At 40.0% G+C, this 72,089-nt stretch overlaps 1 long non-coding RNA gene across 1 annotated transcript; it reads left to right on the top strand.

Annotated features, from left to right (window-relative positions):
* The first annotated feature begins 25,240 nt into the window (after positions 1-25,240).
* LOC131482127 (uncharacterized) lies at positions 25,241-65,078 on the top strand. The gene is made up of 3 exons (XR_009246768.1): positions 25,241-25,466; positions 27,226-27,360; positions 64,979-65,078. It is a non-coding gene; the product is annotated as an uncharacterized LOC131482127 (long non-coding RNA).
* The last annotated feature ends 7,011 nt before the right edge of the window (positions 65,079-72,089 follow it).

The raw sequence follows: 72,089 nt of genomic DNA, 5'->3' as shown, positions 1-72,089 counted from the left end.
GAATGGTGTTGTGAATTGTTGAGCGAGAGACATTAGAAAAGAAAAAATGCATAGCATAGAAGGGAGGGAGATGGGGAAACAATGTGTTCATTGTTTTCCTTGTCATCATCATACTAATGTAATACTTCTTACAGCACAATAACGGCTAAAATGTGTTTTAATGCTGTTTCTGCTTATGTGGTCCTTGTTGACAAACTTCCTGCAGCTTCACCAGAGCTTGTAGAAAGCTATACCCATGGTCACTGACATAACATTACAAGTTCTTTTTATGTCCAAGTAGAACTACGACCCTTCTAGGACTAACCTTGTTTCCAGCTGTGGCAGGGTCTCCTACCTCTCAGGAGGAGAGAGGAGACCAGATAATGCTCAGCAGGAAGTAGAAGGTCTTCCTGTGGTCATACATGAGTCAACTTCACAGAGGCTATTCAAAATATTCAAAAAGTACACTGATGCAATGCATTTTAAAAGAATATAATGTAGGTCCAGTAAGACACGTAGGAAATGTTCTTTTGATTTTAACTTCATTTCTTAACCGCTAAATAACTTGACTATGTTCTTATAGGCAGAGACAGAATTTACTCATCCATTTCTGATGCTTAGAACACCAACTGAATCATGGTACATATTCAAACAGTACCTGTTAGTATTTTTCCTTGCCAAATGTGGAACCCCTCCTTAGCCACCTGACACTGAGTAAGAGTTACCATTAAATGCTGTGATTGTGTTAAATTTATGTTTCTGTAACAACACAGATATTTCTTTTAAAAAGGAAAAAGATTGATTTGTTTTAGAGAGTAACAGAGCGAGAAAAGAGAGATCTTCCATTTTCTGATTTACATGCCAAATGGCCACAATGGCCAAAGCTGCAACAGGCCCAAGGCAGGAGCCAGAAGCTTCATCTAGGTCTCCCATGTGGGTGGTTTCAGGGTCGTCTTCCACTGCTTTTTCCAGACCAGTAGTAGGGAGCTGGACTGGAAATTGAGCAGCCAGGGCAGGAATTGGCATCCACACGGAATGCTAGCATGGCAGAACTTTTACTTGTTGTGGCACTAACTCTGACTTTGAAATAAACAAATTTTTTGCAAAAACAATAAAACATCACATTAGAAAATTGAGAGAATAAAGTTCAGTAATTTTTATATATTCTAAACTCTTTCCTAGCCAAAAATAAGATACAAAAGAATCTTCACTTTGCCAATCTTTTTTGTTTAATCATAGTAGAAGAAGAAAAAGAAGGGGGAAAAAGACAGATTATTCTTGTCTAAATGTCATTCTTGGAAGCAGGAGTGTGTTTACTTTCCTTTTGTTCTTTCAAATCCCAGGGGAGCAATGCAAACTGGAGCCTCTCTGCCTTTTCATCTGCCAGGAAACAGCACACAAAGGCGAGGCTTTCCTTAGTGGGCTAGAGATGTTCATGTTTTCTTTATTCTATTCCCTGCTGAGCTGAGCTTTTAGAAAATCTGCCCACTGTGCTTCTCTTCTGTTGTAAGCGTCAGGACTTGTGTTTACTCTCTGTACATCACCTTCTCCCTGTCTCCCTGTGTTAGCAAGTTAAAAGGAACACAAAGGATTCAAGAGTGGAACATCTATAATTCTTCAATTATGAATAAAGGTAGAGCTAATAAAACATTGTAAGGGTATTATTTGTCAAGAAGTGAAACGTAAAATCCTACAAGTGTTAAATATCCAGCTGTAGTGTGAACTGATCAAACCTCTACGCTAAGGTTTTAAAATGGTTATAACAAGACCTTGAAAATATGCAGAATTGTATTTCCCTACTGAGACGTTGCCAGATAATAAGACAAAATGACCACTGTAATATAAAGGACCAAAATCACTTACTAGTGCTGGTTAGACAGGCTTGTGTCTCAGTTCAAATTTTAAGTATAAAAGCCTACATTCAGACACGCAGGAAGAATTTTCTCTCACCCGTGGGAGGTCAGCCTTTTTGTTCTTTTATGAACTGCAGATGACTGCATGAGGCCCTATCACATTAGCAGGCCCAATCTGCTTCACTCATCTACCAATTTAAATGTCAATCTCATCCAAAATACCCTCCCAGAAACACCAAAATATTATTTGAATAAACACTTGAACACCTTGTGTCTCTCTCAAGTTGACACATCAAATGAACCATCACGCCTTCCAAAGAATTGACTGGAGTCAGTTTCTGTTGCTTGTTAAAAAAAAATTCATTTATTATATAGATGAACTTGTCTGTTTATGTAAAAAAATGTTTGGACTGAATTTTCTGTGTCAATATTTTATATGCAGCAGTGAGTATGAATAACAGTATACTTTAAAAAATTTTTATTTTATTTTTGATGTTAACATAGTTAAAAAGGATGCATGCCCATGTGATCACCAGTGAGGCTGGGAAGGGTTGATGAGTGGGGAGAGCAGATGAGACAACTGCTTCCAGTCTCTTTTCTTCCTGTATCCTGGGACAGAAGGCGAGAAGACCACAACCAGCAGCCCAAACATTAGTACTCGTGGATGGGGAACGGCCACCTGATGTCATCCCGGGGTTCCCTATGTGGAGCATGCTCCAAGGGTACTCCAGTTGGGGGCTGTCACTAACATAATCTGGGGACTCATGCCTGATATACGGCGGCCCCGGGCAGGCAGGCAGGGTCCCAGGGTGGTACGACACATTGCAGGAAGACTAGGTTGGGGATCTACACACTCATGGATATGGGCGCTGTGGATTGCTCAAGAAAGGGGCATGGGGATGTGTGGGAGGGAGGAATGCTGTGGGAGAATGTGACAGATGAGTTCTGGGGGACTTTCACCTACTAGCTTACTGCACTTGCAGGTAAATGAGGGGCTGAGGTCGGGTGGTTTGGAGGTCAAAAACTGGAGGACTTTTTAGGGTCAAGCCAGCACACCCACCCATGTGGGAGACCTGTGCTAGGCTTGTTGTATCAACCACCATCTACTAACATACACAAAAGCCTTGGCTAGAGGGCTTGCCTGGCAGGGCTCAAAAACAGTACCTGCCAATGAGTGTTGGGACATGGGGTGCACCATGTCCCAACACTAATCAACATGTGAGACAACCAGGTCTGGGGGCAGATTCTGCTGGGCATTTGTGGGCAACATCCAGCAGCACACACAAAGGCTGACACTGGGGAGCAGACCATGCCAGTTAAGGGCCTAACACCTGCTGGCATATGTGAGAACTGAGTCTGGGAGTGAGCCTGGTAGGGAAACTTGGGAAACTCCTCTGGTGGGTCATTTGTATTTTTAGAAGAGGTTGAGGCATGCTGTGGTATGTGTGTGTCATAAAAACAGGCCTACAGATGTGTTGGGTGCCTGTTATAGGAATCCTGGTGAGATAGGACCTCTATGTTGTACTAAATGAAGAAGTATAGCAGAAATAAAGTGAAGAAAATATATGCCTTGAGCTGTTTATCTTCTTTGTCTCTGGAAAAATAATTTATATTAACCAATGGTGTCACAAGGCAGGGTCAGCAGGTAAATGTTTGAATAGACGAACATTTCCAAGTAATTGGAAAGTTCAGTTTCTTTGTTCACTTTTATGTAATTTTCTGTTGCATTCAGTTGAAAGAACGAACTGGCCAACATAACTGCTCAACTTTTCATCTCTGTGATAGAAATACAATATAATGCCTAAAAAGGCAAAATTTGTTTCCCTCACACTGAGATATTTTCTTGTTTAATTCAAGGTTCCATAACAAAGAATGTTTGCTTGAGATGATAAAAATGTAGACCAGTACAAATTTGTTGTACAAAGAATTGTCCTATTTAAATAAGCCAGATATTTTGGAAGCTTAGTGCCTGGTGTTCCCTTAAGGTCCTTGTAATTGACAAAGTAAAATTAATATAAAGTTATCAACAACAAATATAGATTACATACTACTATTTGATATCTGTACTGATTCTCTTAATAGCTCTGTGAAACTATTCCTAACATTTAATAAAAGAAGACTATTTCAGAGTAGTTTATGAAACAGGTCAATAAAATGTTTCTCTTTTGCCTTTTGACAATAACATACAATTTTATACAGTAATATACAATTTTGAAATTCATGATAGAGAAGAAAATGGATTCAAAATTATCTAATGCATTGATTTACTTTATTTCCATGTACAACTAATTCGACTTTTAAATGATATTTAAGATCAAATAATTGTCAATTCAGTTAAATTATTTTCAGCCTTCATGGAATGGTTATTTCCTCCTTAATTATGCTTGAAGGAGGTATTTTTTTGTATTCAGTTATGCTTAGTGTCATTCTAAGTTCACTCAAAATCAATAGGCTCTGATGGATTGAGTTTTAATTAATCATAGTAGAGGAACAGATTAATCTTGGTTAAAGATTAACTGAGAGAACCCAAGATACAATCTGGCAAGGGGACAAGACCGAAGTTTTACAGAAAACCTACAGTGCATTAGACACTGTGCTAGGCACATTTGGGATGTAAGCTCATTAATTTCCAAGAAGATTCCTGTAAAATTCTTTATAAATAAAGAAGTCCCTAAAATATCTAATAAGTAGATAGCCAAAATAAAAATCTTTGTCTAGCTCCATATATTTTGTGCTTTCTGCATATCTGTGTTAATTGTCCTACAGTGTTTCTCAAGTGAGAAGTCAAAGTTTTTCTATTAGTTCTATCTCTACTCCTACTCTAATTATAATCCTTCAAACTGTAAATGAAGCTGATAACTTAAAATAATATTTATTGTTTTCCTTTGGGTTATAAAGTGATTTTTACTTACAGAAAGGTTTAGAAAAGCAAAAGTATTCTTTTATTTTGATTATTAAGTATCATGTATGTTTGTAGCAATGTAAGGTCAATCTCTATAAATGTTTTTGTTTAATGTCTTTGCTTTGGGGGTACAAAGTTGAGGTTTCATTCCTTCTCCAGTTTTGCATTCTGTGTATATATACTGTTGTATCATTGCACTTAATGGCCTTTGAATTGTTTTAATCTTTTTATTACTTAAATGATACAAGCCATTCTTCAATGACTATACTAATAAATAATTATCCTTCTATATATGAATATTTTAATTTTAATTCATTATGTTTTAGTGTATTTTAATAAATATCCCTGTTTTCCAACAGCTATGATTACTTACTAAAAATATAACCATTTAGGTAAGAATCACAATATGTAAAAAGGTATAGTTTTAAAGGTTTTTGAACCACCTGACTAAATTCCTCTGGTTACTGTCCATAAAAGTCGTGAGAATTTGTTCCCTTATCAAAGTTCAATATAATATACTGATAAAAATAATTGCAAGTCTGAGAGGCAAATATCCCATTAAATTACGACTCTAATTTGTAGTTTCAGGTACTAGGGTGATTGGATCTTTCTTATTGTACTCATTTCTAACGTGTATTTCTTCCATAGTTTGGTCTTCGGATTTTTTTTTTTGCAAATTAAGTTAGAGAATGCATATTCTTTATTAATCTGTGGAAAGATTTTAACATGAGTGAAATGATCTGGTTTTGGAATGTTTGATAACACTCTTATAAATTCATTTTAATTCATTTATTTGTCATAAATTTCAAAATACTAATCCAGTTATTATGAATCATATTGTGTGCATGTAGAGCAGTTTAGTAAGTTATATTTTTCTAGGAATTTATCAGTTCCATCTAAGATTCTATTTTTTTGACCAAAAAAAATTTCCTGTATGCTTTGATTCATGATCTGCCTTTATCTTTTTTTTTCACTGCCCTTGTCAGCTTTTAAACTTTTTTCTGCATTTTTTCAAAGGAATTTTAATGGATAGCCTGTAGACACTGGATATGCCTCGCCTACATAATTCTCTTTATCTGATACCTGCTGAATGAATGGATACCATATGGACACACAATCATGACTTTTTCTCTCCCGTCACTCATCATCTTACCACCCCCAAGGGCTAGATTTTTTAACCTTTCTCCCCTTTTATTTCTCATTCAGAGAGCCATTAGGACTAAACACTCCATCTGCATTATTTTTGTTGCTTCCTTCCTGCTCTTAGGGCACAAGACTCTAAAGTAGGGTTTATGCTTGCTAGGAAGTGCCTGAAACATTCTTTGAGGAGTAGGGAAAACACTCTAACTACTAATTATATTTATTTCTATTGCATCTTAAATTGTTTTTTGTTTGCCTTCTATCTGTGCCTCATATAATGACAATGGGAAGCTGTAATTTGCCAATAAACAAACACATGTATTAAGTGAACTGAACTCCTTGGGGTGTGCCGTAGATTGGGTGATTGTGCACAGGAAGTTGATTAGGGAATCGCTCAGGAGCAACACCTGTGGGAGTTTCCACGGGGTAGCACTACATCACAGTTCTCAACAGGGGAAGATACCGTGCCCCAAGATATACTTAGTAACACCTGCAGACATACTGGATTTGATGAGTACAGGTCACGGAGACTATGAAATACCCTCTATTACATAGGGTGGTCATCATAACAAAGAGTTATCTGGCTCAGCATGTCAGGAGTGCCCAGATAAAGGGTTAGAGGAGTCACTGAATACTTGTTCCAGCCCTGGCCTCGGTTCATTCCCGGAGGAGCTCTGGAGTTGGAAGTCGCGGCTACTGTGTCTTACCTGGGCCAGTCATCGCGTACAGGCTCACTTCAAGACAAGGGCATGACCTCCGAAGGGTAATTCCAAGAGGAGCTGCTGGCAGCACTCATGGCACTGCAAAAGTGGGGGCTTCAGTCTTGAGCAGGGTCAGGAAGGAGACTCTGGGTATAGACACAGCCGCCCCCATGGGATATCATTAACCAACTTATTCCTCTCCCAGTGTTATCCTTAGTGTTTTTAAAATTGCTTTTCAATTGATAAATGCTAAGATGGTGCATTTTTTGTTTATATTATGAAGTACCATGTGATGTTTCGATATATGTTTACATTGAATAACTAAACTGAGTGTTTACAAACCACCTTACATGTGTATAAGTATAGCATGTAAGTAGATATAAGTATATACATATGTATATGTAATTTGATTCAAATAAACAAAATTCATGCATAGCCTTTTCAAACATTTGTTTCCTTAAGCTTTTTGAGAGCTCTTGTCTGTTTTTGCTAGAAGACACAGTATTTTTAATCAATTTTATTTAATTTTATTGCTTTCTGTTGCTATCTTTCGTAGTTTCTTATAATAACTGTCTGATATTAGATTTATATCTAGATTTAGGATGTACCTCAGATTAATGTATGTGTGTAACATGAAGTCAGCAATGAGATTCAGTAATTTCTATGTGGGTATTCAGTTGTTCCAGAACAATTTGGTAACAAATTAAATTGCCAAATGGTTTTCTTTTGTTATTTTGTTGAAAACCAAATGGTATTAATACTTGAGTTCCATTTTGGGGTTCTCTGTTCCATTTCATTAATCTACCAATTTTTGGAGGGGGGCTGTGCTGGTACAGTGTGGTACAGCATGCGAATCCTCTACTCTGTGGTGCCAGCAACCATATAGACACCAGTTTGAGTCCTGGCTGCTCCACTTCACATTCGGCGCCCTGCTTATGGACTAGGAAAGCAGCAGAGAATGGCTCATATCCTTGGGCCCCTGCACTCATGCAGGAGACCCAGAGAAAGGTCCTGGCTCCATGGGTTTGATCAGTTCAGCTCTGCTTGTTGTGGCCGTTTGGGAAGTTAACTAGCAGATGGAAGACCTTTTCTCTCTCTCCTTCCCTTTCTGTAAAAATCTGCATTAGAAATGAAAATAAATATTTAATTGTAAAAAAATTTTGGAGACAGAGAAGTAGACAGTGCCCACCAACCAGTTCACTTTCCAGAATGCCCCAACAAAGACTGTGCAGACACCAGGAGTTATTAATGCAATCCAGGTTTCCCAAGTGGATGATGGAAACCTAGTTCCTAAAGCCATCACTGTTAGTTCCCACGGTCTGCACTGATGCTGTAACATGCCTGAGGCTGTAAACTGCAGGAAACCTTATTTGGTTCTTGATTCTGGAGGCTGCAAGGTCCCAACAGGATGGCACTATCCTCCTGCAGCGAATCCCTTGGGTGCATTACAAATGGCTGATAACCAAGTACTTGTAGAAAGAACATGTGTTGAGAAAATGTCAAGAAGGAGCTGGGGAGGGGTGAGCCTGTCTTTTCTAACAAGGTACTCTCCCAAGAGCTAACCCAGTTCCACAGGATCTGATCCAGTAGTGAGATACAGCATTAATTCATTCAGGAAGCTGAAGTCCATGACCTGATTACCTCCCACTGTTTCCCACTAATCACAGATTCCCTTATCTCAACACTGCCATGCTGGGGACCAGGCTCCCAGCACACAAGCCTTTCGAGGACACACCATAAGCAAACCATAGCACCATTCCTTCTTTCTTCATCCATTTAGCCGAGCTCCAGCTTCATATTTAAGATGCACCCCAGGGTGGGAGTTTGCCCTAGTGGGTAAACACCAGTTAAAAGCCTTGTGTTCCTCATTAGACTGCCTCAGTTCAGTTCCCGGCTTCAGTTCCTAACGCCAGTTTCTTGTTATCTGGACTCTGGGAGGTTCTAGTGATGGCTCAAGTAGTTGGAATTGAGTTTCCAGCTCCTGGATTTAGCCCACCTGGCCGTGGTGGGCATTTGAGAGATGATTGAGCAGTTTTCACATTTTCTTTACTTCACTGCAGAGGCCAGAAAGGAAAAGCCCTTCTTTGTTTCTCATCCTGACAAACAGGATGCATATCTATGTCTTTCCTACATATCTATGTCTTTCTCTATGCCTCCCAAATAGATAAATTTTTAAAAATGGATCTCATGTAAACAGGAATTAGTTGGATCTTGCTTTGGTTTTACTATTTTAAATATTCTCTTTTAATAGGAGTGTCTGATTTTTTAGCATCTGATGCAATTATTGCTGAGAGTAGATTAGTCCTACCATTTTAGTATTTGCTTTCTATAAATCTTGTCTGCCTTTCCTTCCTTTATTCCTATTTATTTTTAGCTGACTTTAATATTATTTAGAGTTGCATTTTAATTTACCCATTGACTTTCTAGCTATTGATATTTTACCTTACTATTCAGCAGTTGTGGTAGAAACTTAGCCTAATTTTTCAGAATATGTAAAGCATATATGCATGTGTTATATGACATCACATTAGTGTATTGATCTCATAACAAGTGCATGAATTTTGATTTATTGCCACCTAGTAGTCCTTTATGCCACTGTTTCATATGTATGAAAGTACTTCAAAAAGTTGATAGAACTGTGAGAAGATTATTTTGGTGAAAAAAAGATTTTTTAATCCATGACTAGTTTTTTATAATATTTTTACTCACTTTCTAAATACCCCTTATGTTACATATATATGTATCTCTATGTTAAAATCCATAGGACAATATTTTAATTTTTTATTTTAAATGGCCTTGTAGGTCTATTAAAGAAAAAACTCCATTATCTCATGACCAAACCATACTACATTTTTTAAGAAATGTATTTTACTTGAAGACACACACACACACACACATACCACACACCACACACCACTCTCCATTTACAGATGTGCTTGTTGGCAGGAAGCTTTGTTTGCAGGCAGAACCAGGATGTGAATCCAGGCAATCTGAAATGGTATGCAGTTACCCCAAGCCATGTCTATACCACCATACCACTTTTAAACCATGCTTCTTGATATTTTCTATTATCAGAATTCCTCTCCCAGGTACTGTGATGGGGAGAAGGCAAGGAGAAAGCTGTAAGATCATCTTTGTGTTGGAGGTCAAGAACTGACTTGCATAATTTATCACAGTGAATAGACAGGAATTAGACAATTTTATATTCAATGCATTGTCTTATATTAAACCTAACACAAAGAAGTTGCTTGATTTATTAGTTGGTTAGATGAACAAAGAGACTTTGTTTTTTAAATCTCAGCGAAGGAGAATCTATGCTGTTAAGACAAAGTTATCATTCTAAAAACTTGTGACAACTAACAAGAGATGCAATTAATGGTGCATTATGACTTGTCAGTGAAAATGAACAAAGAACAAATGAATGAACTAATAACTTTGTTTCACTTTATGCATAAAATTAAGAGACTCCTGTAAGAAAGGAGATGAACGATTATGGATCCCCTGGAAGAGGATCCATCATATACTGATCACACAGCAGTTTAATTTAAAAATGAGGAAAACAAACATTAATCTCTTTTAAGGATAAAAAATTCATACCATAGTAAGAGGGATCTTCCACACATTTACATAAAATGTGTGTTGTGAAGAAACCATTGATATATCTCAAAGTATTTTGGCATCAAAAGCAGCTTGCCTTTAAGTTTCATTTTTCTTTAAATATTTTTTGCTTATTGGTATTTACATGAAAGAGAGACAGAAAGAGAAAGAGACAGAGACAGAGATAATTTTTCATCCATTTGGTTCACTGCTCATAGGTTCACAACAACCATGCCAGCACCAAGCTGAATCCAGGAGCTAGGAACTCAATGTGGGTAGCCCCAGTGGGTGGCAGTGAGGCAACAACTTGAGTCAACTACCTGCTGCTTCCCTGGGTAAGCATTAGTGAGAAGCTGGAATCAGAAGTGGAGCTGGGACTCAAAATACAGGCATTTGATATGGGATGTGAGCATTCCAAGCCATTTCTTAGTTGCTGTGTCAAATGGACTTTATAAGGTCGATTTTTCATTCAGTGACTTTTTGTGGTATCTTCATACTATTGCCATATACATGGTGTCAGCTTATAAATGCTCCCACGTACCAAGTTTAATGTGTGTCTATTTACTGTATATATATGAGAGGGGAAGGATATGCTGGTTCACTCCTCAAGTGCCTGCAACAGATCACACTGGGTCAGGTTGAAGCCAGGAGCTGAAAACTCACTCCATGTATCACACGAGTGACAGGGACCAAATTCATTAACCCATTTTTGGGTCTGTACTAATAAGCTTAAATCAGAGGTGGAGCTGAGACTGAAACCAGGCATTCTAATATGGGATGTGGTGGGTATCTTTGCCCCAAGGGCAAATGTCCATTCCCAAGTACTAGTTCTTAAGTTCCCAAAAACATAAACTGAGAAATCTGATTTTTCTTTTTCTTTTTTCTTCTTCCTTTTGCTTTTTGAGAAGTAGACCTTTTTTATGCTCATTCAGCTGAATCAAATGCTGACCTTGTAAACTGATGGGCAATTTCTTAAAATGACAGATAGGAGGGACTCTCAGGTTAATTCCACAGCTGGAGTTCTACAGTAATATGACCTGGTAAGAAAAATGAGCTTTGAGAGGCTAAAGAGAAAAAAAAAAGGGCACAGTTTAATTCAAAGTGGCTCAGGATGAAATCTTTAATGAATTGCAGGCCCAGAGCAGAGCGGAACTCAAGACCCAAAGTTCCTCAGGGAACTGTCAATAATAAAGATGCAATTATCTGAACCAATTGCTCACGAGACCCAACTTGTTTTCGATAACGCCACATGTTCTTTCCCAGGGCATAATGATCTGGCAGAGAAATAACCTGGCAGAGCAGACTGAAAATAGCTGCTTTATAATTACATTGCTACCTTCTGTAAATCTGATAATGAGATAATATCTGTTCTACGGAAATTAATCATGCATTCAGAGAGTTCTATATTAACTGTCACGTGAATGAAATTTCCACTCAGTAGATGCAACCTAGTCACAAAAATCTCTGGGTAACTGAGTTAAAACATGAATGTTGGATAACAGAAACCAGATTTTCCATTCTTATTATAAAGGAAAATATTAAATAAATGGAAAGGACACAGCCTCTTGCCACCCCTGCCTTTAATGTCCTGAGTGTGTTTGAGGGGCAACTGGAGGTGGTATGATTCGTTGGGAATTTCTGCTTGCATGAGTCCAATTGTGTTAACAAATTACTACAAATTTAGTAGGATTGCAGTGTATGTCTTTATTTTATACTTATGACCATCAGAAGTCTAAAGTGGGCCTATGAGAGTGCATTCTTTATGAACCTACTATGACAAAATCCATCTTCTTGGCTTGTCCTTGACTCATGATTGCTTCTTTCATGTTCGAAGCTTCTTTTGCTCTCTGGATTCTACTTTCCTCCTCACATCTTCTTTCCTCGTTCCTAACCCTTCAACTTCCCTCTTATAGAGATCCATGGGATTGTGCTAGGCTGTCGTTATAATTCTCCCCTCCACGTTTCTTAACTGAATTGTGTCAGTAAAGCCCTTGTAATCATGTAAAGCAGCACAGTCCCAGGCTCTGGGAACTGAAACATGTACCTGTCTAGAACTCTCTATACATCAGCCAATACATCCCCCCAGTAGGGCTGCTCCTTCCTGCACAGATGGAACATCATACATGTGATATATGTGACATACAAATATTTGTGTGTATGCGCATGTGCGTTGTGTGTGGGGGGGGAGAGAATGTAAAAAAGAAAAGGAGGATAATGAGAGAACACTGAGAGTGATTTATTACAGAATTTGCTCATGTAATATGGAAATTGAGAGATCCTTAGATCTGTAGTGAATAAGCCATGAACACTGGAAGTATAGTTCTAGTTTGAGTCGAAATGACTGCAAACCAGGGGAGTTGATAGGGTAGGCTTAGTCTGAGATCTGGCATTAAGAAAAGAATCTACTTCAATCCAGCTATGTATTCAAATATTATATTCATCCAAAAACACTCTTGAAGATACCTAGAGTAATGTTTCACCAAATGGGTAGACTTCCTGTGGCCCAGCTAAGTTCACAAATAACCCAAAGGCAAACGATTTGAAGTACAGTGGCTATTTTGGGGAGCAGGTTTCAAAGTATGATGTTCGCCACTTTTCTGATATTAGGGTACCTATCTCCAGTGGGTTGTGTTCAGCTATATGTTCCAGAAAATAAGAATATAAATAAGGCTTCTATGAGTTAAGGATATATGTGCCTCCCATTTCTCTTCTGTTCCTTTCCTGCCATCCTTAGGGGTAGCTGGCGCTCATCAGGTATCCTCCTTGATTTCCAGACAGGAAGAAAGAAGATACAAGGAGTAGCATTCCAAATTCATGTGCATCCTGTTTGTCAGGATGAGAAACAAAGAAGCGCTTTTCCTTTCTGGCCTCTGCAGTGAAGGAAGGAAAATGTGAAAAGGGCAAGTCAGTAAACCAAGTATCTTCAACAACAACCAAACAGAATTCTAACCATTAAACCTTCTGTTCCCACATTCACTAGATTAGCTTAACATTAGCTATCACATTTAAAAAATTTTATTCTAAATTATTTAATGTATATATGATGAACAAATTTCATACATTTCACAATACAGATTTAGAAGCCTAGTGAGTGATACCTCCCACCCCACACTCCCACCTGCCTGCATTTCCTACCAACTCTCCTCCTTCCTTATTTCTTTCCTTTTTTTTACTATTTTAAATTAAAAAAAAAAATATTATGGTGGCTTACTTTCAGTTCATTTCACAATCACTGGCTTACCACTTCACCCGGTAAAGAATTCAACAAACAGCAAGTAGAAAAACCTAACTGTTCCTCCAGAGTTATAGAACAAGCAGTCAATAATAGTCAAATCTCAAAATGTTGATTTTCTCATATAGATTACATTTTTTGTTCCCTGTGTGCTAATTACTACAGATCAGGGATTATAAATGTCTTTTGGGAACTGAATATTTCACTAATTGTAATGATTGTAATGATTGTAATGATTTTCAATTATGTATATTTTGCTGCAAAAGACATGATTGCATTCTTTTTATGACTAAGTTATGGTCCATGGGGTATCTATGTGGAAGGAAGGAAAGAAAAGAGAATAGAAAAGAAAAGAAAAGGAAAGGAAAGAAAAAGAAAAGGAAAGAAAAAGAAAAGGAAAGAAAAAGAAGGAAGAAAGAAGTGTGTATCACATTTTCTTTTTTTTAAAGATTTATTTATTTTTATTACAAAGTCAGATATACAGAGAGGAGGAGAGACAGAGAGGAAGGTCTTCCATCCGATGATTCACTCCCCAAGTGAGCGCAATGGCTGATGCTGTGCCAATCCGAAGCCAGAAGCCAGGAACCTCCTCCAGGTCTCCCTCACGGGTGCAGGGTCCCAAAGCATTGGGCCATCCTCGACTGCTTTCCCAGGCCACAAGCAGGGAGCTGGATGGGAAGTGGAGCTGCCGGGATTAGAACCAGTGCCCATATGGGATCCTGGCGCGTTCAAGGCGAGGACTTTAGCCACTAGGCCACGCCACCAGGCCCCACATTTTCTTTATTCAGTCATCAGTTGATGGACATCGGAGTTGATTCTGTTTCTTAGCTATTGTGAATTTCATTGCAGTAAATATGGAGATACAAATAACTCTTATATTCTTATTTCATTTTGTTTGGGTAAATTCCCATGACTGGGGTGGCTAGATAATAAGGTAGACCTATTTTCAGGTCCCTGAGGAATCTCTATGTTATTTTCCATAATGTTTGTACTGATTTACATTCTAGCCAATAGTGCATTAGGGTACCTTTTGACCCACATCCTCAGCAGCATTTGTTGCTTTTTATTTGGGGTTGCTGAAATGAAAACTCATTGTGGTTTTTATTAGCATTTCCCTGATAACTAGTGATCCTGGGCACCTTTTAAATGTGTCTGTGGGATATTTGTTTAATCCCTTGAAAGCTGTTTGTTTACGTTCTTTGCCCATGTCTTAACTGGATTGTTTCTTTTGTTGTTGTTGAGTTCCTTGAGTTCTTTATAGATCCTATATATTACTCCTGTTAGTTGCATAGTTTGTAGATATATTCTCCCATTCTGCTACTTGCCTCTTCACTTCATTGATAGTTTCCTTTGCAATGCAGAAGCTTCCTAGCTTGGTGTAGTTCGTTTGTTTTTTGCTCTAACTGCCTGAGCTTCTGGGGTGTCACATGGATATTTTCAATGTGCCCTTCTACAACCCAGTTTTTCACTAGAGGACCCCAGTTAACAAGTACTGTTGGCTGCAGTGCTTACATGGCATCAAAGCAACAAAACTGCCAATAAAGTCGTAGAAACAGACCCAACTAATAGTTGTGTGCTGGGGTCCGTGCGTCAGCTGGAGCTGGACTCCAGCAGTTGTGGTTACAGTTTTTTTCTTTTTTCTAAGTCAGTTGGCTAACTTAAAAACAAAGTTTTAAGGAACTAACTGAATGAATTACCTCACAGCTCTCTAGAGAGCATGTCTGTTGTACACATTACTTGCTCATCATAGTGGCTATCAATTGAGCATTTCCATTTAATTCAATCAACAGATCCTAGTTACAATAGAAAGAATGGGCCAGAACTCCCACTCACCCCTCTTGACCCCACTCCCTGGATAGAGTGGACTCACCCAGGAATAGACAACTTATAAAAATGGAGCTATTCTTTTGCCTAGGAATTTTAAACTGTGATAAAATTGAGCATGTAGTCTCTTTCGAAATGGCAGGAAGCTCCAGGCCTGCATGGTTCATATGTTCTCTGGAGAACAGAGGAAGTAAACTCACCAAGAATAAGAATCATAAAACAGAAGGCAGGAAGGAACACATAGAAAGCCTGGGTTCAGTGTTGTTATTAATCTGTAAAATGTCAGGATATTCCCTGTGCATGAAAAGGCTATGTTTGTGAAAGCATTACTTCTGTTGTAGCAGAAACATAGTTTGATTCATCTAAAGGCATAATTATAATTTCTGGGATATATAATTCATTAAATTGTACTCTCACATTTTCATTGTACTTTCACATTTAATGTAACAAAATATAATAAAGTGTTTGAAATAGTAATGATAAAATTCAGGATGCAAACATAAAATCTGGGAGAAATTTCAAGAGAAAATTTGAAATTGTTTAGAGAAACGAAATACGTGTTAATTTTAGGCCTGTGGGAGAGGAGAGGGAGGGCTTTGGTATAACATAGACAAACAGTACTGCAAAAAGATTAAACTGGGAGTTTCTAAGTTTGAAAATTGAGAAAATTCCACTTATCAGTTTCTTCCCGGAAAAGCACTCCTAATATTTGGTAGGAAAGTTTCATCCATCTTACTGTTAGTAGCTAATTTAAAAATGTGAAAAAAAAAAAAACAACCTGGCAGTTCAGACACCAATTATATCTCACTTAAAATACAGCTATACCAATAAAGCACTAACTCTCCTTAGGTGTGGTGCTGAGAGATTGCATTCCTTAACATATTTTATTGTTAATTAATACAGTTCTTTTAAAATTGTAGGCTGCATAGCCTCAGACAACTTGTTAATGAGCCTGATTCAACTCCTCTGGGAATGTAGACGGAGTTTACATTCTAGCCCTTCTGGGGGAAACTAAGGAGATGAGGAGGTTATAAATCCAGATGAAATGCTTGCGCGAGAAGAGTCTCCTTTGGGTCATCTGTCCTGCCTGAGCTGCAGATGACATACACGGTATCACCAGCACAGTCCCTGGAGTGCTGTCACCAAATGATCCTCCTTCAGATATGCCTTCAACTCATCACAGGCTGCTCTATTTCCTTCGCTGTGTGTTCATCACGGCGTCATGTGCCTTCGGTTTCCCCTTGTTCTTTAACCACCTGGCTGGCTTAGCTGACCGGTCCTTTATTCGTACTGCATTGTCCTGCCAGGGGACTTTCTTGACACACTTAGACATGTAGTGTGGCTCCTCGGGTGCCAGTTTTCCTTCCTGCCATGTGTAAATCTTTTTGGAACTTGGCTACCTAAGGAAGCTTAACCTGGCCTTAACACTGACTTCCATCTGCACTACAATCCCTCGGCCTGTTCCCAGCTACCCTTGGGAGCTGTCGTCCTGCGTCTCCACAACCACACGGTCCGCACAAACCTGTATCCTCCTGATTAGCTAAGTATCATAGATTGGCTATAAGCCTAGGCTCCCAGGATTCAAATAGAAATCACTTTTTATTTTTATTTTACAAATTGACAAGTTCTGGCTGGTCTTCCTTTACAATTTTGCTTCTTTTGTTCCTACCTTTCCATTCTAGTTTACAGTCCTTGTTGAGGCCTCATGTCTTTACCGTTGGACTGCATCAACTGTTGGTGGAATGTCCAGTGCTGCCATGGAGGCTGAGCCTGCAGCTTGAGTCTGGTTGCCATGGTGCTCTGTGGGACAAATCAGCCTCAGAAGATGCTCTCTGAAGCTGTTTGAATCCAGGCAATAAATCCCAGGAGCTTTTGACCGGGACAAAGCCCCATGCTTATAGTACTGGACCATTCCAGAGACTAAATTTAGTGGAGGAACACCAGAGAGGACTTAGTGTAATTGCTAGCATAAGTCAAGGCAAAGAATCTGTAGCTTTCTTATAACTTGGTCATAAGTAAGAACATTTGTTTAATATATGGAACGTCCTAACAAAATAAAGATACAAATTATTCGGTGCTCTCCTAGGCTATCCCTTTATTTTTAGTAGCTTTTCTGCCTCCTTATGCTCTCCAACGCTACAGAGCTTTGATTATCTAGAAAAAGTAACCAAGAGGGGAAAAAATGTCCTCTTTTCCATGTTTTTTATGCCTTTATAGTGTAATAAAAATAACTTCACATGACTCTTGATCTACCAAATAAAATAGGTACAGACATGTATGTTGGATAGAAATCATTGATTTTGAAATATATTAGAAATGTATTACTTGGGAACACAGTCCTTCGAATTCAAACAGAGCTAACCAAGTTCTGGCATTAACTTTGTTTACTTACTTAATCCTGTAGCTTTTTTCTCTGATAGAAATGCTTCTGCTGCTTCTAGTTCTATGATTTTTCTGGGAACAAGTGGTTTTGCCTAGTCCTTGAATTTGCTTATACTGCTCTTTATTAGGGAAAAGCATTATTTATTAAGAACATACTAATAATTCAGCAGTCTTGAAACAAAAATTATTTAGATCCAGAAGATCACCTGCTACTCCAGATGACATAGCAAAACAGAGCAGAAAGTATCAAATTAGGGAATATGGGCAGAGAAATTACAAGATAGCAGAGTTACTATGCCCAGTAGCAGTAACATGAATGCCTAGCACCACTGCATCAAGCAACTAACAGTTTAAAGGTCCCAGCTGGCTTCTAAAACAAGCTATTCAGCTCTCAGCGGTACATCATTTAATTGTCAGAAGCAAAGCTACAAATTTAGCTAAATATAAACTTCAAATGAATTCCTGGTGCTCTTTGCAATGACTCAAGATTGTGATCAAGGCTGTGAATATCAGTTGTCAATTTTGATGGCTATACGTGATGGTCAAGAGCGAACACTGATTTAGAAAAATGTTTGTATCCACAAGTAGAAGAAAGCTCAGGCCAGTCTTTCTGTGTTGGAGACATACATACAGGTGAATGAATGCTTGTCTGGAATTGACAGCATTGCTGGAGTTTGCTTTTCATTCCCAGAATCCCAGTGTAGAAGGGTGGCATTAGTAACATGCATTTAGTCAAGTTCTCACAATTCTCTGGATGTATCTTAGCATACAGAGACCATCCTTTCACTCATAGTTGGGTGTGATCCTAAAAAATACAGAACAAGTGTATCTGTCATTTGTTGTTGTCTAAGGTAAAAAAGAATGTTCTTGAACAATAAAACCTTTGTGATGAGTCGCATAAAAATATTTTATAATGACACAACTTTGAGAAGGGAAGGGACAGCAAGAGAAGGAGGGAAGGGAACAGAGAGAGAGAAGAGAGAAAAAGAAAAGGAAGAGAACAAGAACAACAAAGAGAAAGAGCCAAGAAAAATGGGATTGGTCTTCCATTCTCTGGCTCACTCCCCAAATGACTGCAACAGCTGAATCTTGCCCAGGCTGAAGCCAGAAATTCCATCTAGGTCTCCCATCTGGATGATGGATGCCTAAGCACTTGGGCCAGCTTTTGCTATCCTCCCAGGCACCTTAGCAGGGAGCTGGATCTGAAGCAGGACATCCAGAATTCAAGCAGCACTTGTATGGGATGCTCATGTCAAAAGTATAGTCTCAATACACTGCATCACAATGCCAGACCCAGCTATGATATTTAAACAATAATGGTTTTACAAGTCTCAAATAAGAAGGAAGCATGAAAGTTGCTATCTGAATGCTTTTGAACAGAACTTTATGGGCTTAGCCCATATATACGTTCTGAGCTGTTACCCCAGGCAACAACAGTGTGAGGTCAAAGATACATCCTGTGTCTAGTGGCTGGGGAAATTTAGTTCCGTTGTTCAAGGAAGCAGTCAGCCACCCAAACTGGGGCAGAATGTTTAAATGCTGTTTAGGAAAAAATGCTCCATAGTGAAAACAGATGTAATTCACCTGGCCATGTGCCTAGCCAAGAAGGAATAAAATGGGCTGGATCAGCAGTTTACTCCCCAGGAGACATTGTTGGCTGCTACACTTGAGTGCGAGAGAGACAAGATCCTATCAATGAGGAGTGCCATTAAACATCTTCCGGTGCACAAGTAGCTCCTACAGCCAAAAATTACCTGGCCCTAAATGTCGGCAGCTCTGAGGTTTACAAATTCTGCTCTGCAGAAAAACACACTATAATTTCTAGTGTTTTAGGTTAATTTTGAACTGAGAGAACCTAAAATAAAGCCACTAATTTCTTTCAACAATAAAATGAAGCCTATCAATTAAAAAAACTGTGAGAAGAACCAAAGTCCTGACAGTTAGGCCAAAAACAATTCTGTTTCTTCATGAATCCAAAGAAATTCTCAGATTGACCCGTGATGTTTAAAAATGACCAGCACTGGGCCCAGTGCAATAGCCTAGTGGCTAAATCATTGCTTTGCATCCCATATGGGTGTAGGTTTGTGTACCGGCTGCTCCACTTCCTTTCCAGCTCCCTGATTGTGGCCTGGAAAAGCAGAAGAGGATGGCTCAAGGCCTTAGGACCCTGCGCCCACATGGGAGACCGGGAAGAAGCTCCTGACTCCTTGCTTTGGATCAGCTCAGCTCCGGCCATTGTAGCCACTTGAGAAGTGAACCAACGGATGGGAGATGTTTCTCACTGTCTCTTCTTCTCTATAAAGACCTAACCTTCCAATTAAAAAAATCTTTGTACACACTGCAATAAAACAAGTGGGAAGTCTGAGCTATAAGATGCATTATTTTAGTTTTGCTATCTTGAAATATTTTAAATGCAGATAAAATTATCAGGAAATTAACCTTATATGGCACAAACCAAATAAAAGTATGTGGTTGAGTTTCTACATTTAAGGAGCTAGGAAAATCGGTTCAAGATGGTATGAGTACACGCACGTTTAAGACAGAATGACACGTGCTGTTAACACTTAGGGTTGTGCGTGTATTGATTATCACAGAACAGGCCAAAATACAAAGTTACATTTTTGGACCATATTAAAAGTGCAAAAAAGACAAGGTCTTATTAAAGATCTTTTAGAAAAAAATTGTCACAGGATATTTAGACATGCATAGAATGTAGCTCAATTTTTTAAAACTGACTGACCTAAAGGATTAAGTTGAAACTGACACATTTTCAAATTAAAGTTCTTATTATGTACAGAAAACTGTTCAAACACAAGCAATTCTGTTGTATGTAATAAGGAACAGAATTTAAAGCCAATTATTTAGCTTTATTGGAGTTTTTGGTTTTTTTCTTTCCAGACTCTGCGTATCATGTTATAAAAGCAGCAGTCGCACACCGGAATAGCAGTGCCCTTTCTTTTTGTACATACTGATTGGACCTTTTCTTTCTTGTTATGTGGACCCTTTCTATGTTAGTTTTGATGCATAATTCTTTGAATCCTTTTATACAAACTAGAATGTATGTGTAAGAATTCCTGTCCCTGCAATGTAGTTAACTATAAACTTATTTTTAAATAAATAGAAAACTTGTTTTTCTAAAAAAAAAAAAAAAAAAAAAAAAATCTTTAAAAAATGACCAGCATTTATCAGAAAATTCTAAATATTAAAAAAAAATATTTAGAAGATGGAAGAGACAGTAGAAACAGGAAGGTGAAATACATTGAGAAGATGGAAACTTAGAATAGAAATTATAATTCTGACTAGAGCAGCCACTGTGATGGTGTAATTGCTAAACCACTGCCCTGTTATCTCACATGAGCACCAGCTCATGTCCTCGCTGCTCCATGTCCCAATCCAGCTCCCCGCCTATGGCCTGGAGAAGCAGCAGAGGTCAGCCCGAGTCATTGGATCCCTGCACACATGTGGGAGACCTGGAAGAAAGCTCCTGGCTTCAGACCAGACCCGCCTGGCCGTTGCAGCCATCTTGAGAGTGAACTAGCAGATTGAAGATCTCTCGCTCTTTGTCTCCCTCTCTCTGTAACTCTGACTTTCCAAGTAAGATAAATACACCTTTAAAAAAATAATTAGGATTGGAATAAAGGTGCAAATATGATATGGCTTATGTAGAAGAACTTATTCCCCAAGAGGTGCAAAGTAAGAGCAGCAGCAACATAAGTGACAACTACGGCCATATTCTATACTGTTATTGCTACTAATAGCACCATGGGAGGCATACCAACGTGCTCAGTTTTAAAATGATAAAACCAAGGAAAGGGCGTATAACTTGGGCTTGGCCAACAGGATTCCTTTACTTCTGCCAAGAGATCTGAATCGGAGAGGAGGGATATAAAGACAGAGGGGTGCTACTTGCAAGCAGTGATGCAGTGAATAAGGAACCCGCTGCCTCCTGCAGCAGCATCGGTGATGGTAGGGCAGAGGAGCACTGGTACCCCATAGAGAGATGTGTCTTTCAGGGCCATGGCTTGTTCTTGGCTGTCTTGGCCGCTAATTTTTTGTTTGATTTTAGAGCTTGATTCTCCAGCCTTTTCATCATATCAATACAATCCTCCTATCCTTCTGCTAATTTACTTCCATTTTAAACTGGGATTGCTTTCAGTGGTTTGCAAACTAGATTGATTGAAGGTGGGAATGGGAAGATTAGGGAGCTCTTTAGAGTTATTTAAATTGGCAGCGAGCAATGGGATGATATTAAATGTATAAAATGTCTCACTTGTTTATGCTGCTATCATAGAATCATATCAGCTGGGTGATAGATAATGGACAGACATTTACTTGGCTTAGAGTTCTGAAGGCTAAGAGGTCCAAAATCAAAAGGCTACCCTTAGTGAGGACCTTGTTGTCACATTATAACATGGCATGCAAGACATCATAGGCCAGGAAGAGGGAGGCGGACATCCTTTAAAAGACCCTGTTCCTGCAACAGCATCACTCCATTCACAGTGTAACCACCTGTGATCCTGGGGATGAAGTTACCAACACATGAACTTTGCAGGGACATATTTAAGCCATAACACCATGTTACCTCCCAATTTTACAGATGTGATGCTTTGACAAGTTGAGCGTAAAGTAGAAGCTCAGGGATTCTGTAGGCAGGAAAGCAGAGCATTAACGGAGGGGGAGCTGAACCCTGTAGATGACACTTCTCACTGGCATTTAATACATTCACATTTCCTTAAGGTAAGATATTTTAATTTTGCTGTTTTTAGGGGTTTTTTTTGTTTGTTTTTCTAAAGATTTTTTAAAATATTTATTTATTTTCATTACAAAGTCAGACATACAGAGAGGAGGAGAGATAGAAAGGAAGATCTTCCATCCGATGAATCACTCCCCAAGTGAGCGCAACGGCTGGAGCTGAGCCTATCTGAAACCAGGAGCCAGGAACCTCCTCCAGGTCTCCCACACGGGCGCAGGGTCCCAAAGCATTGGGCCATCCTCGACTGCTTTCCCAGGCCACAAGCAGGGAGCTGGATGGGAAGTGGAGCTGCCAGGATCAGAACTGGCACCCATACGGGATCCTGGCGCATTCAAGGCGAGAACTTTAGTAATTAGGCCACATTGCCAGGCCCGGATTTGTTTATTTTTACCAGACAATAAAATTTACAGAGAGAAAGATCTTCCATCCACTGATTCACTACCCAATTGGCTGACATGGCTGGAGCTGAGCCCACTCACAGCCAGGAGCCAGGAACTTCTGGCCGGAGCTGAGCCAATCCTAGAACAGCAACCAGGCCCTTCTTCTAGGTCTCCCGCATAGGAGCAGGGTCCCAAGGCTTTGGGCTGCCATTTACTGCTTTCCCAGGCCACAAGTAGGGAGCTGGAAGGGAAGTGCCCCCCCTTACCGCCCGTGATGTGAATGGGTGCCTGTATGGGATCCCGAGGAATGCAAGGTAAGAATTTAGCCACTGAGTCACTGCAACTCAGGGAACATATCCTTTGTCTTTTAAAACTATACATTACAGATCCCTAGTGTACATTCCTTACATCACATACATTCTTAGGCCTCTTCTTGTCATCCTTGTCTCCACTTAAAGACACATGATTCAGAAATGCCTCCTCTGACCACCCCTCCCCCTTTTGTCTATGAAATTTACCATCCTTATTTCAAACTATATCCCCAGTGCCTAGAACAGGCCTGATGTGAAGCGAACTTTTTGGCATATATACACATCAGTAGATAGTGTTCAATCCTCTTAGCATTTGATATGTTCTCTATACTTTCAACATAACTGAAAATCATGTATTTTTACATTTCTGACATGGACATTAAAGTAGGGGAGTAAGGGTTTATTAATTGGACAAAAATTTCAAATATTCTAAATAACAGCATTAAAATTAAAGGGATATGAGCAATCTTGCTACTTAAAACTCTATTATCTGTTATTAATATCAACACACTTGAAAGAAGTTGAATTATACAGAAATCCTAGCATATAGCACAGCTGTTTCAACTTTGTATACAACATAGCTTTACGTAAGTAGTACAGAAGTTGTTTACTGAATACATACTGGGTATCATGCACTACGTTACTTGAGGAAGAATTTGTTTTCAAAGGGGGAAGCAGCATCTTTGTGCTTAAGGAGCATACCATTTTGTGGGGGACTTAGAAAAGGGAAGTTTTAAGAATACACCCGAGACTGATATGAAAGATCAGTTCATAGTATCATGTGGCCATTAGGGAATGACGCTTGCTACAGACTGAGATGGAAAGTGGATGATGGTTGGTAAACCTTAAGCTGAGACCTTAAATTGGGTTACCTGTGAAAAGGGGAAGGGAACATATCCTGGGCAAGGGAACCAGCAGGAATACAAAAGGGATTTCATGAAATGGTCAAGCCAGAGGTGCATGCATTGACCACCTCATTGAGCAGGACAGAGATCAATTCATGGTTCCTGGGGTATGATGGTAGGATACCACCTATTCCCTCTAGCTGATTCCTTCTATCACTTTTCCAATACTCATATGTCTAAATCCTTTTAATCAACACCCAGGCTAAACATCGCTTCTTCTGGGAAATCATTCCTGGTTTTCCACATGGAAGAAATTTCTCTCTTCTTTGAACTGTTAGGATTCGTTGCTTTACTTAGAGGTTATCCCAGTTGATCTGGCCATGCACATTGCTCAACGATTAGTTTATGCAACCACAAATGGCCTTTCTACCTGTACATTCATGCATACTGCAAAAAGTTCATGTAAATCAGAATTAAAAGATACATTTACGGGCTGTGCTGTTGGGATATGCCTGTGATGCCAACATTGCTTGGAGTGCTGGGTCATATCCTGGCTGCTCTACTTCCAGTGAAGCTCCCTGCTACTGTGGCTGAGAAAGCAGCAGCAAAAGATGGTCCAAGTGTGTGAGTCCTTGCCATGTAGGTAGGAGACCCAGAAGGAGCTCCAGGCTCCTACCTTCATGTTGGTCCAAGCCAGGCTGTTGGGACTGTTCTATTTGGTAATAGAAGATCTCTGCCTCTTTCTTTCTATCTCTTTGTCACTCTCTCTTTCAAACATGATTTCAAAATAAATCTTTAAAGTGTTACATTTATTTTGGCAAAAAAACTTGTAGTCCATGAGTAGTTATTTATAATACTCCTTTCTCTTGTACTATCTGAGTTTTTATGCCACAGAAATGTGCCCATTAGTTTTTATTATTTCTTATTTTTTTTCTTTTATGCCCTTAACAGCAAAGTCATTTCCACTGTGTATCTGTTGACCATAAGGCCAACCTGATTTCAATTCTTAACTGCTTTCCTGATGACCGTATTGAAAAACCTCCCGTATTTCACTACCATCTGGTGCCATTAACCTTGGAAATCTTTTTAGAAAATCTGTATTAAAGGTTGTGTGTGTGTGTGTGTGTTGAAAGGCATATGAAATATTCAAGAGCATTCATTTCCTTGAAGTGGCTTTTAATAATTACAGCCTCTTGATGCATAGCCCACTTCGTTATCCTATTACGTTATGTTTAGAATGTCAGATGTGTAGCTACTTTGGATGGTATCCATACTTCACAGAAATCTACATTGTATCTGTGACTTTTCTCTCCATGTCTAATTTGTGCTTTCAGGAACAACATCTGTTCTGCCTCCTGGTGCATCTGTGGGACCCCAGGACATACCTCCTGAAGCAATGTCACATTAAGGCTGTTATTTCCCACGTCTCAGCACTGAAGGCAACTGTAAAAGCACAAATGTCATCTAGGGACAGCATCACATTAAACCCTGAGAGCTTCAATGAGTTCATTAAGGGGGCACGTGGTTGAGAAAATAAGAAGCTCTACAATTTAGTCCTCGTGCAAAGGTAAGAAAGAAATTGGCTCTGTACCTTCAACTAGAATCTGTACAAAAATATACATGCAATATTAGAATCTTGACAATAACCTGTTACATTTTAGTTTGTAAAATACTCTGAAATGTTGACCAATTTAATTTAAATGTCTTTTTTCCCAAGTAGTTGGATTTTTTTCTCTTAGTAGATACATTCTTACAAATCATCAAATTTTCTGATTGATGCAAAACCATTTCTGCCACAGTGATAGACAGATTGAACCAGAATATATCATCAATGTTGACAAATCAGGCGGGATAGCATCAGTATCGGCTGAGAGAAGAACGTCAGATTTGTGATAAACAATAAACCATCAAGCTATGTTCTGGCCTCACAGAGAGTAAGCATCTCATTCCAGGAAACAAACAATGAACATAGGACACGATCATCCAGTCAGATGTGAATTTCTTGAGTGTGGATTCATTTATGCAAGTACAGAGATACTGCTTGACTCAGTTTGGGGCACGACGTCATAGGGAGTAGAGCTGCTGCCCTCTGTGTCCTACCAATAATAATGAATCATGAGACTTTTCAAAATTGTCCCAAAGCAGAGCCTTGTAAGTGAATTTGCAATAGAGAAGTAGCGAGGTAGTTGAAGGCTCCCTGTAAACACTGAGCATTTCAGAGCTAAATGCTTTGGATTCTTGAGTTGCTAAGTCATTCTTCCATGATGCAGAAATAAATCAAAGTGATAATCTTACTATTGATTGACTTTTTTCATGATGCTTTGAAAGGAAATACTTATTCAGTAAGTCTTCTATACTAAATCTACATTTTGAAAATTTTAATTGACTTATAGGATTTGTACTTATTTATGGGGTAATGATGCTATCTGATAGTTATGCACAGGGGGAAATGATCACATGAGGGTAGTTAGTATTTCTGTATCTTCATATATCATCATTCCTATGTAAACATTTTTTCAAGTGTTTATGATATGACAAACATAGATGATATGCATGAAATATATATATAGAAAGATATGCAAAGGAAAATGAACTATATGAGAACTATTTAAATCTTTTTGATAAAGTTACTGAAGTGTCTCGTGTTTTATGAAGATCAAGGAGGATGAGCTAACATAGTCGTGACCTATGTGTATGGAAAAGAGAAATCCTTAGCCCTACATTTCAGTTCTTTCTTTCCTGGCTGGAGAATCCCAATCCCAATCACACTTCGTGGAACTGAGACACTGCTCCACACACCTGTAGTGAGACAGCAGCAACACCAACTTCCAAACAGCAGATTGATTTGAGAACATGAAGTGATGGCCCTAAGGCATGTTAGAGAGTAATACTGATGATTAGCAAGTCTTGTAAAGTTCCTGGAAATTGTATATTATGAAAAAATTACTCATAGATTTCAAACTTCTTTATACCAGTAAACTGTCTTTTCACATTTATCTAATGTTTGGGATTTATTTTAGAGGAAGGAGCCAGAAACAACAGATTGCAGGTGGGTCTCCCCTGTGGGCAGAGAGCCCATCATGAGAAACTATCAATTGCTGCATCCCAGGGCACACATTAACCAGAAGATGGAGGGGGGACTGGAGGATTTTGGACTCAGATTGGCACTCTGATATGAATGAGGGCATCCCCTAAGTGACAGCTGCTGCACCTTATATACACCCCTAAACTTAACTTTTAACTCAATTGTTTAATGAGACTTTTGAAATGTCCTTATAATTTGACCAAAAAATTAAATTTCATTAAAGTTTGTGTTTGTTTCCTAGGCAGAAAATTCTGACACCAACTCTCGAAGTCATGATGAGGCACCTGGTGACCCAGCAGGTGAACTCATGTACCCACTTCCTGGTTGTCTGTGGCTCTGAGCATCCATGGAATAAATTCACAAGGTCTCAAAAAAGGTAATGACGCGCTTCATTCTGGGGAGAAATGAAGAAGGGACATTTAAACAGAGAACACAAAGACAAATATGGTCTGTTTTATACCTGTAGCTATGGTTGTAAATTCTTTCCGAATGCCCTTTGATCATTGAACAATCTCAGAAATACTGAATATACAGAAGAAAGAAATCCTCCAGTTTGGCTGGAATCATGAAGTTGTGGAAGAGTGTCAGAAAAAAAAGTTATTGTAATAAGGATTCTGAATGGTTGGTCAAGTTATTTGGACCACATTTATTTATTTATTCATTGAATATTTATTGAACATCCTGCTGTAGGCCAGGAGCTGCTCTAGACATTGGGAATTCAATGAAGGATCCCTACTCTGCTATTGTACTAAAGATGGGTGGGAAGAGAAAAAATCAGCAAGAAACGAACCATAAATATACCAGATGGCAGTAGCTACTATGCAGAAAATACAAGGGTCAGAGATAGAGGTGACAACAAAGATGGAGCTGCATGAAGACCTCTCAAGAGGTGATCTCTAGGCTGAGATTAGGAATGTGTGAAAAGGAGATCTGTAAACTAGCCCAGGGACAGGGACCAGCTCTAAGCTGGAGAATAATGGTGGTGTGAAAGATCAGTTAGGATGAGGAGGCTGAATGAGGCAGGCAGGGGAAAAACTGCCAGAAGACACTCCAGGATGTACATGCTAAAGGGTTTCTTTGTTTCACTAAATGCAATGGGGAGTTTTTACTGACGATGTGATGAGTTACAACTGATGGTCTTTTAAAAAGTTCATTTTGTTGCTGTATGTGAAAAATGAATAACCAGAAACAGCAGGTTGGTTTCATTACTGAACAGGAACGCGATTTCAGTACCTGACCAAATGATATTGGGCTAGGAATGTAACAGGTAGGAAAGTAAACAGATTTTGGCCACAGGGTGTAGTCAAATCTGATAGCACTTGATCATGAAAGCTACAAAAAAAAAAAAAGTAAGTGACTCTTTGGCTTCCAGTTTACAGAATGGGGTGGAGATGAACAAGAATGGGGGCAGGCAGAATTTATGGGGAGTCCATCATTCTCCAGGTGGTGGGGGGCTATGTTTGGTTTCTGAGCAGGAAAATGGCATAAGTAGAGTTGTACTTTCAGGAGATAATAGGTACCTGTGAGATGTATTGGAGGAACTAGGGATTTGGGCTCTAACATTATAAACCACGTGACCGTAAAATTTACTTAAACTGCCTTTGCTTGTTATCCTTAATAATTGTTCATGAAAGTGTCCTGAGTACCAGGGATTGGACTGGGAGCTGTGAACACCACGTGAAGACGTTCCACAGAGAACGATCTTGCACTGCACCTGGAGGTATTAGTGAGGGTTCCTCTGACTCTAGTGTTGGATTTTGTTATACTCACAACTGTGTTTCTAGTGCAAGATCAAAGTAAAAACTTGGGATGATTAAGCATGCCTGGGGTGGTTTGGTAAAGTCCTGATGTGTTACAGTATGGGTTGAGGAAGAGGATGTGGTTTTTCTGTGAAGTGGACCCGGAATTCCTCTCAAGACTAATTAGATGCGGTCTGTGTGGACCCCCCCTTTCTGTGTATACATTTTAATTTTCTATAGTGACTGGTTGTTTGTATCTTAGAAATCCAGCTGTTATTAGGGGGAGATGTTATTAAACAAATTGTCAACAGATGAGACACTCTTCATGCATAAGGATGTTAAGTGAATTTGTGGGCAGAGGAAATATTTTGAATAAGGCCACAGGGCATTGCGAGAAATCGAGAGCATCAGATGTGGAAACTGCTTTGGGAAAAGCTAATTTTCTTTCTCTGACTCACCATTTTGCATTTCTAAAGGCTCAAAGCTTTGCCATCAATGATCCTAAATTATTCATGCTTACTTCAGAGCCTAGGATAGCATAAGAGGGACACTCAAGAAAGAGCTACTCTCTGTTTTGGGGGGATCCACAGACTTTGCTTGTCTCACTGTTCTATTGAATCCTGCCACTGAAGCTAAGACAGCTTAATGGAAAGCAAAAACATTATAGAGGGACTGAGGAAAGCCATGCATCTTTGGTTTTGCTTGTAGTGAGAAAAGCTCTTGAGTAGTTTGCTTTTTTCCTTTTTTAAACTTTTGTTCATTTTCATTTTAGCTGAAGGGTTTGGGGAGAGAGAGAGCAAGCCCCTGTCTCTCCCCAGTGTCTGCTGCAGGTGGGTTGGACCAGCCTGAAGCTGGACCAGTCAGAACTCTCACTTGGTCTCCCAGGTGGGTGGCAAGGATCCAAGTAGTTGAGCCATCACCTGTTCCCCTGTAGCATGCACATTACTAGGAAGTTGGGTGAGAAGCAGGAATGGGACTGGAACATACAGACTCTGATGTTGTATGTGGGCTTCCCAAGTAGCTATGATTTAATCACTGTGCCAAATGCTCGTCCCTGAGTAGTCTTTTTGTTTTTCTTAACTTCTCAAACTTCCAAATACTTTACTCCTTGTTGATAGCCATTGATTTCTAAGGGCATAATCAAAAGTGGACACATGACTTTTTCTCTTTATGTAACTGAGAAGGGACAACCAATCACACTGCAAGGAGCATGTTCCACACAGAGGAGATCGATCCAGAGAAGCGAGAGGCCCCTACCAGTGATCTTCCACACTGCCCAGGCAAGGATAGTGCTTCAAATGGCATTATTGCTACCTTGGAAAGCAAGTCACTCATTCCTATTTAATAGCCAACTCTGTTTTCCATTTGTCATATTCACAATCCCTCACCCATAAAATCTTGATTTTCTACCTAGGTAAGAATCATTGGAAGTGAAGGCTATAGTCAAGGCAGATAAATTTGACAAAGTCATTCTAGGATGTGTGTAAAGGAGCAATTATAGCAAACTTCCTTTTTTCTCCATCATTTGAAAATGTCTTTATTTAAAAACAAAAGCTTTTTGCCTGGTACAATGGCTCAGTTGACTAATCCTCCCCTTGCACAGTGTGAAGATCCCGTATGGTGGCTAGTTAATGTCCCAGGTGCTTCACTTCCCATCCAGCTCCCTGCCTGTGACCTGGGAAAGCAAGAGAGGTATCCCCGTGCTTGGTCGCTGTGTGCTTGGTTTCCTTAGTGATTCCATACTCTTTCATCTTCCTCCATCCCTTACTAAAATAAGCATGACCTGTTTTCTTTTGTCATAAGGTTTCAAAAGAAGGCACATCTTACAAACTGCTACATTGTTTATAATTCATAAAGATTTCTTGCTCGGTGGACAAAAAGCAGAAAATGCAGATAAACAGAATCATTTTTAGTCTCACTTCACAAATAACTATTATGAGTACATTGTAAATAAATTTCTGTCCTTGCCAGTGTATCCACATACAAAGTCTTAAATTATGCATGTTAATCTATGAACTGCTTTTCTTTTTTAGTATTATATCAGTTCATGTTTATAAGGATTATTGCAGCATCTCGAAATAAGTTTGTAAATGTAGAATTAGAGCTTTACAAACACTTCCCAAACAGTTCAGACAGTTTCCTGGGGCTTCTTGTATAAGAAATAAGCTGCTTGGCCATTCTCTTCTCCCCAAAGCATCACTGTCATTTTTCCTAAGCTTCTTTCTCTTGCTTCTTTTTTTTTTTAAATGTATTTATTTATTTTTATTTGAAAGTCAAATATAAAGAGAAGAGGAGAGACAGAGAGGAAGATCTTTCCTCTGCTGATTCACTCCCCAAGTCACTGCAACAGCCGAAACTGAGCCAATCTGAAGCAAGAAGCCAGGAGCTTCTTCCAGGTCTCCCGTGTGGGTGCCGAGTCCCAAGGCTTTGTACCATCTTCTACTGCTTTCCCAGGCACCCTGTGGCTGTGTTCCTTCCTATCCTCTTTCTGCTGCTGGCATGTGATACCTGAAAGAGTGTCCCAAATGCTCGGTGCCCAAGATGTTTTCACTAAGTGTGTCATGTCCTACCTATTGATACAAATGAAACTTCAACAGTTGTTGATTTTTTGCTCTTGTTATCTTTTCATTTTTGTTATTTACCATATTCTTTTTTTTCAATTCCCCTTTCCCCCTGGTACCTGTGCATTCATCTGTTCACTTTCAGCAGATACATGAATCTGGTGGTAGACAGACTGTGGAAAAAGAAAGGTTTTTCTTGCCCTCATATGATTTACGGTCAAGTAGAAGAAGCAGCCATTAGCATACCAACAAATGCATAATTCTACTACAAAGGAAGACTGGACTGAATGATAAAATAATAAGAAAAGTATAGCATATATTGGGTGTGAAGCAAGATGCTCTGTGGAAGCTGGAAAAACGATAGCCTGAATACCACGCCCATCTTCCTGTGGGATGTTTTTCATCCTGATGCTTTAGCCCACCTTCTGGACCTAACGCCATCCCTTCCTTTGAGGCCATTTTGTCCTTTAACAAAATATCTGCCAGGCTATTCTCCCAAATATCTGAATTTTTAGGATCACAACAGAAATTCAAATTATAAACACAGTTTCAAATCCTCCCATTTTTGTATTCCTTCATGTGTGAAAAAGAATTAAGTAGCTTTTTCAATGAAGACAATCTAATTATCCAGTCTAGATGATATTTGTAATCAAACATCGATTTGATGAAATATCTCTTAGAGTGCTTCACAGTGCTCTGCAGGATGGTGTACCGCAAGGGTCGTTAACGGCTCTCAGCACTGCAGAATAGGCAGCTGGAAGGAAAAACAGCTTTCATTATTTTTTCCTCAAACAACTTTGTTTTGACCTTTGAATAATATGAGGGTACTTCAAAAAGTCCAGGGAGAGTAAAACTGAAAGATGTTTATTTTGGTGCAAAATTTTTAAAAATCCATGCATAGTTATTAAAAGATAGTCATTGTACATAAACTTTATGTGAACTTCCCATGGAGTTTTCACATGAGAAATAAGGGAAGACATAGACATAGAAGAAAGATAATAGGAAAAAGAAAAAAAGGAAGAAAAAGACTAAATTGTTGCATGAATTCAAGTATCAAGATTCTTTTTTTCATTGATTAATGTATTTTATGATTCAGCTTTAAAGGCTCTGAGATTTACCCTCATATTCCCCAAATCCCCCCACCCCATTGATTTTCCCTGCATTATTGCAATAGTATAGTCCTTCATAAACAGTCCTAAGTCCATCATTCTGCTATTAAATATGTCCAGACATTGTAGGTATGGACAATGGCAGAGAGTCCAGCGTCCTATGGTTAAGATTTATTTAACAGTTCCATTGGGAGTCCATCTTTGATCTGGAAGTAGAGATGCATACTGTATTGTAAAGTGTCAGGATTCTTAGCGCTCTCCAGCTTTCCTGGCTTTATGACTCACTCTGAATAAGACACAGTTATACTCCAGTACCTTTAACTTAGAGAACCAGGCAAATGTGTGGAGCTCCATCCTTTTCAGCAATTTCATTGTTCTTTGATGACAGTTCTCTCTCCTCTCCTTCTCTGTGCATAGACCAGGTGATGTGGGCTGATAATGGGTAATAGATTGTTTCATCATAGAAGTTTATGATAATCTTAGGCCCATAAAGCCTTCCACCACACACAAAGGATTCATTTATGAAAATGTGTGAAGAAATTATAAATCTGTTGTGTCCTAGGAGAATGGCAGCTGGAGGACTAGCAATTTAAAACAGTTTGTGGGCTTTGGAGCATGATTTCCGTGCAGAAAAGAAAGGATATGGAAAGAGCTCAGGAAGCTGTCCTGGGCATATTGTGAACTAGAGCAAAGCTCAGCAGACTGCTAAAGTCAGAGGCCATTTCTTGATTCCTTACTAAGTCAGGGACTGTTGTTTTCACCATGGCAATCTTAAATCACCAACCTACGTCCAAAAACATCTAATAAAACTATATAGTCCTCAAATTACTGACAATATGATTTCCCATTTCTCAGGAGGCATTTCTTATATTTTAAACTGCCTGAAAAGTCACCTTGTTCCTTGTTATATGATCAGATTGTGCTGCATTGCTGAATTTTTCATGTGCCTTCCTGAACTTGATCCTTCAGTGGTCAGTGGAGTGAGAAGCTAAGAAAAGGGAGGCAGAAAAGAATGATGCAGGCGCACTTGCTGACCTTGAAGCAGCCCCATCAGTGCTGTCAGATGGAGCTGCCGCCTTCATACCGTTTCAGCTGGGCGACATTGCGGATCTGCTTGTCAGAATATCCCATTCTTTTCTCTCTTCCTCTGAAAGAATAACTGTCTGTATTTAAGTCAACAGTTCTGTGGACCATCAGTCTGTTAGCAAGAAGGGAGATGATATTGAGTCTCACTGGAGAGATATTATTATCGGAGAACATATATATAAAACCTTGCTTAAAAGGCTATTCATCTCTCAAGGAGAATTTGGCCTTTCACCAAAAATAAAATCATCTGATTGTTCAATCAGTTGGCATTGTAGAAACCTGGAAGCTCTTTATGAAATACAGCATGCTTCAATGGACTTAAAATTGACCATTTTGCTGATATAATTGCAAGTGTATTTCATCAGAAAAATAATTGTGGCTACACCACATCCTTATGATTTATTGTCTGCAATGTGCTCAGTGGTTTTTATGTTACCCTGCTTAAGTCATAAAGAAACTAGTAGGTTAAGATAACTGTTAGTAATCCTGTATCCCAGATAGGGAATAGAAGTTTTAAAAAAGTGAAGTAACATGTTCTGTTTGGTTTTGTATGACCTGAAAGTGGCTGAGCAAGGACATGACCCTTCATCTGTCTAATCCGAAGTTTGTGACCTAACCATTACCTTGAAACTCCTGAAATTTAAGTGAAATGACAGCTCATTGAAGTAATATTTTGGTTGTCTACAAAATGAAGATATTTAAGAACTGAAAGTTTGTGGAAGTTTCTTTTGAACTTTTAAAGGAAAAGATTCGTGCTTGATGCCTCCAAATTGCTATGTAGAAAGGTAATCCCTAAATTGATGGCATTTTGGAGAGGTGATTAAGGCATGAGGAGGAAATTCCACTCAATGGAAATTGTGCCCTGATAAAAAGAGATACCCCAAAACTGCCCCCTTTACCATGTTAGGACACAGGGAGAAGACAGCTGTCCATGAACAAGGAAGTTGGCCTCACTAGACTCAAAACTGTCCGGTTCCTTGGTCACAGACTTCTCAAACCCTGAACGATGAGACAAGTAGATATTTGTTGCTTAAATCACCCAGCATCTGGAATTTTTGCTACAACAAACCAAACAGGCTGACAAGGCTCAGGATTCTTCTACTTGATGTCCATGCAATTACGAAGATGATAAGTATAGTATTCAATTTACATTTTGCTAATTTTTTTTAGTGTTTACTTATTTTTATTGGAAAGGCAGATTTACAGAGAAAGGGAGAGACAGAGAGAAAGATCTTTCATCCACTGGTTCACTCCCCAAGTGGCTGAGCCAATCCAAAGCCAGTAGCCTGGAGCTTCTTCTGGGTCTCCCACATGGGTGTAGAGTCCCAAGGCTTTCCCAAGCTACAAGCAGGGACCTGGCTGGGAAGTAGAGCAGCTGGGACACAAACAAGCTCCCATATGGGATCCCGGCACTTGCAAGGATTTAGCCATTAGGTTATTACACGAGGCCCATTTTGCTAGTATTCTAACAAATACATCTTACCTAATTCTCAACTTGGAAAAAGAAATTGGCTTGGGATAAGTAAGAATCCAGGTCACCTTTAAAATGCCTCAGTGCCTCTTTGCTATTTTTAAGTCATTTTTTTTATTGATAGAATGATATGAAGAGAATGGGTTTGATAGTCATAAGAGCTAAAAAATCTCACAAAATTTCCAAGAAAAATCTTTCATTATTATTGTCATTTTGTGTACTAGAGAACAGATATATTGAAATAGGGAACTTCAAATTATAAAATAGTGGCAAATATGTGTTGAGTGCTTGATATTGGCCAGATATTCATAATTCCTGCAACTCCTTGAAGTATATACCTTCATGTCACAGATGATAAAATTAAGACAGAAAATTGCATAACTAGCTCAAGGTCATGTGAGATATCAGAGTCAGAATGAAAACCAGGCATACTTCTTTAAATTCTGTGCTCCTTGTCATTTGGTAGTTCAACATTTATTTATATGCCTGCTTCTATAGCTATGAATTAAACACCCTGTATATTGGTTTTATGTTTAGGTTACATATTACATTTCTTTTCTGGAATTGCTTTCCATAAATCCGGCACAAGTTTCTTTAATTACTCAATTCACTGCATAGTGTTTTGAGCATTTATTTCATTCAGCACAGAATTACCATATTATTCTTTTCCAGTTCATCCACGAATTTGTTCTCAGGTAGTAAATATTAATTAAGTGCTTATTCACATACTATCTATAATACACTCTACTGGGAATTTAGGGGTGTTAAAAAGTCTATTCCAACTTTCAAGAATCTCAGTGCTAGGAAAGGAACAGTGTCAAACAGTAGGACTCAATTAGATAGAGAACAGGACAAAGTATTGTGGTGAAATGGATGAACATAACGCAATGTAACAGTTGAAAACAAACATTTTTGTCAAATAGTAGTCAGAAAAGACTTGGAAGCAGATGGCACCGAGGATGTGCTAAAAGGATATTTGCTAACAAAGATGTTACATTTGGGAGGGACCTTGGAGACATTTTACTTAATTCTGTCACTAAAAGAGAGAATACTGAGGAACAGAAAAGTTAAGGGTTTCCCAAGGTCACTCTCTCCCATCTGTAATCCTCGCTTCAATTCCAACTTTGATGCTTGCTTAGCATGTTTTCCAAATAGCTGTGATAGATTGTCATGATGCATTATTAGTGACCTTACTCGCATTGTAAGGATATTCTCTATAGGCAAATACAATAAAACAGTATGTTAGAAATTAGGATTAAAAAATCTTTAAGGAAATATATTGCTGACTAGGCAACTCTGATGTAGAATCTGACAGATTTAGTGCCAAGTCAGGCTTGGAAGAGAAGAGGAACGAGCAGATGGAGTTTTATGCAAGTAATGACAGCAGGTGGGAAACAGGTGATAGCAAACAGATGGGCCCCATAATATAGAAAGACCACCAGCATCACCATTTTCCAGGATGGTTTTCTCAAATAGTTCATTGCAATGATCTTACAGAGCACAAAGTGTAGCTGAAGTATAAAGCTAGGGTAGAGAGGAGTGTAAAAATAAGAAACTAAAAGCATTTACAGAGAAGGTAGCATTTGAGCTAGGTCTAGGAGGCCAATTGAGCCAGAAACCAGAGGAAGCTGATTGAGGCTAGCAGACATTCCAAAGCTGGTCAGTGCCTTCAGAAAGTATGTACTTAATTGTGAAGGTACAGCCCCTTAAATACTGGCAAACCAGTGTCCTAGAGGACTGTAGAATAAGGTGGCAGAGGTATCTACCCATCACTGTGTGCGTAGGAACAAGTCACTTCAACCATGTTCAATTTCCATTTTTTTATTTCTAAAATGTGCTAATTTCTACAACCCCTTTCAGGTTTAGGATTTATTAATCTCTAACCCAGAAATTGCTTATATTTCTTGGACCAGTACTTCCCTTGTTGAACATGTACTACCACTAGAAAGCAGGTTTTAAGAAGTACATATATATATATGTGTGTGTGTATCTGTGTATATGTACATATATAATGCTTATGTTAACAGTATCACAGTTTGAAGCAAGTGATACTTATTTCCACTTTTGCAATATCTGAAGTTATCTTTAATTTTTTATTCAAATGAAAAATCAATCCCAAATTGTAGAAAATATTGAAGTCTTCTCATTGACATGCAGCATTTTCAATTCTAACAAGTTTTGAGGTTGATGCTTTGGTTGTTTTACTGCGAAATTCATGACTTAATGATTCACTGATCAAATGTTAACAGAGTGTCCACCATGCATCCTGCTATAGGCAGTAGTGGTACTAGTAAATAAAACAATCTCAAATCTTTGCCTTATGGAACTGACGTTCTTGTGAAGTGGAACTGGCAATAGCAATAAGATGATAAATAAGTAAATCATATGGGATGTTGCTGGGTGACATACAGAAAACCACGGAGGATTGGGAAGCTGGGAGGGGTTAGGGTGTGTGTCAGATGACATAGTCAGGTATTCCCGTTAGAAATGTGATGTTTTGGGGCCCGGCGCCATGGCCTAGCAGCTAAAGTCCTCGCCTTGAACGCCCTGGGATCCCATATGGGCACTGGTTCTAATCCCAGCAGTCCTGGTTCCCATCCAGCTCCCTGCCTGTGGCCTGGGAAAGCAGTCAAGGATGGTCCAAAGCTTTGGGACCCTGCACCCGTGTGGGAGACCTGGAAGAGGTTCCAGGTTCCCGGCTTCGGATCAGCACAGCACCAGCCATTGCGCTCACTTGGGGAGTGAATCATTGGATGGAAGATCTTCCTCTCTGTCTCTCCTCCTCCTCTCTGCATATCTGACTTTGTAATAAAAATAAATAAATCTTAAAAAAAAAGAAATGTGATGTTTTATCAAAAAGTTTAAAGGGGTGAGAGAATGAACTCTGTGAGTATCTCTGGGGAAGAATGCTAAGCTTTACTTTTGATTGAGCAAAACTCTGTTTGAAGAAAACCTGATAAACAAGAACTAGCCATCAGAGGCTGAAGAGGCCCTGAAATTGAAGAAAAAGGCGTTTAAACCAAAGATTACAGTGTCTTGTTTGAGGGACTTACAGATAGATTGATCTCAGGTAACAGTAAGACCGTCTCAACACCAGAGCCAGAAGAAAGGGGATTTAATGAGGAGGAAAAAATTACTTATTAATGTGTTAAAAATTATCCGAAAGCTGAAAATAAATCAAAACATAAGTGCCATTTCAAACCTTCATTAGAACGGGATCTGACAAGTCTGTCCAGGACCCTTTGACTTTTGAGGATACTTACTATTTGTAAATATTTGTGTTTGTATTTTCTATTGATAAGGATCAGACTACAGAGTTGTATCTTACTTTATTAGTAATTAGACAAAGGTTAATGATGTTTGCCTAGTTGAGGTAAAAATTATTTTTCTCCAAAAGAAAGATAATCCCAAAGGTAATGTTGTTCTTTTCATTTAATACACTAAGCAGTGTGGACCGTAATTTAGCAATCATATCCCAGCATTCTTTATTTTTACATTGATCTTTGTGTCATTCTTCCAACATCCTTTGCCATCTGTCATTAATAATTTGTTGTCTTCCTACTATGGTCATGATGCATTTGCATAAGCATTGTGCTTGGGAAGAGCATCTGACCTACCTAGCAGTTAAGATGCTGATCAGAGTTTTTGATCTAAAGTCCCAGCTCAGGCTCCTGACTCCAACTTCCCACCGAAGGAGATCCTCCTTGTGATAGTTCAAGTAGTGGGTCCCCTGCCACTCATGGGGGACACCTGGATTAAGTTCCCAGCTCCCAGCTTTGACCCTAGCCCCATCTTGGCAACTGAGGACCTTTGGAGAGTAAAACAATAAAATGGGCTATTTGTTCCTATCCCTTTCTCTGCCTCTCCCTCGCTGCTTTACAAATTTAAAAACAAAGTAAGAAGGGAGCTCTAGGACACACATCCACAGCTTGGAGAAGCAACCTCCTTGATTTGAAAACAAACAAAAGAACTAAACAACTATAAAATAAAGGCATTAATATAAAATGCAACTTGTAGGACTTAACAACCAATACTAAGTATTATATATGTTTATACATAGAAAATGCATATTTATGTGTAATAAACACATATCAAGATCTAAATATTTTTAATTGTATGGATTTGACCTTATGATATTGTGGGTGCTGGCTAGAAGGCTTTACTAAGGCTGTAAAGTTGGTATTTCTGTGTCTGGCACGAGCACCTGAGTCCATAGACTGAACAAGGGTAACGGCTGTGTAGCAAAGGAATCAAAGCCAGGGGGTGGGGGAAGGAGCTGGAACCCTCCCTCCTGGAGCTAAAGGAGTATCCGGTCCAGGGTTCAGGGAAGCTGACTCAGCAGGAGGGTCTGGCAGGAGGCCAGCTGCCAACTGCTTCATGCCAGCAAGGTAAGCCAGCAGGTAAGTGGCAACTTGCATGAGCTCCAACAGAGCCAGTGCCCCACACCCACCTGCTATGCATAAAAAGACAAGATGGTTATTGCTCCACTTCCACTTTCTAAATGTCACACAAAATGTCTTGAAGCCAAAGCTGCCTTGGAAATTTATGCAAAAGGGAATTCTGGAAAAAACGTAGTTCGTGTTTAGCCAAATTGATACAGTACAGCTGTATCACACACATTTTCTCATAAAATCTGCTGATGGATAGGGGTGCATAGAACACTGAAAGCCCACTGATGAATATTCTGGAGGTTTCTGAGCCCTGAGTCTTTAAAAATCTCTCTTCTAGTTACCCATCATAAAAGGAATGGTATCAATGACTTAGTGGAGTCCTTGATAAAATGGAGGTTTGTCAATGACAATGTTTAGAATGCGTTTGATTTTTGTTCCCTTCCCAGTCTTTCTTTATTTCCCAGAGCACATGTTCTAAGAAGCCTGTCAGTCTTCAGGTACTCAGAAGTACATACATACATAGCACACATATGCCACTGACTATAGTCACATTAATTAGATAAAATAAGTGAGTATTTTTTTGAAATAGTATAATGCAGGTGACTTTTAGCCATTGATTTATGTTGAAGATATTATTATTCAGTTGATCATTTTAAACTTGCTGAGAACTGGGTGTCCTTTCATTCCTATCCTAGCGTTTTGGCTTTGCCCTTCTGAATTTATTGAGTCAATAGAAAAGCTTTGAATTAAATGGTCCCTTGATCTTCAGCTCTAGAGAAAGGAGGTAGCCCTGTCCATCTGCTCACTGACACAGTGGGAAGCCTTTCCATTACAGATCCAAGTGAGAATAGCCAAGTTACTGGGGATTTTTGTTCAGAGCTATTTTATTGCTATGGGAACTTAGATAACTCTCTTTTCTGAAAAGTGTCTTCATAAGAAAATTATATTATGGGATTTCACCAAGCAATTTTTCTTTCTCTATTTTCAGATGGTCCTCAAAAATCTTATTTTTTAAAAAAATAATTTTTATTGGAAAGGCAAAATCTTACATTTTGTAGTGGAATATGATGATACAAGTTTGCATGTATATAAAGGAAAACAAAAAGGAGTTTTTACCTTTTTAATCCATTTTAAAATTTTTTCCTGAGGTAGTTTTTGGTAGCTGAAGAATACACCCTGGTGAGAAAAATATTGAATGAGAGAAATCATGACACCAAGGGCAAAACATTATGTTTTTAGTGTGTTACAATGTGTTAACTTGAAAGCTATATCAACTGTGAAAATAATTCCTAAAACAGATATTTGTTGGATAGAAAGTAAAAACAAAGTTCTTAGATTCTAGCCCCATGATCAAAATAGGATAGTTCTCTTTTAAGATATATTTTGGGGGTGAATTTTTAGAACAGCAATGGGGTTGCAACTGAAGACATTCATATTCTGTATCAGCACATCTAGGCTCCAGGCCCAACTCTGCTTCTGATTCCTGCTTCCTGCTAGTACGCATTCTTGGAGGCAGTAGTGATGGCTTAAGTGCTTGGGTCCCTGCGTCTGCCCGGGAGATCGGGCCTGCATTCTGGGCTCCTAGCTGCAGGCTGGCCCATCTCTCGAGAGTGTATTTGGAGAGTGAAATAGCAGGTGATAGCTCACTTTTTGTCCCTCTCTTGATCTGTCTCTGCCTTTTGAATAAGAACAAATAAATGCATATGAATTTTTAAATTTTAGGTAATTTATTAATTTTCTTCAGATGATCTAATTTGAATTCCTTTCAAAAGTAACCTAATAATTGCACATATTTATGAAATCTTAGTTATTATTTGAGTGAACATAAATAGCCTGTCAACACTCAATAAATACTTACAACAGGAAAAGAATATAACGAATGGATACACTTCTAGGGCTGTATCTGTCTGTTAAGTAGCTATCTTACTCCTACCATAAATTAGTCTTTATGCTCCTGAAGCACTTTCTCTCAACTAGAACATGGCCTTGTTTCTATTCCAATGTGGCACACGTTGTTGGTATTGACAGGTGCAGTGCAGTTTAGTCCCTGTGGCCCGTCAGTGGGATTTTACAAATGATCTGGAGTCTGGAAGTTCAGGTTTGTTTTAGGAGACTTGTCTAACAATGGAGGGAAAACACATCATCCCCATCACTGACGAGTCCAGCCACACCTGAGTGCTGCTCCGCCTTACCTTACCTTGGTGCAGAAACCTGTGTGTCAAGCACCAACCAGCATCTCCTCTTAGTAACCCAATAAATACTTCTAACCAATTCTCCACTTTCTAAAATAAAGAGAACATAATGCTTTACTTTGCTTTGAAATATCCTTCCACATTAGGCTAATCTCAGGACTTCATACTGGTCCACATGGAAAAATCTAGACAGAATGGTCGCTATGAAGAACTGGCAAGGAGGCAGCATTTACCTGTGCATTATCCATGCCTTTGAAGTCAGAAGACTCACTCATACTTGAGTATATAGTCTTTTAAAATACATATGTAAATATATCAGATAATGCTCCCTACCCCCACCCTCACACACACACACACACACACACACACACACTCAACTTTCAGTGGTATCTCAGACATCCTGAGGTAAAAGCCAAATCCTAAAATGGCTCTTGTCATTGCTCGTGCTTCTCTTGTCCCCTTTCTATGCCTACTGCTTTCAGCTTCTGGAAGGAGCCATCTCATTCATACCAAGAGAAGGACCTTTGAACACATCACTCTATTTTTAAAATCGTGATTGTACATAATCTACAATCCATCACCTAACCATTCACTCTGTTGCATAACCGTCACCACTTATTGAGTCCTAGGATATGTTTACCATCCCCAAAGGAAAGTCATACCAATTACCAAACAGTCAATCTTCATTTTCTTCTCCCACCAGACTCCAGCTATCATTAATCTGATTTGGGTCTCCTAGATTTGCTTCTGTGAAAATTTTGTGAAATAGAATCGTGAAATTTCAGGTACTGTTTGTGTCTGACTCCTTTCACTTAATGTAGTATCTTCAAGGTTTGCCTATGTTGTTGTGTTTTTCAGCAGTTTGGGGAGGGCATTAGAAGATACTTCATTTTACAGATATTGAACATATTACTGGTTTGCTCAAAATAATTTCCCCCCTTTCCTGAAGCTACTTATCTCTTGTTCATCTTCAACAGTAAGAGCAGTCTTCAGTTTTTTCTAGAATTCCTCAGAGACTCAGTCTAATGCGTCTATATGCATGTATAAACCCAGCTTTCTCTCTGCCTGCTCTCATTTCCATTTTTACTGAACACTAAAGGTTATTTGATTCATGGCTGTTTCCCCCAATTAGGAAGTAAGATCCACAGACAAAGGAATCATATTTGTATGTATACCATATAACACCCCCAAGAGCTATTATAGGACTTAGCACATAAGTAAACTTATGCCAAGTAAATATTGTTGAAAATATTTCTACTAAGGAGTTAATAATTGGCAGCATCTTAATGTTCATTCCCATTGGGCATGAGTAGAAGTAGCAGTACATAGCGAAATTCCATGGGAGAATTTCCTTAGCAGATAAAGGCAAGGTCACTGTGGGTGAAAGAGACTTCTTGTTGTGAAATTGCATCACCCAGGGCCAGTCACACCTGTAAGTCCAGTTCTCAGCACCATTCCGTGTGCTGTAAGTATGCCCTGCTTCCGCTTCATCTAAACTGAAGAGAAGCTCAACATGAATCCTTCCATCTTCACGAGGAGAGTGGTGATCTGCTATGCATACTGTCTCTCCTCTCTCCCCTGCCTATTACTTAGAACACAAACCTGATTAAAATGCAGTGAGCCTCTGGGGGGCTTCCAGTCCAAGGATCCTTTTTCTGTAACTGGGGTTAGAGTATTGTATGTTGCATGTTGGAGTATAATCTTGCTTAATTTAATGGCACTGTCCTTTCCCGGTCTCTGCCTGGTATTTGTAACAAGTTTAAAAGTAGCATTTCCTCTCTCATGTCCTTGTTACACCTCCTACATAAGCCACATCCTTTGAGTAAGTATGCACAGTCAACACAATACTGTTGAGTAACTGCATCTTGAAAACTGCCAGTCGTTATCTTTTTAAAGTGAGGATAAATTCTCTTCTTGTATTTACAGACATATGGCAATTAAATTGATGCCTTCATAATATAAGAGCATAATTTAACAGATTTATTTGGTTTCAGCATTTTTATTTAAATTTTGTATAATTGCTCAGGAGAAAAAATTTTCTCCAGAATGACAATTTTATGCTACAAATGAGTTGCTTCAAGTGTTCTCAATGAAGCATCAGATTAAGGGACAGTTGTAGCAAATAAACTATATAATTTACATGAAAAATCACTATTATTTTAATTTTGTTTTTTATCTATTTTATTATGTCAGCTCAATGAAAATTGGATTTTTTTCCTTTTCCTGCATATAGCTACAGTTCAAAAATAGTTCTTTTTTCCCTAGGTTGTTCAATGTGACTAGATTTGGGTAAAATTACTGAGTGATCATCAAATACAGAGCTGTGAACATATGGTGATTAAATACAAGTGTATTTCAAGAACCTATTTTTTTAAAAAAGGATCTCTGTTGTCCCAATTGTCAATAATCTAATTGTGCTAATGCAATAAATTAAAGAGGGATTATTTAGTCAAAGAAATAATGGAAAATGAAACACCAGAGGCAAACATCTGTAATTTAGATTTGTTTCCAGACTGATTCAGGTCTTGATCTAGTCAGCTCAGTAATTGTTTCCCAACTGTGTGAATAGCTATTGTAGTCTGATGTGTTTTTTTAAATAGCATATAAAGTGTTACTTAGTCTGATTATGATTTAGCATATTCTGATGAGTGGGAAGAGAATTGCTGGCTAGGATAACATAATTATTCAACTGAAATGTTATATTCTCTCTTTTTTTTAAGACTTATTTACTTTTTATTGGAAAAGCATATTTACATAGAGAAGAGAGACAAAAAGATCTTCCATCCATGATTCATTTCCCAAATGGCCACAGTGGCCACAGCTGTAAAAATCTGAAGCCAGGAGCTTCTTTTGGGTCTCCCACACAGGTGCAGGGTCCCAAATACTTGGGCCATCCTCCAAAGTTTTTCCAGACCATAAGCAGGGAACTGAATGGGAAGTGGAGAATCTGAGATACAAACTGGCACCCATTTGGGATGCTGGCTCTTGGAGGTGATGGATTAGCCAGTTGAGTCATTCCAGCAGCCCCTGAAATGTTATATTTCTAAGCTTATAAACTTAAGATTGTTTTGGTTGTGTGCCCATCTGTGCGAGCCTTGAGAGAGAAAGAATAGTATACCCAAGGTGGATCAATATTGGAAGACAAACCAGATGAAATGTTTAACCTTGAAAGTCTGACAGCCAGAACCTGAGCAGTGGTGAATTCTTGGAGAAGGAGAGGGCAGGATAGGATGGTGGAGGGAGAAAGGGAGGCGGAGGGGGAGAGAGAGGAGTAGCTGGCCCAAGGACACCCTCCTGCTCCTGAAGGGTTACCACCTCACCCTGGGAACTTAGCACCTGTCCCATTTACCCTGGATCTTCCTTGACTTATTTTCTTTCTAATAGAAAAATACAAAGAAAACAAGCATCGTTAGAATGACAGGAGCTCAGTTTGAAATTTTTTCCTGCCAGTATTAAATGACATTAGGCAAATGACATTTTCTTTTTAAGAAATTCATTTTTTTTCATATATTTAAACCAAGCTATCTATCTTATGTTTTATTTTGAATAGCAAATGTAAAGTGCTTTTATAGCATCACTCTAGCTTGGGACTGACGTTTAGTGACCCTTAATGAGTAGTCCACCTAGGTTTCATCTTATTCTCAGGAACAATGTCAAGAGTTATATCCAGGTTTGTTTGGTAAAGTGTGACTTTGGAATTGTATTCATACAATTCATATTTGTTCACTGGACAACCTGTCATGTCAAGACTCAGAAAGTTAAGGAATCTTTAGCACTGAGCTCCAAGCTTGGGCATGCTTCGGGAGTTGCCTGACACTCTAGGCAGAAGACAAACTTACACACACACAGAAACACAAACTGAGGAAAAACAACGTTCAGAACTGGAATATAGTTCGTAATGCCATCTCTTATGTATAGTGTTTCTTTTTCTTGCACATAAAATCCTTCTAGTTCTGTTCCCTGAATAATCAATTAGCAGATCAACATTCTCAGAAGATGACAGTCTGCCAGGCTTTGTCCTGGACGCTGTGGCTGCTAAGTCTACTCCTCACATACAGCCCCATGTCTTCGAAGGAATCACGCATTTCCATCTCCTGTTTAAAGCGGCACATCAGAAAAGAAACGTTCCTTCGCTCAAAGAAGGCCTGTATGTTTTAACTTCCTGAAGGTGGCGCAATCATCAGTGTTGATATTGGAAGACTCCACCAGTGAGGTCTGTGGCTTTTGTAATTATGAAAGATTTTAGTACAGACCCATGGGCAGATTCTATCTGTCTCCAGCCAAACGACCAATTTAAAGGTCAATGTAAATGCTGACATTATTAAGCAAGAACAGTTGGAGAAAGACACTAAGCTGTGGTGCAGCAACGGTCCAAAGATGGAAACAATATTGTTCATATACTGTTGCTGCTCTTCCCCGAAAGGGCTTCTTGGGCTTCCTTCTTGTTTCACCTTAGTGGATTCATTATTGTGCGTTGTTTGAAGAGGAAAAATAAATGGGGTTTTTCCATGTCAGTGCATCCTTGGGTTTGGGGGTTTTGAAAACCCATAATTAAGGCTCTAGGGAACTTGGAAGGAAAACAGCAGAATCCCTCATTATCATAATGGCTTCCCCCAGATGTTGGGTATGGATCTCATTATTGCTTGGGGTCTGTCTGGGGACTTCGCAGGTGCCTCTTTGAAGTTCACATGGACAGCGAGGAGGTGGTATCCAGACCCCATCCCGAAGCAGAGTACTAGCTGTTCCACCAAGCTGCTTATGTGCACACTTGGAGTTTTTTCTATTAGCAAAGTAGTGGGACACTAGGCATTTGGCACAGTGGTTACATCAATGCTTAGGATGCCTGCTTTCTATATTGAAATAAATGCTTTCATTTGAGATTTGGCTCCTTTTTTAAGATTTATGCATTTTTATTTCAAAAGCAAATTTACAAAGAGAGATAGAGAGATCTCCCCTTTGCTGGTTCACTCCTGAAACAGCCACAGTGGCAAGAGCTGAATCATCTCTGAATTAGGAGCCAGGAACTTCCTCCAGGTCTCCTACATGGGTATAGGCACCCACGGACTTGGGCCAGCCTCCACTGCTTTCCCACATCATAAGCAGGAGCTGGATCAGAAGTGGCGAAGCAAGACACAAACCAGCACCTATGTGGGATGCTAATTCTACAGACAGAGGATTAGTTTGCTGAACCATGGCACTGGCCCCCAATTTGACTCCATTCTTAATTTCAGTTTCTTATTAATGCAAGCCCTCAGGAGTAACAGGTGATAACTCAAGTAGCTGGGTCCTTGCCACATACAGTGGTAATCTCAATTGAATTCCTGACTGCTGGCTTTGGCTCTAGTCAGGTGCCAGTTATTGTGGGCATTTGGGAAGTGAACCAATGAATGGGCTATCTCTGTCAATCTCTGTCTCTTATATAAATAAATAATTTTTTAAAACAAAATGAAATCAGAGTATCACATGTGCCAAATCAAGTCATCAAATTATATCTACTGAATGTAATGCCTTTAATTTGATAAATGATGATGATCTTAGGCCACTGGCAAATTAATGATTTTTCACTCACACTTCTCTGTGTAAAAGTCTTTAAGACCTCACCTTTATCTTATTTGTTGACCAATCCCATTCTAGCGCATCCACAGACCCAGAAACATGCTGCAAAAACTTGGTCAGGAGAGTGAGCCAACCTGTTCTGCTTTCCATCCTCTGACAAGGCACTTGACACCATATGCTGGTGCAGAAGAGCTGGCTGTCATGTCCCTTGTGTGTTTCTGGGCATGCTGTGTACTAACTAGACAGGCAGACAGGCATAAGGAACTGAGGCCCAGTCCCCAGCACTCCAAAGCTGGAGCACATATCTTGTGATCTTGTGATTCCTGTAGCCAAAGTTTGAGTCCAGCAGTCTAGTTGGACAGTCACTAAACAAGCCCCTCTTAGAGTGAACTCAGACTTGGCTCTTTGTGCCAGCAGCACACAATCAGGTTTGGTCCAACACCTGTACCAGCCAGTGCACATGCTGGTGGATGCAGCAGCCTGGGAAGTTTCTTCCCTAGCCTCAGCTATCATGTGAACTGATGGGTACTGCAGCTCAGCCCTCCACAGACCCAGTGTTCATGTATACCAGTGGGTGCCATGGCCTAGTCAGGGAAATCCCCAATAACATCCTCCAGGTCCACTGCAGCCCTGGTTTTGCATATGATGGCATATACTGCAGCTTAGCCTGGTCCATCCTGCGTCCATTGTGGCTCTGGTGCACAACCATAGGTACTGCACCTCTGCTCAGCCCAACCCATCTTCAGGCCCAGCCCACATGTATCCCAACCAATGATGCTCCATGACCACACTGGCCTGCCCCAGCCCTGGCTGTCATTCTCAACAGTAGGAGCTGCAGCCAAACAGGGGAGTGCCCATAGATCCAGTTCTCATGTGACCCAGTGGGTGCTATGGCCAAGCCTGGCTTATTCCATACCCATGCTGGCTCTGGTGGGTTTCAGTAGGTGCTGCAGCCTAGCACCTACTGTTCTCCAAGTTCCCCTACTAGGCTTACTCCCAGCATCAGATCTCAGGCATGCAGGCAGGTAACACAGCCCTGCTTGACATGGTCTGCCCTCAGTCCTGGCCTTTGCATGTGCTGGCAGATGCTGCAGCCTGGCCCAGCCTGACCTCCTCCCAGCTCCAGCTCCCACAAGTGTCAGGTGAGTTCTGTGGTCCAGCCTGGCTCAGCCCATCGCCATTCCCAGCTCTCAGTGAAAACCAGCAGGTGCTGCAGTCCCTCAGAGGAGGGCCCACAAGTCTCCTGCAGAATCTGCCCTCAGATCCAGTTCTCTCACATTCTGGTGGATGTTACAGCCCAGCCCGATGTGACCCACCCCATGCTCTGACACTCACAGTCGGGTACTGTGGACTAGTGAAGCCAAGCATAGATAGCCTCTAGAACCAGCTTTGTATGCACCAGCGGGCAGCAGACAATGTTAGTTAGCCCAGCCCAGGTCTCCCACATGTGTCGGTACCTTTTCCTACCCCAGTCTGGCCACTCTTATCCCTACCTCCAAGACTGTGTTAGGACCTTTACTCCCTTCTTACGGTTGATTTCTGTTTCTGAAGCACATACCTATAAACCTTTGAGAAAGAGATATGTCTTGCTCATTGTTATTCAAACCTGGTGCAGTGTCTGGACCAAAGCACCAAATAAATATCTGAGAAATGGATTGGTGAATGAGTGAATAGATCACCAATTTCCCCACAGGTGTTCATTTAATACTTTAAGGACCCTGTTGCTGAGAATAAGAGATTTTGTTCCAGCAGTCATTCCCCATACTGTTTCCCTTCATTCCCAATATACACATAGTAGAAGAGAAATTCATTTAATACTGATTTTACATCCCAAGAATTGAAAACCACTTTAATGCCTGGAGCCAATGCACTGATTCAAACTCACTGAGACATATAAATTTCAAAGAGTTATCCTCTGTTCCTTGGAAACTTAAAGGAAATTTTGTCTAAAACATTTATTGCTTTTATTTGAAAGGCAGAGTTTCAGAGAGGTAGGGGGAAAAAATCTCTTCCATCTGCTGGTTCACTTTCCAAATTAACTAGGATAAGCTGAAGCCAGGAGTCAGGAGCTTCATCTGGGTCTCCAAAAAAGTGCAATGGCCCAAGGCTTAGGCCATCTTTGCTACTTTCCCACAAGCCTTAGCAGAGAGCTGGATTGAAAGTGGAGCAGCCAGAATTTGAACCAGGGTTTGCATGGGATGCCGGTGACACAGGCTTAAACCCGTTATACCACAACACCAGCCCTGATGGGATTTTTGAAAAGCACAGTCCTAGACCTCTTTAATCTAGAAATATTGTTCTCTTTAATCTAGAATACCCCTAGGAATAAAATGTAATCTATTACCAAAGGGCTCAGGGGAAAGTTGACTCCAATTAAAGAAGATACCCAAGCTGGCTCTTCCATTGTTAAAGAGAATTCTGACTCACCTATATATCTCTCTCTCCTATTTCTCAAATTCACTGTGAAATACTGTTGCTTGGATTGTAAAAACTGACCATCTGGGCTTTTTGAGTGGTCTCATGAGCTAGTTCAATGTTTTATTTAAGTTGAAAGCAAAAACAAAAATGCAGCCACACTGCTAGTGGAGTAATGGAATTCAATGACTTCAAAGTCTCTTTGGAATTTATTTGGCCAGATTTGCATATCCCCAACACTTTATGGAGTTTTCAGTCCTGTATGACAGATGCTCAACAGGAAGGTTCTGCATATGGAATATTTTTATGGAGGGAAGTGGTTTACTGTTATTAAAAAGTCTGAGTGGGGACCAGAGGGAGAATGGGGGTGGAGGTGTGGGAAGGAAGCAACCAAAAGTGAGCTGGCGCCATGGTTTCCCCAGGCACCTGACAACATCCAGCAGTTGGCAGAGGCTTGTAGTTATGCAGCTGTGAGTCCCGTCCTCTGAAAGCTTGTAGTCCCCAACCCACATTGACTCAAATAGGTACGTGCTTAAACACCATTTGGCCAACTATACAAATATTGGACAGTGGCCAAGATAAGTTTTGTTATAGATTGAAATATAAATCTGAGCAAATAAAAGTGAAGCACTCCCTTCAACTGCATTAGTGAATACAAGCTGAAATGCATTCTGTATCAATAATGAATAGTGTGTTTTTTCAAAAGCCTATCAAGTATTGGATTTTTAACACATAAGTTTTTTTAAGTTAATAGCACATAACAACAAGGAGGTGTATATTTACAGAATGAATTAACCCTAATGAGGTCTTTATCTCTGGTGTTGGCAAAGGCCACTTGTTTGGTTGTTGTTACACAAGGTGATTCATAAGCACTTCCCTTTGAGATATACAAAAGCAGCCACCTTGCAGTCATAGCCATTCCCACACATAATTATCCTTCCAACCCACAGGTGGAGTAAAGGCTGGGTCAGCTTGGGGAGTGGATTCTCCCCAGACACAGCCAGAACACCTTTAGTATGCTACATTTACTGATGAGCTTTTAAAGCGTTAAACAACTGAAAAGATTTGGGGAAAAGTCGCAGAACAAATGAAATGATGAATGCATGGCCAGGTTGAGGTAGGTAAGTAGGTGGGTGGGTAAATAGTTAGACACATCAAATGTTGCTTTCTACAAACTACTGATTGTAGTCGCAGTGTTCGTGAATCTAAACTCTGTGCCTTTCCCCCAACACTAAATCTTTCTCCTTGCCTAACAACAAGCAGACAAAAACAGTAATGGCTCCCAAGATCACAGAGTCTACCTCTCTCTTCAAATCAGGAGTTGTGACTAAATTTTCATCTGTATTTCAAATAAGAACAGAAAGCTTTGCTTAGCACTGACTTTCACTAGTTTATTTTGTGAGGAAGACAAATATGTCACCGTGGCATGTGAATTCATAAAAGCTAAAAATAGATCTAGCATTGATGTGGTCTTTTTCAGATAAAATTATTGATTGACATACAACATTGAGAATCCATTTCTTGAACATTTTCACTGACGTGAGAAAACACAATGGTGAAAAACAGGCTGCCCAATTAAAAGTGATGCTCTAAACATAGACCAAGTTGGTAGAATGGACTCTTCTATTTTCCTGCTTTCTAGAGAAAAGATACCTCTTACCTTCTATTTGCAAAATATTTATTTTGAATAGCCATAAAATGAATTTTTCTTTTTTAAGATTTATTTATTTATTTATTTATTTATTTATTTATTTATTTATAATTGCAAAGGCAGATATACAGAGAGGAGAAGAGGCAGAGAGGAAGATATTCCATCTGCTGGTTCACTCCCCAAGTGGCAGCAATGGCCAGAGCTGAGCCTATCTGAAGCCAGGATCCAGGAGCTTTTTCTGGGTCTCCCTAGCAGGTACAGGGTCCCAAAGCTTTGGGCCGTCCTCTACTGCTTTCCCACACCACAAGCAGGGAGCTGGATGGGAAGTGGAGCAGCCAGGATTAGAACCTGTGCCCATGTGAGATCCTGGCAGGTTCAAGGTGAGGACTTTAGCTGCTCGGCTATTGTGTGGGGCCCAAAATGAATTTTTCATAATCAAAGAAGCCTTAAAACTCCAGTTGTTGACAAGGTTTTACAAGAATCAAAGCCAGGCACCTGCACTAGACTTGTGGTCATGCTTATTCGTCACCCCTGCAGCCCTAGCCATCCCCAGCTGGCCAGAGCTGTGCAGGAATCAAAATGATCTCTGAATTTGTGAAATTTGTGGGAACAGGATACAATGACTTGTTCTTTCAGTTTTAGGTGACAATTTACATATATACATACATATGTTCTTAAATACTTTCTAGTATTACCTTTCTTTAAAAATATATGAATACAGGGACTGTCACAGTGGCTCAAAAGGCTAATAGTCTACTTTGTGGCACCAGCATCCTATATGGGAACTTGTTTGTGTCCTAGCTGCTCCACTTCTAATCCACCTTTCTACTAATGGCCTGTGAAAGCAGCAGAGGATGGCTCATGCCCTAGGTACCATGTACCAACATAGGAGACCTGGAAGAGGCTGCTGGCTCCCAGCTTCAAATTAGCTCATCTCTAGCCTTTGCAGCTATTTAAGGATTGAATTAACAGAAGACCTTCTCTTTCTGTGTCTCTCATTTTCTCCATTAATATCTGCTTAAAAAAATGTTCAAAATACATGTATATGTTTGAATACAACCCCCAAAATATTTATAATTATTGTTTATCAATTAAAAGCAGAATTTGATTTTTTTAATCAAATGCATGAATCTTTTCTAGCAGACATTCAAATTAAAGAATTAAATCCTTCATAAATATGAATTTTATCTTAATCTCCTAAAATTTCTTTTGTTCTGAATTTCTAATCTATCATATCTTTTCTTTTTAGCCAAATCAACAAATGGCTCTCCTGTTTTACATTTTGCTGATAAGCAGTTACTGTAATTAATTACAGTCTTTGTATGAGAAAAACAAAGTTAAAGCATTGCAATAAGAAGGGACAAGGATGGGGAGAATCCAAGTACCTATGAAACTGTGTTACATAATACAATGTAATTAATGAATTAAAAATAATAAATAAATTTTAAAAAAAAGAAGGGACAAGGAGACTTCTTACTGCCAGATTGATTTTGATAAGACTAGAGATAACCTGGTTGACTAGTGGTTACATAATAAATAGTATTTGGTGCATATTTTTTTTATTGCTCTTAGTAATTCATTATTTCTCTTCAATACATTTCTCACGGGTTATGCAATTCATTGACAAGCTAATCTCTTTGTCTAGTGGGATGATTTTTTTTTTTAAAGATTTATTTATTTTTTATTCCGAAGTCAGATATACAGAGAGGAGGAGAGACAGAGAGGAATATCCTCCGTTGGATGGTTCACTCCCCAAGCAGCCGCAATGGCCGGAGCTGAGCCAATCCAAAGCCAGGAGCCTCTTCCAGGTCTGCCACGTGGGTGCAGGGTCCCAAAGCATTGGGCAGTCCTCGACTGCTTTCCCAGGCCACAAGCAGGGAGCCGGATGGGAAGTGGCGCTGCTGGAATTAGAACCGGCGCCCATATGGGATCCTGGCGCGTTCAAGGCAAGGACCTTAACCACTACACTATCATGCTGGGCCCCTCGTGGAATGATTTTAAAGTCACTTTATCTTGAGCCCAGTGCAGTGGTCCAGCAGCTAAAGTCCTCACCTTAAACGTACCGGGATCGCTCCACTTCCCATCCAGCTCCCTGCTTGTGGCCTGGGAAAGCAGTTGAGGACAGCCCAAAGCCTTGGGATCCTGCACCTGCATGGGAGACGTGGAAGAAGTTTGTAGCTCCTGGCTTTGGATTGGAGCAGCACCAACTGTTGCGGTCACGTGGGGCGTGAATCATCAGATGGAAGATCTTCCTCTCTGTCTCTCCTCCTCTCTGTATATTTGACTTTGCAACAAAAATAAATAAATATTTTTTTAAAAGTCACTTTATCTTTACATCTGATCCTAATCTCATGTTTGTAGTCAGTCAACCAACTGACAGAGCTAAGAATCAGAAGACAGGATTTTAGGACAAATTCTTTCCAAATGTGCTGTTGACTCAAGGAAAACATCCTCATTGTTCTTCATCTAGTCCCAGAGGTGCAGGCATGCTGCAGTGGGCTGCCCAAAAGATCTCTGAAATGTCTATTTTTCTACTATTGAGCTGAACTCATTTAAGGGAAAAAAAAATGTCTGTGGTTGAGAAACTTCTGTTTTCAGGATTTATAGCTGAAGCTCCCTTGGCACACGAATGATGGTGTCTCTATCCAAATATGGTGATTTTTCTCAAAAACCGAAGTTCCAGGGTTCTCAGGACTACTTCTGTACCCCACCCCCAAATTAATAATTTCTAGAGAATACCCAATTCTTCTTGATAGGGTTGGCCTCCAACTAGGAAACTGAATGATGCCTTGGATGTCAAGGAGCACTCTACCAGATCTGAGTCTTTAGAAGGAAGTTGTTCTGTTCAGTAGTTCTGAACAGATGTGGAAGCAGTGCGTTCCACTCCTCCATCGTCACAGCCCTAATTCCCATTGATGTGTTGAGTATATTCACTGGTTGTTCAAAGTAGGAAAAGGTTTACATTTTTTTTTCCACTTCTGTCAATATTCAAGCAGTGTGTTGGCTTTCCAATATTTTCCAGTTCGGTGGCAATGCTTGTTGATTGACAAATCACAGGGGTCCCTCCAAGAACAAAGAGAAGCTAAGAATCTCCACCTTCTGATAAGTGCCTTCCTTTGTTTCTCAATTGTTTTCCTCTTCTTCTCCCACTAGGTCCTTTTGAAAAGTAAGAAAGTTCAGTTAATCCCTCTAGGCCCTTGTTAAACCAAAGGTCAAGACCTGGGGACCATGGGCATTAATTAGAGCTTAAGAAACCAGTGCCTCCATGATGGCAGTCTACCTAATTAGTGATGTTCAGAAGATTCAACAGGTAACCAAATAGACTCCATTAACCTTTAAATCCACTATCAAGTATCATGAGGCTCTCCCCACACCCCAGAATTCATCCTCTTCTTTAAAGAATAAAGCTTAATCAATAAATAATATCATTTTGAGCTTGCATTTTATACTATACAATGTAAATGACTGTTATATTGATGAAGAAAAGCCAGAATGCTTATAATAAATTGCTCACCACGGTAAATTCTAATGCTGATCAACCCAGAGCAATACATTATTTCTCTGAGCATTTGGTCACAGTTTCAACAAATACTCTCCTTTTAAGAGGGCCCCCCCCCCATAGGACATCTCATGTATAAGGCTGTCTTCATTCATTCTTTAGCAATTATGAATACTAAATTTTACTGTTACTTCTTTCTCTGTGCTCAGCAAGTTAAGACAGCACCATCATTGATTTCTACCTCAGGTAAAAGCAAACATTTATTTCTCCTTTTCCCTTCAAAGGAATCAAATCTTCATGAGCTGATGCACATGGATTAGGGGAAATAATGCTTGAATTGTTTCAGTCCGTGGTAGCAGCCAACCTTAGAGAGGAGGACTCTTTTTCTTTCAACCACTGCCCTCTAGTGAAGAAAATCCGTTATAGCATGTTTAGCGCAAGCATGTGGTAAGCCTTCCACTAACCCGCTCAAAGTGTTTTCCCTGGGGAAGTACTGACCTTCTGAACCATCTGGGATAAAATAACTTTTAGTAAGGAAACCTCTCACGGTACATGCACCCTCCTCTAACAGCATTAGATTTTGAAAAATCACAAAAAATGGGATCTGGCATAGTAGTGCCTAAGAAAGCAATAGAAGATAGCCCAAGTATTTGGACCCTGCACTCAAACAGGAATTCCAGGCTCTTGAATTCTGAGTGAGCCATTGCAGTCTTCTGGGGAACTGAACTAGTGAGTGGAAGACCTCTCTCCTCTCCCTCTCTCTCTAACTGCCTTTCAAAAAAAAAAGTCACAGACTATGTAAAGCAAGAGGGCTTATAGTATAGGTTCCAAAAGCACACTGTGCTAAAATATAAAACAGTAAAAAGGCACAGAGCATGAACTTTTAAGAAACAGTGTTTCGGGGCCCGGCGGCGTGGCCTAGCGGCTAAAGTCCTCGCCTTGAACACACCGGGATCCCATATGGACGCCGGTTCTAATCCCAGCAGCTCCACTTCCCATCCAGCTCCCTGCTTGTGGCCTGGGAAAGCAGTTGAGGACGGCCCAATGCATTGGGACACTGCACCGACGTGGGAGACCCGGAGGAGGTTCCAGGTTCCCGGCATCGGATCGGCGAGCACCAGCCCATTGCGGCTCACTTGGGGAGTGAAACATCAGACGGAAGATCTTCCTCTCTGTCTGTCCTCCTCTCTGTATATCCGGCTTTCCAAAAAAAAAAAAAAAAGAAAAGAAACAGTGTTTCAAAGAAAGTGCTAAAATGTCCTCAAACTGACATTCTGAAGGGAATTTTTATGTGGGACAAACATGCAAATGGCTTTGCTTTTCTGTGTGGTTTAAGTTCCTTTGGCTGTGTAATGGCACAGCTCTGGCTGCTTATATTTCGATTCTTAGTTCGACTCGATATAAAGCCAGAGTCTGAAACTTTGAATGACTAGTCCACAGAGTCCATCAGTAAAGATTCGGAGCATTAGACTAATTACATGTGTCTTAACCATGTGTTTGTTGACTTTTAAAAATATTTCTTAATTGGGAAGTGAGAAAGAGAGTGAATATGAGAATTTGGCTCTACTGCTTCACTCCCCAAATGCTTGCAGGATGTGGGGCTGAGCCAGGCCAACGCCAGGAGCCTGGAACTCAAGCCTACTTCTCTCATGTGGATATCAGAGACCCAAGCTCTCAGTCTTTACTGAGGTTGCTAGCTAGTCTCTAGCAACCTCAATTTCCTTGCAACAATATGGAGGATCACAACAGTGCCTTCCAAAGTAAACACTAAATGTTTTGGGCAGTTATTTTTTGTCTGCCATGCCCTCTAGAGAATTCTTTGTCCTCCTAAGGAACCTCCAATGACAATCTTTTAATAAAGTATGTGCAAGACTGTTTGAAATTCATTGGAGTTCTTTTAGCCAGTTCCTTTCACTATACATAGAGAAGTCTCTGCTCAGTGGCGGTACTCAGCTGGACTCATGCTTCCAGATTGCTGTTGAATTTTCACATTTGACACCTCCTTAGGGGACAATCCCGTATCAGGTGTCATTTCACATGAAGAAGCCAAATTTTGTGGCTGCTTATATATACTCAGGCACATGAACACAGCCAAGCTGATTGTTCCTGTTGTCAGTTCCCAAAATAGTGCCCTGCCCCGATGCCCAAAGAGTCATGCACCATGGCCTTGCCAAAGGGGTACTCCCGGGGGCTAGGCTTGGAGAATAATCTGTGAAACACTCTTAATTTTCATGGCTCCATGGGTTATGTCTAAAGTCCCATGTCAAGGTCATAAACTAGACTGTAGCACATTTCTGCTATAAACTCTTACATCCCGTCATAAATCAGACTGGTTACACAGCTGGAGGTGTTTCTGCCACGATAGTCAATGGACTTCCCTTAGAAGTGCCCCTGAGTCCACATGCTTGCTCAGCATCCTGTGAAAGGAGCCCAAGCCAACAGCACCTGGTCTCGGTATTTCATTAGTGCTTGTCTCTAGCCTGTCAGTTGGTTCTTCCTGCTCTTTCTCTTATAAACAAAGCTCAGATCTCCCTGGGGAACAGGAAAGAGTGATGACTGAGGTCAGAACAGGGGTCACAATCAACAAGGGAATCCAGTTACTTTTTCTGCATAAGCAAATACAGTGCAAAAAAATTATTCAAAGATAAGTAAAGGGACTTGCACATAAGGTGAGAAACATTGTGCATGGAAAACAAAAGGGAGAATAAAATACAGACCAACAACTTCCAAATATGTCTCTTATGACTAACTACTTAACATACATGAGAGAAACGGTGGAGTTTAGTGTTGTGCTTATTAGAGCTAGTGAGTTCCAGAGAAAAGTGGGGAGCTGGAAAGTCTTCCTTGAGCTAATTCCTGCAAATACACTGAATATTTCATGTTTTCTTGCTGACACATAGCGTGCATATAGAAACTGAAATTCTGTTACTACATGTGTTTTTATTTTAAAAAGCAAAGTGAGAATATGCTATTACTTCACACTTTCTTCAAGCAAACTGTTGCACTAGTTTAGACTGTTCTTGAGAGTAATTTATCCTCTTTAGACCTTACAACTGGGGCATGGTTAATACAAAAATCGCCTATAAGTCATGGAATTGTTACTGTTTCCTATTGAGTTACTGTAGTTATGAAGACTGACAAAAGCCAAGTTTTAAATAATTGCGTGCCTCGTTTTCTGTCACAAGATGAAACAATAATAGTAGCGCTTCTGATAGTTTTTAAATGGGTAAGAAATTAATTGTTGACAGGATACTGAGCCATATTCCTAGTTACTTAGCTGATGACTAACACTGCTTTCCTCACTCCAACAGCTTATAACTGATTACACACCCAAGTGGTTTCTCAAAGATACATTGAATGTTAAAAAGAAAGCAAGAAGTGTTTTTGTTTAAGTAGATCAATAGGAGAAAACAAGCAAGTTGAACATGGCTAAAGGAATGATGAGTCATGTTGAATTATTTAAAGTATGGAATTCGTCCCAATGACATTTGATGCTTCTGGTCTGTTGGATGTTGTTTGTGAAAGGCCTGGAAACACTTGTGCATGTGTGCACAAGGTCCCAAGTTCAACAAACAAAATATCTCTGCCTTATAAGCCTTCATCATATCCTGAGGACAGATGTAAACAAGAGGAAATGAACCACACATTTTGAGGACATTCTGGAGCCTGGGGCCCCCCTCCTTATCAGAGCACATGCGGCCCAGGAGATAACCAGAGGGGCACACCGAGATGGTAAGCACCCAGGGAAAATATAGTAGGGCTGTGAGTAGGATCACACCAAGTGTAGAGGGTTCCTGGCATGCATGTCTTTGGCTTCTGAGGCTGCATCAAACTTTTGCTGTAAGGCACTTTCGGTAGCTATTAGATAGCTATTAGGTTGCACAGAGTCCGTAGAGTTTTAAATATTCATGTCATGGAAACAAATCTAGTACATTCTTTGAGAAGTTTCCCATATAGAAATATAATTCATTCAATCACTAAATGTTTACTGTGGGCCCACTATGTGTCTGTTCTTGTTCAAAGATCTGCAGATACTGCAGCCAGTAAAGCAAAAACAAATATCCCTGCCCCTATAATTTTTTTAACAATATGGTTATTTAATTAAAAACTCTCTCTCTCTCTCTCACACACACACACTCATTATTATTAGCTCATTATTATTGCTAATTGTCCAACTGTGTACTGGAGATGTGTACTGACTGCAAGGAGAAGGACATTTCATTCATTGTGGTACAAAGTCTGACTGCAGACAATCTGGAGGCTTACACAGCAATTCAGCTTTATTATGGGGACTTGGGTTCCTTTCTTTTAATACTTTTACTCGGTGCTTGTCTGTCGTCATTACAAGGTGGTTCCTGAAGTTCTTGGTGTCACAACTGTGCTTACAGCAAGAAAGGGATACGTATTTGAAGCTACGTCCATTCTTTAAAGAAGAAAATAAAAAAATTTCACAAAAACCACATTTACGTATGTCACGTTAAAGGCCATTGATCAGACCATGCCACATGACTACTTATAACTGTAACGGAGCAGGGTGTGGTTGCCTGTACTGGATATGAATGCAGCACCCAACCAGCACACGTGAGATCCAGGAAGGAAGGGAGGGGCAGAACTGGCGGGGGGATTAAGGGGCTGGTTCCCTCGCCGGACAGCTACTCCCACTGGAGAGCGTGGGCTGGGATAGAGACAGACTAGACTATGCAAGGCTACAACACCTGTGCGCTGCATGTGGAATAGATCAGGGAAAAGCCAGGCTGGGCTGATTATTCCTGCTGGTGCAAGCATAAATTAGAGTGGGTGAGGGATGTATGGGCATAGCCGCAGAAGCTGGCACTGGGGACTAATTCTGTCAAGTCAAATCACAGAACCACCTAAAGAGTGCATAAACTGGGACAGAGAGACCTGGGAGGGAAAAAGTGGGTTCCCCCTTCTTGGGTCACTAGTCCCGTGGGAGGGCATGAAAACTAGGACAGGGGCTGGGATGGCTAGATAGAGAGGCACTCAACAACACCCGTGAGGGCTGGATGGTTGAGTTGGTTAGATAGAACTAAGCTTTAATACCCATTGACAAGTGCCAGAGCCAAATGGGATGGGGGACAGACTGGTCTTCTGCTACACATACTGGCAAACCAGGGGCGGGCCGGGTGAGGGTTATCGTGGGTCGCCCCAACTAGGCTGCAGCTCCCACTGGTTAGTGTGAGGGCCGAGTACGTGCTGGGCAGAACCAGACTGGACTGCAACACCCATTGGTTCCAGTGCAACTCGAAACTGAAAACAGAACCAACCCAGCAATTGCAACCACCAGTTGATCGGGGTGATGGACTGTGCCGGGCCCTGTGCTTGCTAGAACATGCAAGAAACTAGTCTGGGAATACCTCAAAGTTTCTTTGGAGATCTCCCCAATCGAACTGCTGGACTCAGAACTCTAATCAAGAAAAGACAGAAGACAGAGCAGATCAATCATTCATCTCAGCTACATGTTAGCAGCGAAAAATGGGGCAAACGGAGACTTTATGATGGACCATATCAATCAGTGGACGACCTCATTGAGCAAAACGCAGCGATTCATAACTGGAGAACTATTAACACCACTCGAGCACATATCTCAGAGCATGCCCCACATCCGGGACTCGGGGTGGGCGGGAAACCGGGTGGGGCTTCTCCCTCAATATCCTCCTTTACCTCAGATACAAGATGGAAACAATATGGACATAATAGTATTGCCCACTTCCCTATCCCCCTGAACCTTTTTTTTTCTTTTTCTTTCTTTAACTGTAATTAACTATGAAAAGATTGTCAACAACAACACAATAAAATAGATTAAAAAAAAATAATAACTGTAACGGAGGTTGAGAAGATAAGTAGTATTTACAGCCTCCATAGTGACCTGTCATTAAGGAAGAGCTGGAACTGGAATGGGTAAATCAGCTAATCTGTATGGTAGACCATACTGATTAGAAAAACAAAACAAAACAAAGCAAATAATCTAGTGACATTTAAACATAAAGGTGATTGACTTTTGCATCTGTTGATTTTCTCAATGAGTCATTCAATGATAAATGCCTGGTCAGAAAGTACAAGGTCTTGTAGAAGCCTGAACAACCTAACAGATTGAGTGAATGGCCTACTGCAAATGTCATAAGCACAAAATTACCTGAAATTTTGCCATCTTACCACAAATCCTCCTCTGGTAGCTACGCTCCTTTGCAATGTGATGCTTCTCTTTCCTCCTTCAGGAGGTGAAATGTGTTTCTCCAGTATCTCAACATATTGTAACAAATAAAGTGCAATAAAAGTGACATTGAGCAGTTTTTGAACTGAAATCTCAAGAGGCTGAACTGAAATGTCCCCATTCTGCTTTCTCTTCTCTCTCTCTCTAATATTGATGTATTTATCTTCATCTACTTGAAAGGCAGCGCAACAGAGAGGGAGAGACAGCAAAATCTTCCATTTGATGGTTCACTGCTTAAATGCCCACAAGAGCCAGGGCGGGGCTAGGCTCAGAACTACTCTTATGGGTTTCCCATGTGGGTGGCAAGAGCTCCAGAACTAGTGCAATCATCTGCTGTCTCCAGGATGCATTGACAGGAAGCTGAATCAGAGAGGAGACAGGACTCAAACCTCTGCTTAGGATGTACTTCTGTGAGAACGCAGCTGCCTTGAGACCCCTGTGTGGGAGTCCTTGCACCAAAGCACCAGTTCATTGCTGTATGAGATCAAGCAATCCCTAGTTAAATTGCCATCCAACTGCAAAACACTCAAATTCACCCAGCAATAAACAGCCCAGGGAACAAGAACAACCTGTTTCATTAGATATCTTCATCAGTTATCAAACCTGGAGTTGTGAACAAATACAACTCATGGTAGCTGGTTAAGCAGTGACAGATAACTGAAAGGGAAGACTAAGACCCTTGATTTCATCAAGGTCGTGAGGGAGTCACATTGAAAGATTTTAAACAGGGTAATGAGCTCAGCAAATTGCTATTTTCGTTATTTCACTCCAATGCCAGCATAGAGGGCATACCTAATGGGATGTTCCTGAAAGCAAGTAGAGAAGATAGGCTATTAGAAACAACAGGTGACTAAATGTGATGAGGACGTGGTGTGTAACAGACTGTCATCGAGGGCAAAGTCACTCGATGCAACTCCAGAAATACCCTGTATTTGGTTTCATGCTTTGCAAGGTTCTTGAAATTATATATATATATATATATATATATATATATATATATATATATATATATATGTATGTTTTTAACAAGGAGCCCATAGTTTTATTGTACACTGAGTCCTGCAAATTATGTTTTAAGTTTTGAGAAAGAAATTCACAGTAACTCAGTTTTAGAGGTGAAATGAATCAGACTTGTACTCTCTTGGCAGCTTAGAACTGCATGACCAAAACCCCTTGAGGCTTGTGAATGCTTGCATCTCAGTAGCAATGGAGCTGTGATTACTCCAAAAGTAGATTAGACAGATTCCACATAATTAGGGACCTCAGGGATAAGCAAAGCACTTCTAGTCTTTTGTCTTTCCAAAGCCACCAAACTGGCCTTGAATGAGTCAAACTTCTCTCTTGTTTCCTCATTCATGAAATAAGGTGATAATCCTGTCCCTGCACAGCTCACAGGGTGTGACATATGAATGAAGTACTTTAAATTCCCCACAAAGGAATGCATGCAACTGAATAGAAGAACTAAAAATAATTCTATTACCTCCTCCTGGAACATCCTCACTAGGCCCTCTGAGGTGCCCCCAACTGTGTGCTCTTCAAAATACTCAGAACCAGGACGCCTGCTAGTTACCCAAGAGACAAAGAGAAGACAAAAAAACCAGTAAATACGTGGTTGGTTTGGATTTATGTTAACATGAAATTAACTCCTTTGGGGTTATTAACATAGTCTTATTTTAAATCTGCATATACTCCTTTGTTGATCCAGTGTTTATTCAAAAGACAGAGTAACAGAGAGAGAGAGAGAGAGAGAGACAGAGAGAGAGAATGTGTGTGTGTGTGTATATGTATGTAAAACAGAATTTTCCAACTACTGATTCACTCCCCAGTGGCAACAACTACCAAGGCTGGGCCACACTAAAGCCAAGAGCTGAAAACTACATCTGGGTCTCTCGATGAGTGGCAGGAAGCTAAGTGCTCCGGCCATCATCTGCTGCTTTCCCAGGAGCATTATGAGGAAGTTGGATCAGAAGCAGGGCAGCCAGGACTCCAACCAGCACGATAATATGTGATGCCTGTGTAGCAAACAATGCTTTGGACCAACTGTGCCACAAACACAGCCCTCCACCAAGATGTATCGAACTTACTTTATTATGTACCATGCACCATGGTAGGAAAGCAGAGCTAGCAGGGGTTTCTGGTTTCAGAAAGCTCATGATACGTAAACTGGAGATTGATCCAAATTGATGACTAGAAAGTAATGTACCAGTGCTAAATGACTCATAAAACCAAATGCCAGCAGAATATCTAGAATTTATAACCTGCTTGGAAGGGCAAATAAAGGCTTCTCTGAAAAGGTAACAGAGCTTCTAAAAATTCACCTAGCACATGAATAAATAATAGGAGGCAGAACTTTAGCCTACCTGTTAAGACACCCAAGTTCCACTTTACAGTATCGGTTCAGCTTCTAGCTGTGGCTCCTGATTCTACCTTCCTGCTAACATGCATCCTGGGAGGCAGCAGTGATGACCCAAGGAGTTGGGTTGATACCACTCACGTGGGCAACCAAGGATGAGTTCCTAGCTCTTGGAGTCAGCCCAGTTCAGTCTTGGCTTTTGTGAGCATTTGGGGAGTGAGCCAGCAGGGGAGAGTGCATTCATGCTTGCGTTCTCTCTCTCTCTCTCTCTCTCTGTCTCTCTCTCTCTCTCTCTCCTCTTCTCTCTCTCTCTCTCTCCTCTCTCTCACTGTGTGTGTGCATCTCTCAGCCTCCCCTGCTGTTATCTATCAGTCTCTTTGTCAAATAACAACAGAAAAATGGAATAAAAATGAATGACTTTTGAAGATTGGAAATAACGTCTAAAATTTTAGAACAATTTTATCCTGATAATGCCACATAAACATGATTTGTAAACTACCAGATTGTTTCTGGTCCCTAACATGCCATCCTGTGTCTTTTGTGCACTTTGTGATTAGATACCGACTTGCTGTGACTTTGTCAATTCATCCAAATGTCAGTAACTAGTTAGAGTCCCTTAAAACTTCTGAGTCTGAATTGCTTCTAAAAATCAAATAAAATTTAGAAAAGGCTAGTGCATACAGTGGTTTAACGTAAAAATTCTAACAGATTTACACTTGTGTAGAGTCAGGAATTTCAGTGCAGTTTCTCTGGAAGGTCAGATCCATACACCAATAATGTTACCTTAAAAAAAAAAAAGATTTATGTTACTTATTTGAAAAGTAGAATTAGAGAGGGAGAGTTTGAAAGAGACCTTCCATCCACTGGTTCACTTCCCTAGTGATTGCAAGGACCTAGGCGAGGCTAGGTGGCAGCCAGGACCTGCTTCCTAGTCTCCCATGTGGATGCAGGGGTGCGAGCGCTTGGGCCATCTTCCACTGTTACCCCGTTTCATTAGGAGGGAGCAGGATTGCAAATGAACAAGCCAGGACTCAAACAAGCACTCAAATGAGATGCCAGTGTCATAGAGAGCTTTACCAGCCATGCCATGTTGGCCTCCGATGATGTTACCGTTTTTGGTACTGATTTCATAATTTGTGTGAGGTACAGGAGAAAATTTCTCCCCTGGATGAGAAATTCCTTTAGAGATAGGGAATCAAAGTTTTTGTTAGAGCACGTTCCCTCTCTCTTCCTCTTCCTTTCCTTTCCCTCTTCAGATTCTTTACAAGTCATGCTTGGCTATGGCAATACTTGCTAGCATACAGAATCGCAGCAGATTCCAATGGTAAGGTTATGGGCTATTGAAACTATGACACATAATGTAAAGGTCCTTCTTTGAGGATGAATATGATTTTGTATCTGAGCCAAAAGTTTACAAAATATTTCAGGCAATTAAGATGATTTATTTTGTGTTACAAATGAGTAGTGATCTTTGAGACTGATTTTTTTTATTTTTCTGCAATTTTTGGTACGGATGTCAAAGTAGCTCAAAGAGATAACTTTTTAAAAAATAAAATAGTGCCTTGTTAGTCTGAAGACATATTCAAAGACTGCTTTAAAACGGATACCAATTTTAAAACTATTGAACTGAGAGTAGCAGAGTCATGATGTATTAAATATGCTTTGCATTTAATTTTTAAAATGTGTCAATGATAGAGGTTAGTGTTCTGACCCACCTTTTTTTTTTCTTTTTTGCAAAGAGTGAACTGCTCCAGGAAAACCCAATGGTATCTTTGAATGGACTTCACCATTTAATAAGTTCTTTGTAAAACCATCTCACTTGAGCCCAATAACACTGTGGGCTATATTTTAATTTTATTCTCAGTTTACAGATGAGGAAATTGAGGATTATCTGAAAAATGATACTAGGCCAGTTGTTAACCTTTTTGAGCCTTAAATTATCTACAGGGCAGGGTTTCAGTGCTACAAATCCCGAATCTGAAGTCCTCCCATGCTCGTGCACATATTTAGACTACTAGACATCTTCATTTCCCTGATGAATTTACGAAAGCTATGTCAAGCTCGTCTGGATGTCTGGAGCTGTCCGAACAGCCGTGTTTTCTCGCCCACTCAGGATGCCAGTGATTTGGGTCTGTGACATGTTGAAACTCATGTTCTTTGTGTCTGTGTCTTAGAAAGGGGCTTTTGCCCACCCTGAGGTTTCATCTAATGGCCATGTGGTATGTTGAAGGATGGATCCTTTGCTTTATCTAGAAATAGAGTTTGGACTTCCCCGCTCTCAGCCTCTTCCTCCAATTGTGCTAAGCCCATTAGTACTTACAGTGCATGCTAAATAGTCACAGAGGCAGGGTTCCTGGTGGACTCCTGGCCCCAGCTGGCATTCAGCTGTCTTGGGTGTGCTAGCTGCACTTCTACACTCTGTCTTCCTTTGCACTCTCGTTCTCTTCTCCTTTTGTCACACACTCTAAGTGTCCACAGATGTCAAGTGTAGAAAAAGACATGTGGTGTTAATGCTTTAGTGCTGGAACCAAGGTACTTCTGGAGAAGATAGGGCCCCTCGTTGAGTTGTTTTGCAGGCTACCCATCTGTATTTATCACTGCCTAGTGCCGATTCTCCATTCAAATGGCTTGACAACTTTTGAGCTGGCACAATGCCACCCAGGATATCAGTCAACGGGCCATCTAACCATATCAAGTGTGGCTGCTAAGGACAGGAATCCTGGCCAGGAATTTCTAAACTGCTGTCTGTGAAGAGGGACTATGCATTTTGGCTGGGGAAAACTTCCAAAAATAAAAGCTAGATACCATGGCCATTTGTTTGGACTTTGTAGAGGAGTTATTAGTCATTGGGGAAGGGAGAGGATCGTGGAGAAGAAAGCATGAAATTAACTCTAATTAATCACTTTGACAAGCAGAGAGAAAAAACTAGCCCAGTCTTCTGAGAACAATTCTAAATCTAGGAAATGGCCAAAAAAAAAAAAAAAAAGAATTTAGTTTTACCAATCTGCATTTATTTCTTCAGAAATTGGAAAAGGCAAAAATAACAACATGGAAGCTAAATAATGAAATTATGTTTGAAGTGTTGGAGTGTGTGCATACTTTTTTACAACTTATATGTAAGAGGGTCAAAGTGAAATTACTTCAACCTTTATGATTATTTTGAACTATGTTTCCTGATGTAAGCCTTAATGGAGAAGTAAATTCACTGCTCTTTGATTCAGAGTCATGAGTGGTTTTGAGCGCTGTAAGGTCTTTCATCTGGAGATGAAGGAGGGTGGGATATATATTTTTTTTGGTCTGTTTGTTTGTTTTAAGAAAATAGATTTTTGATTCAAGCAAAACTGAAGTTTATCCCTACTTTCCCATTGAACGGTTATTTTCCTTCTGTGTGCCCATTCCATCATCTAAAAAAGACCAATAGTAATCTAACTTCCTAAGATTATTGTAAATAAATAAGTAGATAAATAATTTCCTACTAGTAGTAAGGTCTTAAGAAATACTAATGGATGACAGCTTGATCCACTATCCACCTGATTCATCCAGGTAAAAAGTTGTGTTTTCCTAGTTTAAGCGTTCTGGATTTTTACACCTGTTACCTTCTGGTCTCCGGGTCATGTGATGAAGTCCATGGTACGTTTTGGGGATTTTGAGATCTGGCTATTAAATATAATCAGTTTAAAAAATGAGAACAGGATCATTTGTTGTATTTAAAACAAAGTTTATCAATATTCAACTCATCAGTTCTTGATTTACATTTTTCAAGAGTGATTTATGTCAAAGAGTCCCAGATACAGAGGGAGGGTGAGAAGAGAGGAAGAGGGCACAGGAGGGAGAAAGAGAGATCTCCCATTTGTTGGTGCACTGCCCAAATAGCTGTGTTGGCAGGGCCTGGGCCAGGCTCAAGCCAGGAGCCAACAATTCCATCCTGGGTGGGTGGCAGAGGCCCAAGAATTTGAACTATCATCAGGTGCCCAGATGTATTAGCAGGAGGGTTGAACAGAAGCCTAGGAACTGGGACTCAAACCAACACTGATATGGGATGTGGTGCCTCACAGTGGTGGTTTAATGTATTGCACCACAGTACCTTCCCCTTCCTTAATTTTTTCACTTCTGTCTTTTGCTCTTGCGGTGGGTTATGTCTGGTTTTTTGGTTTTTTTGTTTTGTTTTGTTTTTGGTTTTGTTTTGTTTTTGTATGACAAAAGCTGTAGAATGGTCCTCTAGTGTACATCCGTTTCCAACTTGAGTCAGACATCCCTCTAGTGGCTTCTGTAAGACATTGCCCTGAAGAAGTTGGTAAGTGCTGCAATTTCTAGAGTTTTTCCCAAAGAGTCCATTTTTTTTTTTGAAGATTTATTTACTTATTTTTCTCAGAAAGTCAGATATACACAGAGGAGGAGAGACAGAGAGGAAGATCTTCCAACAACTGGTTCACACCCCAGGTGGCTGCAATAGCCTGAGCTGAGCCTATCCAAAGCCAGGAGCCAGGAGCTTCTCTCAGGGTCTCCCATGTGGGTGCAGGGTCCCAAGGCTTTGAACTGTCTCGACTGCTTTCCCAGGCAGGGAGCTGGATGGGAAGTGTGGCCACCAGCATTAGAGCTGGCACCCTTATGGGATCCCAGTGCATGCAAGGCAAGGACTTTAGCCGCTAGGCTTTGGTGCCGGGCCCCAATGAATCAATTATTAAACATTTATCGACACACAACAGGGTCTGACTAGCTACATAAGCAAACTGGTTTATGCAAAACAGTTAAAATGATTTCAGTGGATGCTTTTGAAACTTAGTTTCAAAAGAAACATTCATGTGTATGCAATCAGAATTGAAGTACTCACTGTTGTCTCAGACTGGGTCTGTTTCATGTATGTATATTACTGAAGTCCTATGTGCATTTGAGTGCTCTCAGTGAGATCAGTTCCAAATCCTTAGAGTCAATTTGTCCTCGGAGCCCAAGCCTGACTACACCTGCGTTTTACTTGTAGTCTTAGTAGGTATTTATTGAAAGCACAAAGATGTTCCAGATATCATTTTATCTTCATTATTGTCTCACATAATAACATTGGGTTTGCTAAAAGACAAAATTACATGGGGTTAGCATGTGACATAATGAGTTAACTTGCTGTTTATAATGACAGCAGCCCATATCAGAACAACTATCAGGATCCCCACTGCTCCGCAGCTAGTTCCCTGCTAATGCACCTGGGAAAGCAGTGGAGGATGGCTTCAGTGCTTGGGCCCTTGTCTCCCATGTGGGAGACCCAGAAGAAACTTCAGTCTCCTGTGTTTGCCCTGGCCTAGTCCTAGATGCTATACCATTTGAGGAGTGAATCCGCAGGCTGGAAGCTCTCTTTCTCCATCCCCTCTTCAAATAAATAACCAGTGTAAAGATTTTAATTGGTTTTTACTTGCAGTTCTAGAATTGAGAAGCCCTTGGAACCAGGACAAGCTCAGAGGCCTCTGGGGTTGCACTGTATTCTGAAAGTATTTATGGACAGGAAAGAGAGATGAGGTGAAGGACAGTGGCTGGAAGATACAGAGGTAGTGAGTGCTTCTGCTTTATTTGAATGTACTTTGGACCACCTGCCATCAACTGAATCCTAGATGCTGGATTGGCAAGAGATTCAACTGTCTGCCATTAAGCTCTTTGTTAGTTGATGTACTAACTAGGATGCAGTTTGCAATGCACAGGCTCACACAGAGAGGAATTCTCAGGCCAGATTTAATTTAATAATAGATTCAGTGCATCTAACCCATTTAAAATTGTTCTGTTAAGTTGTTTATGCTCTGCAGACCCCTCCTTCTAAGAATAAGTCAATTAGGCTGTATTTGCTAGAATATTTCCTTCACAATTAAAAAATATATTAAACCATAAGCTTCATTTTCAATGAGAAGATAATTTTATGAAACCTAGCATGTTTTTAAACAGTACTCATTTCTCAAACTTTTTTCTTATTGATTATTTAAGTGCAGAAAATGTACTTATTCTTGATTTGGGGGGAATAGCTGAAACTCCTGAGTTATTCTTGTTTGTTTACATTGTATGGAGACTTCATAAATTTTTATGTATTGAAAAGCAGACCTGTAGAGAGAGGGGGTGTGGAGAGAGAGAAAGCTTTTACCTGCCGATCCATTTCCTAAATGCCCATAACAGCCAGGGTTGGCCAGGACCAAGCAGGAAGACAGAACTCTGTGCATTAAAAGTGGCTGCTTCACTTGCTGGGCCTTATTTATCACTGGAGATTTTTAATGGGGAGGTGGATATATATATATCGAGAGAGAGAGAGAGAGAGAGAGAGAGAATCTTCCATCCACCATTTTACTCCACAAATGGCCACAATGCCCAGAGTTGAGTTGGTCCAAAGCCAGCAGCCCAGAGCAGCAGTTCTACTTAGCATACACAAATCCAGCATGGCATGGGTAGTTAAGGAAAGAGATCACTATCTCCACCCTAACTTAGGCCAGTTTAGCAAAGGATTATTTTGAGCTAACAGAGAGCAAGAATCACCAGGTCTAGGAAAAGTTCTCTGTTCTCTTCTGTGTCTAACTTGACAAAGCTATCCTCTGCGTACCAGGAATAAAAGGACGAATCTGATCACATGAGATGAGGCAGGTCTAACAGCAAGATGAGTTTACTTCACCTGTATTTACGAAACGTATCTTGCCTTCCTGTAGTTCCCCATGTCTTCCCAGCCATTACCCCCTATTGTATCATCCCCTGAAGCCCAAGCTTCCACTCCTTTGGTAAAATATTACTTAACTCCTGAATCTAACCACTTCTTTTTGATCCACTTTAAAGTATATAAAAGCAGGGTTCTGTACCTTTTGTTGATCTATCTGTGTGGTTTAAGTCACTAGTTCTCTAAATGCTGAACCGTTCCTCAGAGCAAGAAAAGTTTTTCCTTTGGGACATTACGATGCAGTAATGGTACCCAACATGGTAGCCTGGTGTCAGAATCCTAACCTGGCATGCACCAGGATCCCATATGGGCGCCAGTTTGTGTCCTGGCAGCTCTGTTTCCGACCCAGCTCCCTATTTGTGGCCTGGGAAAGCAGAAGATGATGTCCCAAAGCCTTGGGATCCTGCACTCACATGGGAGACTTGAAAGAAGCTCCTGACTTCTGGCTTCAGATTGGCTCAACTCCAGCCATTGCAGCCACCTGGGGAGTGAACCAGTGTGCAGAAGATCTTTCTGTCTCTCCTTCTCTCTGTAAATCTGACTTCCTAATAAAAATAATATTTCTAAAAATGCAATATATTTTTTAAAAAAAGCAGTAGTTGTGAGGACTATGAGTCTGAGATTTTTTTTTTTTTAAAAAAAAGCAATTACCAGAGGCCAGCTCCGTGGTGTATCAAGTTAAGCTTCCATTTATGGTGTCACTCTCCCATGTGGGTGCTGGTTTGAGTCCAGGTTGCTCCACTTCTGATGCAGCTCCCTGCTAATGGCCTGGGAAAACAGCAGAGGATGACTTGAGTGCTTGGGCCCCTGCACCAACATGGGAGACCTGGAAGAAATTCTTTTCTCCTGGTGTCACACCAGCCCAGCTTCGGTCGCTGTAGCCATTTGAGAAGTGCATCAGTGGATAGAAGATTCTCTATCCCTCCTTCTATCTGTCTGTCTCTCTTACTATTTTTTCTATAACTCTGTCTTTCAAATAAGAATAAGTTAACTCTTTAAGTAATAATAGTCATTTATCTTGGTATCATTCATATTTACATTTGAAAAGAGCGCTCATCATTTTGAGGGCCATGACCATTGAACAGCAATTACAATGAACTATCCAACAACTCAAAATAACATGGTGCTAAGGAAGACTGTGCTACCCCAAAATGTGCCACATTAGCCTACAGCTTATTCTTAGCTGAGGCCAAGTGAGCAGTCCAGCTGACTGAGCAAAGACAGATACACTGGATATCAAAATGCCTCCGTATATGCAAAGGAAGAAGTCCAGGAGGCCAAGACTCTGAAGCAATTCACTTCTAATCCACTGACTTGGCATTTCTAGAGCTCTTTTTCTCCTCAGCAGCTGCCCACAGCCAAAATCAACAAGGCTAAAACAAAACAAGATTTAGACTTTATCCCCGCCTGCAGCTCTGCCTGACTTGCAAAGTTCTCACAAATCCCCCAGGACCTTGCTTTTCTTTATCTGTTCTTCTTTTCCGACCCAATTGCCTCACTCTGATCAAGCCAAGTTCTTGTTTACCTTTGGCTCGGCCACATTCTTGATTTTCTCTTTTCTTTACCCCAAATTTCCTCACTTCCACTTTTCTTAATAGAAATGCAATGATAATATCTTCAGTTACAATCCTTCTTTTCTTGAGGACATCTTAGGTCTTGTATCATCAGGTTGTACTCTTAATCTGAATTCCTAAATTGCTTATTCAAGATAGGTTTCATTGTTGCATGTGGTTCTCAACCAGTTGATATGGTATCTACCTCACAACATGGAACGTGAGCTCTGGCAGTTTCCGTTTTCCAGAACTTTCTCCTTACCACACCCAGAGCCTACCACTGTGGCTGATGTATAAACCATGCTTCGTAGTTGTTAGAGTGTATTTGTGTCTTTTTCCTATAAAATTAGTGTTTTTCTCTCCAATTATTTTTTTGTTTACTTTTTAATATAAATTTGGAAATTATAGTCAAAAAATCTAGTATTCCAGAATTATCATTTGATATTTAATCTCTGGTTCTTCATCAAAGAAACATAAGGTCACTAAAACCTTGAAAAAGGTGTATGAAGCAAGCTTTCTCTGCAAGAATAGAAGATGCTTTTTGCTTAAACAAGGATTTGTAAAGAATGGATGATATAAAAAACAAATACAGGCTAAAGACTGAGAAGCCATTTTCTAGATTTT

This window comes from Ochotona princeps, chromosome 15 (genome assembly GCF_030435755.1).
Source record: "Ochotona princeps isolate mOchPri1 chromosome 15, mOchPri1.hap1, whole genome shotgun sequence".
NCBI lineage: Eukaryota > Metazoa > Chordata > Mammalia > Lagomorpha > Ochotonidae > Ochotona > Ochotona princeps.
The sequence above is the reverse complement of the archived record's forward strand: the minus strand, read 5'-3'. Positions and strand labels throughout refer to the sequence as shown.